This window comes from Nicotiana tabacum, chromosome 9, assembly GCF_000715075.1.
Source record: "Nicotiana tabacum cultivar K326 chromosome 9, ASM71507v2, whole genome shotgun sequence".
Lineage (NCBI taxonomy): Eukaryota > Viridiplantae > Streptophyta > Magnoliopsida > Solanales > Solanaceae > Nicotiana > Nicotiana tabacum.
In genome coordinates this window covers 94,518,362-94,590,450 of record NC_134088.1, presented here as the reverse complement: position 1 = coordinate 94,590,450, position 72,089 = coordinate 94,518,362, and the positions used below count along the sequence as shown (strand labels likewise).

Below are 72,089 nucleotides of genomic sequence, written 5' to 3'. Positions count from 1 at the left end.
ATCCATTTTAAAATATAAATAAAATGGTTCTTTCTAAATTCTAATATTTTACATGACTTTTTAAGGTACAAAATTTATTTTCTTAAACTTTATACCTAATTAAACTAAAACACTTAAATTAATGAGAGCAAATTCCCTCCCTCTTGATTGAATCGTAGAGATTCAAACAAAGTAAAGAATCTAAATATAAATATTGGGAATAGCATTGTCTGATTCAAGGGGAGATGTCATAGTGTATGTTATTTGATGATGATATAGTACTGATTGATGAGACGTGAGACGATGTTAACAAAAAATTGGAGGTTTGGAGAGAGATCCTAAAGTCTAAAGGTTTCAGGTTGAGCATGACTAAGACAGAATACTTAAAGTGCAAGTTCAGCGACGCAACAAGGGGAGCGGACGTAGACGTGAAGCTTGACTCACAAGTCATCCTAAGAGAGTAAGTTTCAAGTATCTTAGGTCAGTTATCCAAGGGAATGGGGAGATTGACGAGGATGCCACTCACCGTATGGGGCGATGTAACGACTCGGCCGATCGTTTTGAGTAATTACAATCTCGTTCCCCCATTTACTGCTCTATTTATACTTTACAGTTGTTATGTGACTCGTCGCGGTGATTGATTCGGGTCCGATGAAATTTTGGAATAAATTAGAACCCTTAGTTCCAAAGTTTAAAGTTTATGTTGAAATAGTGACTCAGTGTCTACTTATGTGTAAACGACACCGCAATAAAGTTTTGATGATTCTAATAGCTCTGTGTGGTGATTTTGAACTTAGGAGCGTGTCCGAAAAATTATTTGGAGGTCCGTAGTGGAATTGGGCTTGAAATGGTAAAAGTTAAATTTTTGGGAAGTTTAACTGGGGGTTAACTTTTTGATATCGGGGTCGGAATCCGATTCTGGAAATTTGAATAGGTTCATTATATCATTAATGACTTGTGTGCAAAATTTGAGGTCAATCAGACGTGATTTAATAGGTTCCGGCATCATCTGTTGAAATTTGAAATTTCAAAATTCATTAGGCTTGAATTTGGGTATGATTCGTGGTTTTAGTATTGTTTGACGTGATTTGAAGGCTCGACTAAGTTTGTATGATGGTTAACGGATCAAATTCGGACTTAGAAGAAAATCTGAAAGATTGTGCAATCGCACCTACGGAAAAATTGGCTCGCAGGTGCGAGCTCCCAGAAGCGAGCATGGCAAGCGCAGAAGCGGACAAGGGGCTGGTGAGGCAGTGGTCGCAGGTGCAGATGGGTGGTCCGCAGAAGCGGCGTCGCACCTGCGAAGGTTCGATTGCAGAAGCGGAATGAGGGGGGCCAGGCAGCTTCGGAGAAGCGAGTATGCAGAAGCGGACTTCTTGTCCGCAGAAGCGATGAAGCCGCAGAAACGAAGGAATTCTCGCATCTGCGAGACTGCAGATGCGGCTAAAAATCTCGCAGAAGCGGAAACCCCTGGACAGTACAAAAACAGAGGGTTTCCAAGCTTTTGCCATTTTTGGGCATTTCAAGCTCGGGCTGGGCAATTTTGAGCTAGGTTTTTACGGGAAATCTTGATCAAGAGGTTGTGAGTTCGAGTCACCTCAAGAGCAAGGTGGGGAGTTCTTGGAGGGAGGGAGTAGGGGGTCTATCGGAAACAGCCTCTCTACCCCGGGGTAGGGGTAAGGTGTGCATACACACTACCCTCCCCAGACCCCACTAGTGGGATTATACTGGGTTGTTGTTATAATATTGAATTATCATCGAATAATCCGACTAGATTATATGTTTTTGAGGTGTAAATCGGGGATTTGGACCTAGGGATTTTAAAATGAGAATTTGAGATTTGGATGCCGAGTTGAGGTCCGATTTTGGTAAAATTGGTATGGTTAGACTCGTGGTTGAATGAGCTTTTGAATTTTGTAACTTTTGTCGGGTTCCGAGACGTGAGCCCCACGGGCGATTTTGAGCTAAATTCCGAATTTTGTTGGAAAACTTTGTATTTTCATATGGAATTTATTCCTATAATTTGTATTGACTGAATCGAATTAATTATGACTAGATTTGAGCCGATCGGAGTCGAAAAATCGAGAAAAAGGCATTCTACTTGACTGATTGAGCGTGATTCGAGGTAAGTGGCTTGTCTAACCCTGTGGGGGGGAAATCCCCTTAGGATTTGATACCGTTGTAACATTTTGTGATATGTGAGTGCCGTGTATGCGAGGTGACGAGTGCGTACACAGCTAAATTTGGAAATGTCGGTTATCGCTGAGTAGTCTTCAATTAAATTCTTTAATTGAGTTGCTTTAGTATATGTAGTGATCATGTTTAGCCTAGTATCACATGTCTATGTGCCTTAACTCTTACTTGCAATATGTGCAACATGCTTAGCTGAATTACCTGCTTCTTTGATTTGATTTAAATCTTTAACTATAAGATTTTTGATGAAACAATTGTTGTTCCTCCGACTACCTGCTGCATATTTACTTTGGGACTATGAGGTGGTTCCTCGGGAGATCTCCCTGTACTACATATTTACTTTGGGACTACGAGGTGGTTCTTTGGGAGATCCTCTGTGCTGCATATTTACTTTGGGACTACGAGGCGGTTCCTTGGGAGATCCCCCTGTACTGCATATTTACTTTGGGACTACGAGGCGGTTCCTCGGGAGATCCCCCTGTACTGCATATTTACTTTTGGTACTATGAGGCGGTACCTCAAGAGATCCCCTTGCATATTTACTTTTGGGACTACGAGACTGTATCTCGGTAGATCCCCTATTGAGCATTTACTTTTGGGACATGAGACAATATCTCGGGAGCGCCCCTGTTGTTTACCTCTTTTTGTTGTGTTATTCTCTCTTCAGTCATTTCATTATACTATTATATCCTCTGTCATATTTTTTCCATTATTTCTAGTGGGGCTTGACCTGACCTCGTCACTACTCTACCGAGGTTAGGCTTGGCACTTACTGGGTACCGCTATGGTGTACTCATGCTACTCTTCTACACATCTTTTTGTGCAGAACCAGGTACTGCTTACCAACCCAGATATCAGTGAGCTACTTGTATACGGAGACTTCAAGGTACATCTGCCAGCATCAGACCTCGGAGTCCCCCTCTATTCTTATCATGTTGTTTCTTGTTTTAGTAGACTCTGATGTATAGAGAGACATTTAGTATTTCTCTTAGAAGCTTGTGACTTGTTTCTACCGGGTTTTGGGAGATTGTAGTTCTTTGACTTGCAGTTTTCGTCTATTATAACTATTGAGGTTTGAGTTTTAGACTTTTATTATGTTATTCCGCAGTTTGTTAGGCTTACCTAGTCTTAGAGATTATGTGCCATCACGACATCCTACAGAGGGTAAATTGGGGTTGTGACAAGTTGGTATCATAGCACTAGGTTCATAGGTGTATGAGTCACAAACAGGTTTAGTAGAGTCTTACGGATCGATGCGGAGACGTCTGTACTTATCTTCGGGAGGCTATGGAACTGTTAGGAAAATGTTCACTTCTTTGATTCCTTATCGTACATATTTGTTGATTACGAAGTTCTAAACTCGTGTCTTTCTATATTCTCACATATGGTAAGGACACGCACAACTGGATCCGATGATCAGACACCCACGCCCCTTGTTAGAGCCGTAAGAGGCCGGGGCAGAGGCCAAGGAAGACCACGTGGTGCAGCCAGAGCACCTGCACAAGATGCAGCAACAGAGCCACCAGTAGCTCCAGTTGGAGGGCAGGCACCTGAGACGCCTGTTACTACCCCTGCACTTCAGGAGACTCTTGCCCAGTTTATGAGCATGTTTGGCACTCTAGCTCAGGCAGGGTTAATTCTACTTGCTCCTGCCACATCTTACGCCGGGGGAGGAGCACAGACTCCCGCCGCCCGTACCCCAGAACCACGAGCCCAGGTTGACCATGCCCCAGAGGTTATACCAGTGTAGCCAGTTGTCCCGGTTCGGCCCGAGGTTAGGGCAGTAGTTTCATAGGGAGAGCAGCTCAGGCTCGAGAGGTACAAGAAGTACCACCATCCCACTTTTAGCGGTTTAGCTTCAGAGGATGCTCAGGGTTTTCTTGAGGAATGTCACTGTATCCTCCATACTATAGGTATTGTGAATTCCAATGGGGTTTCTTTTACGGCATTCTAGCTTAGAGGAGCGGCCTACCAGTGGTGGCGGACATACGAGTTGGATAGTCCGGCTAAGGCAGTTTCACTTACTTGGACTCAATTTTCAGATATGTTCTTGAGGGAGTACGTTCCTCAGAGTCTTAGAGATGCATGGCGCGCAGAGTTTGAGCAGATGCGCCAGGGTTCTATGACCATGTCAGAGTATGCGGTCCGATTCAGTGATTTGGCTAGGCATGCACCAGCCTTGGTTGCTACTGTTCGAGAGAGGGTTCGCCGATTTATTGAGGGGCTTCCACCCTAGTATCAGATTCAGTATGGCCCGAGAGTTGGAGATGGACATCGCATACCAGCAGGTAGTGTCTATTGCTAGGAGATTGGAGGGTATGCAGATCCAGGAGAGAGAAGAGAGGGAAGCTAAGAAACTCCAAGATTCTAGCACGTATAACAGTTCTCGTGCCCCATCTACAGCTCGTCAGGGTAGGGGTTATGGGAGTCATCCTGTTCATTCAACACTTCCAGCCGTCAACGGTACTCCAGCCATTCCTAGGCCCCAGGATCTCTATTATGCACTGCTAGTGTCTAGTGTACCTCCTGTATGGAGTGCTTCCAGCGGTCAGTCCAGTTGATCAGGCCCGAGCCAGTCACAGCAGTCACGTCCTCCGAGAGCTTGTTTTGAGTGTGATGACACTCGTCATATGGTTAGGGATTGCCCAGGAGGGTTGCACCTCCACAGATTTCGTAGGCCCCACCTATTCCATAGGCCCCTCAGGCTTCTCAGGCCATGATCACTACACCAGTTGCTACTCCACCTGCACAGCCAGCTAGAGGTGGAGGTCGGACAGGTAGAGATCGCCCTAGAGGGGGAGGCTAGGCTAGATATTATGCCCTTCCTGCTAGGACGGAGGCAGTTGCATCTGATTATGTTATCACAGGTATTGTTCCTTTCTGTCATAGAGATGCATCAGTCTTATTTGACCCAGGCTCCACTTATTCTTATGTGTCATCTTATTTTGCCCCGTATTTGGGCATATCACGTGATTCCTTGAGTTCTTCTATTTATGTATCTACACCCGTAGGTGAATTTATTATTGTGGACCGGTCGTGTTTGATTGTTATCAGTGGTTTTAAGACCGGAGCTGATTTATTATTACTCAGTATGGTGGATTTTGATATTATTTTGGGCGTGGACTGGTTGCCGCCCTATCACGTTATCCTTGATTGTTACGCCAAGACGGTGATATTGGCTATGCCAGGTCTATCACTGCTAGAGTGTAGAGGTACCTTGGATCATGTTCCTAGCAGGGTTGTTTCATTTCTTAAGGCTCAACGAATGGTTGAGAAGGGGTGTGATGCATATCTGGCCTATGTGAGAGATGTTAGTGTTGATAATCCTACAGTGGAGTCAGTTCTCGTAGTAAGAGATTTTTCCGATATATTTCCAACGGATCTTCCGGGTATGCCACCCTATAGGGATATTGACTTTGGCATTGATTTGTTACCGAGCACTCAGCCCATTTCTGTTCCACCATATCGTATGGCACTAGAAGAGTTGAAAGAATTAAAAGAGCAGTTACAGGAATTGCTTGATAAGGGCTTCATTCGACCCAGTGTATCGCCTTGGGGTGCTCCTGTCTTATTAGTGAAGAAGAAGGATGGTTCAATGCGGATGTGTATTGATTACCTCCAGTTGAACAAGGTTACAGTGAAGAACATGTATTCATTGCCACGTATTAATGACCTATTTGATTAGCTTTAGGGTGTCAGAGTGTTCTCTAAGATCGACTTACGTTCATGCTATCATCAGTTGAAGATTTAGGAGCCAGATATCCTGAGACTGCTTTCAGGACTCGGTATGGTTATTACGAGTTCCTTGTGATGTCTTTTGGGCTGACCAACGCCCCGACATCATTTATGCACTTAATGAATAGTGTATTTCAGCCCTATCTTGATTCTTTCGTCATTGTGTTTATTGACGACATTCTGGTGTATTCCCGGAGCCGGAAAGATCATGAGCAGCACCTGAGGACTGTTCTTCAGACTTTGAGAGAAAAGAAGTTATATGCAAAATTTTCTAAGTATGAATTCTGGCTTGATTCAATGGGAATTTTGGGTTATATAGTTTCGTGCAAAGGGATCAAGGTAGATCCGAAGAAAATTAACGCAGTGCAGAGTTGGCCCAGACCGTCATCAACTACTGAGATCCGGAGTTTCCTTGGTTTGGCAGGGTATTATCGCCTATTTATAGAGGGTTTTTCTTCTATTTCTGCACCTATGACTAAATTGACCCAGAAGGGTGCTCCATTCAGATGGACCAAGGAATGTGAGGAGAGCTTTCAAAATCTCAAGACAGCCTTGATACAACTCTAGTATTGGTGTTGCCTGCAGGTTTAGGGTCTTATACTATGTATTATGATGCATCACGTATTGGTTTCGGCGCAGTGTTGATGCAAGACGGTAGGGTGATTGCCTATGCGTCCATACATTTAAAGGTACATGAGAAGAATTATCCGGTCCACAATCTTGAATAAGCAGCTATTGTTCATGCCTTAAAGATTTGGCGGCATTAGTTGTACGGTGTCTATTATGAGGTTTATACTGATCACCGGAGTCTACAACATCTATTTAAACAGAAGGATCTTAATTTGCGGCAGCAGAGGTGGTTGGAGTTGCTTAAGGATTATGATATCACCATTCTCTATCATTCTGGGAAGGCCAATGTGGTGGCTGATGCCTTGAGTCGTAAGGCGGAGAGTTTGGGCAGCTTAGCATACTTACCGGTAACAGAAAGGCCTCTAGCCTTGGATGTTTAGGCCTTGGCCAACCAGTTTGTTAGATTGGATATTTTCGAGCCGAGTCGAGTTTTGGCTTGTGTGGTTTCTCAGTCTTCTCTTTATGATCGTATCAAGGAGCTTCAGTATGATGATCCCCATCTGCTTGTCCTTAAGGACACAGTTTAGCACGTTGACACCAAGGAAGTCACTATTGGAGATGACGGTGTATTATGGATGCAGGACAGGCTATGTGTGCCTAATGTAGATGGTTTGCGTGAATTGATTCTCCAGGAAGCTCACAGTTCACAATACTCCATTCATCCAAGTGCTGCAAAGATGTATCAGGACTTGAGACAACATTATTGGTGGAGGCGGATGAAGAAAGACATAGTGGAATATTTAGCTCGGTGCTTAAATTATCAGCAGGTAAAGTATGAGCATCAGTGACCGGGTGGATTGCTTCAGAAGTTAGAGATTCCAGAATGGAAATGGGAGTGGATCACTATGAATTTTGTTGTTGGGCTCCCACGGTCTCAGTGGTAGTTTGATGCAGTTTGGGTGATTGTGGATAGATTGACCAAGTCAGCTCATTTCATTCCTGTGGTTACTACTTACTCTTCGGAGCAGCTGGCTCAGATTTACATTTGCGAGATTGTTTGGCTTCATGGCGTACTGGTATCTATCATCTCTGACCGGGGTACGCAGTTTACATCACGGTTCTGGAGAGTCGTACAACGAGAGTTGGGTAGTCGGGTAGAGTTGAGTACAATATTTTACCCTCAGACGAACGAGCAGTCCGAGCGCACTATTCAGATATTGGAGGATATGCTTCGCACGTGTGTGATAGATTTTGGGGGTGCTTGGGATCAGTTCTTGCCACTTGTGGAGTTTGCTTACAACAATAGTTATCAGTCGAGCATTCAGATGGCGCCATATGAGGCCTTATATGGTAGGCGGTGCCGGTCTCCAGTGGGTTGGTTCGAGCCAGGTGAAGCTAGGCTATTAGGTACGGACTTGGTTCAAGATGCTTTGGAAAAGGTTAAATTGATTCAGGATCGACTTCTACAGCCCAATCTAGACAAAAGAGTTATGCGGACTGGAAGGTTCGTGATGTTGCATTCATGGTTGGTGAGCGGGTCTTACTTCGGGTTTCGCACATAAAGGGTGTTATGAGATTTGGGAAGAATGGCAAGTTGGGCCCTAGGTATATCGGACCTTTTGAGATCCTTGAGAGAGTTGGGAGGTGGCTTACAGACTTGCATTGCCACCTAATCTCACTGCAGTTCATCCAGTGTTCTATGTTTCTATGCTACGAAAGTATCACGGCGATCCATCTCATGTGTTAAACTTCAGCTCAGTCCAGTTGGACAAGGATCTATTTTATGTTGAGGAACTAGTGGCTATTTTGGACAGACAGGTTAGAAAGATGAGATCTAAGAGCATTGCTTCAGTAAAAGTACAGTGGAGGGGTCATCCGGTCGAGGAGGCGACTTGGGAGACCGAGTATGATATGCACATCCATTATCCTCATCTTTTCATCACTCCAGGTATAATTCTAAACCCGTTTGAGAATGAACGTTTGTTTAAGAGGGGGAGAATGTAACGACCCGACTGATCATTTTGAGTATTACAACCCCGTTCCCCCATTTACTACTCTATTTATGATTTACAGTTGTTATGTGACTCGTCGGGGTGATTGGTTCAGGTCCGGTAAGATTTTGGAATAAATTCGAACACTTAGTTCCAAGGTCTAAAGTTTAAGTTGAAATAGTGATCGGATGTCGACTTATGTGTAAACGACCCCGGAATAAAGTTTTGATGATTCCAATAGCTCCATATGGTGATTTTGGTCTTAGTAGCGTGTCCGAAAAATTATTTGGAGGTCCGTAGTGGAATTAGGCTTGAAATGGCGAAATGAAAAGTTTGACCGTGGGTTGACTTTTTGATATCGGGGTTGGAATCCGATTCTATAAATTTGAATATGTCCGTTATATCATTTATGACTCGTGTGCAAAATTTGAGGTCAATCAGATGTGATTTGATAGGTTCCGACGTCGTTTGTAGAAATTTAAAATTTCAAAGTTCATTAGGCTTGAATTGGAGTATAATTCGTGGTTTTAGCGTTGTTTGATGTGATTTGAAGGCTCGACTAAGTTTGTATGATGTTTTAGGACTTGATGGTGTATTTGGTTGAGGTTCCGGGGGCCTCAGGTGAGTTTCAGATGGTTAACGGATCAAATTCGGACTTAGAAGAAAATTTGAAAGTTTCTGCCATCTGATGCAATCGCACCTGCGAAAATTGGCTTGCAGATGCGAGCTCGCAGAAGCGAGCATGGCAGGAACAGAAGAGGACGAAGGGCTGGTGAGGCAGTGTTCGCAGGTACGGACGGGTGATCCGCATAAGCGGCATTGCACCTGCGAAGGTTCGATCGCAGAAGCGAAAATGAGGGGGGCCAGCGGCTTCGCAGAAGCTAGTCCGCAGAAGTGGACTTCTTGTCCGCAAAAGCGATGAAGCCACAGAAGCGAAAGAATTCTAGCATCTGTGAGACAATAGATGCGGCTAAAAATCTCGCAGAAGCGGAAACCCCTGGACAGTACAAAACAGAGGGGGTTCCGAGCTTTTGCCATTTTTGGGCATTTCAAGCTCGGGCTGGGCGATTTTGAGCGAGGTTTTCACAGGAAATCTTGAGGTAAGTCACTTATGATAATTTCTACTCCATAATATTGAATTATCATCGAATAATCCGACTAGATTACATGTTTTTGAGGTGTAAATCGGGGATTTGAACCCAGGGATTTCAAAATGAGAATTTGAGATTTGGAGGCCGAGTTGAGGTCCGATTTTGGTAAAATTGGTATTGATAGACTCGTGGTTGAATGAGCTTTCGGATTTTGTAACTTTTGTTGTGTTCTGAGATGTGGGCCCCACTGGCGATTTTTGAGCTAAATTTAGGATTTTGTTGGAAAAATTTGTATTTTCATATGAAATTTATTCCTATAATTTGTATTGAGTGAATCAAATTAACTATGACTAGATTCGAGCCGATCAGAGTTGAAAAATCAAGAGAAAGGCATTCTACCTGACTAATTGAGCATGATTCGAGGTAAGTGGCTTGTCTAACCCTGTGTGGGGGAAATCTCCTTAGGATTTGATATTGTTGTAACATTTTGTGATATGTGAACGCCGTGTACGCGAGATGATAAGTGCGTACATGGGCTAAATTTGGAAATATCGGTTATTGCTGAGTAGTCTTCTTTTAAATTCTTTAATTGAGTTGCTTTAGTATATGTAGTGATCACGTTTAGCCTAGTATCACATGTCTACGTGCCTTAACTCTTACTTGCAATGTGTGCAACATGCTTAGCCAAATTACCTGCTTCTTTGATTTGATTTAAATCTTTAACTGTAAGATTTTTGATGAAATATTTGTTGTTCCTCCGACTACCTGCTGCATATTTACTTTGGGACTACGAGGCGGTTCCTATGGAAATCCCCCTATACTGCATATTTACTTTAGGACTATGAGGCGGTTCCTCGGGAGATCCCCATGTACTGCATATTTACTTTGGGACTAAGAGGCGGTTCCTCAGGTGATCTCCCTGTACTGCATATTTACTTTGGGACTACGAGGCGGTTCCTCGGGAGATCCCCCTGTACTGCATATTTACTTTTGGGACTACGAGGCGGTACCTCGGGGAGATCCCCTTGCTTATTTACTTTTGGGACTACGAGACGGTATCTCAGGAGATCCCCTGTTGAGCATTTACTTTGGGGACTACGAGACGGTATCTTGGAAGTGCCCCTGTTGTTTACCTCTTTTTGCTGTGTTGTTCTCTCTTCAGGCATTTCATTATACTATTATATCCTCTGTCATATTTGTTTTATATTATTTCCAGTAGTGCATGACCTGACCTTGTCACTACTCTACTGAGGTTAGGCTTGGCACTTACTGGGTACCGTTGTGGTGTACACATGCTACTCTTCTGCACATCTTTTTGTGCAGATTCAGGTACCGCTTACCAGCCCAGATATCAGTGAGCTACCTGTATACAAAGATTTCAAGGTACATCTGTTAGCGTCCGCAGACCTCGAAGTCCCCCTCTATCCTTATCATGTTGTTTTCTTATTTTAGTAGACTCTGATGTATAGAGACATTTAATATTTCTCTTAGAAGCTTGTGACTTGTTTCTACCAGGTTTTGAGAGATTGTAGTTCTTTGACTTGCAGTTTTCATCTATTACAACTATTTAGGTTTGAGTTTCAGACTCTTATTATGTTATTCCACAATTTGTTAGGCTTACCTAGTTTTAGAGACTAGGTGCTATCACGACATCCTACAGAGTGTGAATTGGGGTCGTGACAGGCGGGGTAGATGAAATATAGGTTAGCATCCAGCGTCTTGTGTGACAAGAATATGCCACCAAAACTAAAAGGAAAGTTCTACAAAGCGGTGGTTAGACCGACTATATTGTATGGGGCTGAGTGCTGGCCATTCAAGAACTCTCATGTCCAGAAGATGAATGTAGCTGAAATGAAGATGTTGAGATGGATGTTGATGACGTCTACAACACACCTCAATAAGAGATATGATACGGTCGTATGCAATAATAATTACCCAACTATGAGCCAGAGTCGAATCCACTGGAGTTTTAAGGGGTGTCTGGAGTATATATTTGAAGCAAGTGAATGGACTACCTAAATTGCGCTTCCACAGCAGAGTTTTGATTTCTACTTCTACTATAACTCTAATGATTGTAAGCTAAGGTAAATAACTAGATATGAATGTTTTTGATGTTTTTTCAAATAGTTTAAAGTCTAGGGTTGTGAGCATAACCTAGGTGTTTGCCTAATTGAATAAAGATGTTAACACTTGTTTTGTTGATTGGGGTGTATTATAGCTCTCAACTCTACGTTACCCACTCACTACCTCTCAGTTAGAGAGTGATTTTGCCCAATTTGGCTTTCTCAAGCCCAATTCCTTGTTAGCAAAGTTATCCTAGACTAGGTCTCTCTTTCTCAAGTAGAGACTAAGTTTAATAGGCATGAATCAATGTTTGAGACCATTAGTTCTAAAATTGAAGCACGAACTAAGCTAAATAATCAATACCCAATCATAAACAAGAGTTAAATTAATGACCCATACACACTAGGGTTGGGTCACAACTCTAGTGAAAACTAGCTACTCATAATGGGTATTGAAGAGAATAAAGAAAAAAAGCTAATTAAACCCATATTGAAAGATTAAAATGATGAAATATAATGTTAATTCACCAAAATAATGTAAAACTTCCTAAAGTAGTAAAAAGAAATGGCTACAAATTTTTAATGTTCAAACTTCACCTAATTTTGTGAAACTCGTTTATTTATACAGGGCCAAAAATCACGGACAAAAATGCCTATCGGGAGGTTCGGCAGCCGCACAATTCCATGTGCGGTTCGCAGATTTCTACAACTGGCAGGAAGGTGAGTTATGCGGCTGTATTTTTGAACTGCGGCCGCGAGGCAACTTCTGCGGCCGCACAATTCTTGTGCAGCCCGCACTTCACAAAGGCTCCAGGACTTGTTCTTCTTGCATATTCTCTGAACTTTGCATCTTTGTCGATAAAAGCCCAGTTCTGCGGCCGCATAATTCATGTGCGGTTCGCACATTCCTGAAAGTCCTGTTGGGTTTTTCATCTTGGTTTGCGGCCGCAGATGGAATTCTGCGGTCTGCAATTTCTTCTGCGGACCGTACATTTGTGCTTATGCGCCCTTTATTGCCTTGTGCTTCAGAACACTCCTTTTTTAATCAGAATTCATCTCGAGAGACCAAACTTCCAGCATTCCTGCAATTTGCACAATTTCATTAGTTTCGAGAACACAATTCAGTACTTTCGAAACAAAACAAAAGCTAAAAGGCGCTAATAAGCAGTCAAAATCTCCACTTATCAACTCCCCCAAACTTAAGTCTTTGCTTGTTCTCAAGCAAATAAATTAGTTCCCACCTCCAAAAGTTAAGAGTCATTTCAGCGAGTCAAAGGTGAGCCATCCACACATCAGTTGGGACCAACAATTATACACACTACTCATGCATTATCAACAAGGTGACAATTTAAACATTCATGCACATATAGTTCTAATGTGACAATTGAGCTTCAAGAATTGACTTTACTCATCAAGGACCTTTGCTCAGTCATGTAGGCCATGGTGAACTCCAAACTCTTTCTCATATACTTTCCATTTGCCAAGCTCACTAAAGAAATTTAGCATTCAATCCAAAGATTTATGAAAGGTTCACTCATCTCTCTCAAGAGAATGTCATAAGTATGGCTTCAAGTACCATAGGCTTGCTCCTCATGTAGATCGCCACTAATGTAAGTTCACTCGATTTGAAATAAAGTAGGACTTCTTTCGGGATGTAATGAAGGCTTTTGGGTTAGGGTAGGATAACGTATGGGTAAAAGGTTACACCTTTTCTTAAACACTCTATCTTTCATTTCTCGACTCATACTTTGCCAATTCTTAGAGGCACTTTCTTTTCATTAAGGACTAGAGAGACTTAGCATCACTATTTCTTGATCATTTCATTCTTTTTCTCCCTTTTTTTTTGATTTCTCCATGTTTGGGATGATTACCTCTTTTTGAATCCATTCAACTCATTCACTTATTCACTTTTTGCATTTTGCTTTTTGTACTTTTCTTTTCTTGCCTTCTCTTCTTATAGAGATCATTTCTTTTCTCTTTTTGTGCCTTGATACCTTTTTCAAGTTCCTCATCTATCCCCTAAATTTACGTTTTAATCCATTTATTTCACAAGAGTGTTAAGGAAAGCCCGGGTGCCAAGAGAGGGTCACGATAAAGCGGGTAAAGGCTTGTACATGGTTATCAAATGAGAAAGGCTAGAGGCTCAAAGGGGTTGACTAGGGATAATGACATTGGTCAGCAATAGAAAACTCAAAAGGGCCAAGGAGAGCCTACAATCACTTCTCAAATCAAGCAAAACTTAGGATTTCGCCTTGAAACACATTCGGGGCAAGTTCTTTACCTTTCGCACGGATACTTGGACTAGCAACAATTTATCTCAACCCTCACGCAACCGGATTGTAAAAGAAGACAGAGTCGAGGGCCCAAAATGACCACATTCAAGTTTAAAGATCACTATGATCCAATTAAACCACTCCGATGATTGCCAAAGTCAACATAAGAGTCACAAAGTCACTAACTAGAGCTATTTATTTCAAAAACCTTATTTCTAATCATAAGCACGTAGTTTAAGTGTGTTGGCGCCAATTTAAGCATGGTTGACTCTTCGAGCATGACTTAGTTAGGTCTTTTTATTGATTACTACTATTATTGTTAACTAAACATAAAAAAATCTAACTCATTCCCTTAAGAAAGTTATCACGCCATCCATCGTTGGGACGAGTCACCCAGTTCACACTAAAACTACCTTTGGAAAGAACCGTAGCATTAAGAAAACCAATGGCTTATTATCTACTAAAACATAAAAAGAAGCTACTAAGCGAAACAAAAGCTAATACACTACTAAAATATAAAAAGAAGTTAATAAGCAAAAACAAAGATAAAGAAGCTAATGAACAAAACTACTAAGGATAAAATGAATCTACATAGTAAGAGAGAGAAGATATATGCATAAAAATAAGAAAAGAGAAAATATCATCAAATTATTACAGGCCAAATGTATCAAAGTACCAAATGTATCAAATAAATTCCATCCTCCCCCGAATAAAAGTAAGTATTGTCCCCAATGTATAGCAAAATAAGAGTAGAAGAGGGAAGAATGAAGAAAATTCCCTATGGCTCCTTGGACATTTCTGTGTCCCCAATAATGTCATCGCCCTCAGGATCAGCCAATTGAATCTCATCATCCTCAAATCTAGGTGTGGCTGGGTTGCCAAATATCTGGCGCACTGCCTCATTAGTGTCAGCAGCAAGGTCTTGCTCTTCAGACTGGCCAGCTGGTTCCATCAGTCACTACAAGAAAAGGGTTTTTAGTGGCAGGTATCAGTGGCGACTCTACTAATCGCCATAAAAGTTAGGAATTTAGTGGCGACTCTAGCGAATCGCAATAGAAAGGTAAAGTTATTGGTGGCGACTATAAAAGGTCGCCACGGAAAAGACACTATAGTGGTAAATTTACCTAGTCGCAACAAATATTTAAACTACATGACAAATTTCACTTTCCCGCTAAAGGAGAAAATTTGGCTCCAAAAGATAGCTCGTTTACTTTTGTGGCAAATTGGTCCCACTATTTGTTTTTATTTTAAAGTTTTAAGGATAAATTAAAATACTAACACTTCACAAATATATAAAGTTATTTATTCTACCTTTTAAAGTTAAAAGAATCTGCTCTCAATTCTCAAAAATCTCTCAAGCTCAAAAGGGGAATTGAACTCAAAAGTAGCCCTAACTCAAAAGGGCATATATCGTATCTCAAAACCCAAATGGAACTTCTATCTTCAAAATAGCCCTAAGCCAGAACACAAAGTCGACAAATCCAAGTGACGATTCTCACCCAAATGGTAACTTTTACCCTGCTGCTCTGAAGAACCCAACGAAGGTGTATTGTTTCTTTGATTTCCTGAGGTTTTACCATAGAACATCAGTAAGCTATTTCTACTCAATCAGTTTAGGAATTATTTGTTGCTTGAGTTCAACTTTATTGTTGAAGAAAAGATACTCATATATATCAGCCAACCTCTGTTTTTCTCTGAATTTGTCCGGTATACTATCTGTAATATCATATATTTTCTCCTTATTTTTTATTAAATTTTGTTGGGATTATTTTGTGTGTAGTCTTTCTAACATAAGAATATTTTTGGGATACAAAAAAGTGAGATTTGTGGGTGATTGATGACTCTATATGGGTTTCTCGCTTGAAGGTATTGTAGGATTTCATTCCTCTGATTTTATAATATATATTTCTGAATATTATTAGAAGAGAAACGTTTTAATAAACAAGAAAAAACCATTAACTAAACTATTAGTTTCATTCCCTACATTTTATAACATATGTTCTTTCTCAGTATGAGTGTTTGTCTCCATTGAAATTCCATTAACTAATCTATTTTAGTTTTACCGATAAAAGAAAATGATTACATGTGTTAATTTAAAGGATTCTGTATTAAATCGTCTTCTAAACTATGAGTCTTAATGAGAGGCCATTCATGACATTTAAAGTTAAACAAGAGGTTATTCACTTTTTGAGATGGGGAAAATAAACTTAGTCTAACCTTATATGACAATTGAATTGATTTTTTGGGGGACTTGTCTTCTATAAGACCATTTTATGGTATTTAATTATTTTTTAGCATATCCAATGTATTTTCATTATTATAAAAAATAATTGATATCCTATATCCTTGTGTGTGTACGTGTGTAGAATCATTCAGTTCAAACCGTATTTATATAGCCTGTGTTTCCATTATTGATTTCTACTTCTGTAGAATGATTGGGTTCAACACTTGCTTATAATTGATTTGCTTTGATTATTGATTCTCTTTAGTTGATTAATTGATTGCATTTCTTTTTGTAGAAAAGATATGGATAAAAGTTGGTTGAATATTAGGGATAGATGTAACCGAAGGTATATTAAAGGAATAGATGACTTTCTTGGTTGGGCATACAGTCAACCAAAAGTGAGCTCTGTAATTCGGTGTCCTTGTAAAAGGTGTAGAAATACTGCGTTTAAGACAAGAGTCCAAGTAAGAATAAACTTGGTGGGAAAAGGTTTTTGGGACAATTATAAAGTGTGGGACTTGCATGGAGAAGTATTAGTAAGAGTTGAAAATTCTAATGATGTATGCAATGTCGAAGTAGATGATGATACTGTTGAAACAGATGATATTCCATAAATGATTCATGATGCTTGTGGAGTTACAAATATGGAGAATATGAATAATTATCAAGAGGAAAGTGAAGAGCCAAATGTACATGCGAAAAAGTTCTACAAATTATTGGAAGATTCTGAGAAAGAACTTTATCTTGGCTGTAAAAAAGTGTCAAAGTTATCTTTTGTAGTTAGACTACTTCATTCGAAGAGCCTTAATTATTGGAGCAATAAATCTATGGATGCATCGTTGAGATTCTTTAAAGAAGTTCTTCCAGAGGGGTCATTTGTACCAAATTCTTTTTATGAAGCGAAGAAGGTACTTCAAGACTTAGGCTTGAGTTATACCAAAATAGATGCATGTAAGAATAATTGTATCTTAATAGGGAAAAACAGATAACTAATCACTCTTGTGGGTCAAAATCATTTGCCGAAGTGGAGGAATCGACGGTAAATGCATTTACCACAATCACTATAAAATTATTCGTCATTAATTTATAACATATTATGTGCTTATAAATATTTTTCTCTACTGAAATATATTATAGAGAGATTTTGTTAGTAGAAACAAAGCAGCACCAGATCGAGTTTGGGAGCTCCAACATACTCGTAAGAATGACAAAGGAGAAATTGTGTGGTCGGATCCATAGTTGCAACAAATTCATGTAATTTCTTAGCATCATTACTTTGTTATTTTATTATCTATTTCCTATTTTATACTATAAATTCATTCATAATTGTTGGATCAAGTCAAGAAAATTGTAACTCAACAACAATTTGAAGAAAATGAGCAGCCAATGAGTGCAGATGAGATTTTAGCCACTGTACTTGGCGAACTAACTGGCTATGTTCGTGAAAAAGGGTATGGAAAGAAGCCTACAAAAAAGAGCAGTTTGCAGTAGGTAGACTTATAGGCGAGTATATCTTCTCAAATGAAAAGAATGCGTCAAGAGATGCAAGAGGAAATGGATAAAAAATTACAAGAAGAGTGTGAGCAAATGGTTGCCGAGTTGAAAAGCAAGCTAGAAGAAGAAATGGTTGTTGAGTTGCAAAGTAAGCTAGAAGAACAAATGGTTACTGAGCGTGCGCGGACGAATTTACAAGTTGACAAAAAGATCGAAGAAAAGATGGATGCATGGCTAATCAGAATGCAACAAGTAGGGATTTCTCTTGAAATCAGTTTAGTGTATATTCATAAATCATGAGCTTATATAGGGATTTCTCTTGAAATTAGTTTTACTTTATATTTATTAAAACTGAAGGAGTTGTCCTTGAAAACATAAGCATATATAAGAATTTCTACTGAGTCCATTCCACAAGTAGCTTTTCTTATTAAATTTTAAATATCAAGAGTTAGTAAGAACCAGTTGACTACTCCAGTTAAAAGCACTAGTTAGAATGTTTAGACTCTCCTCTTTTAGATTTGGGAGTATATGACATGGTTCTCCTTTTCTATTAATTTAACTTGATCATTTCTCAATTTCCAATGTTCAACTAAACTTAGCACAATATCGAAATTCAAAAGCAAATACTTGGGGACTCCACTGTCCCCACCCTCTCCTTTCACATTCAAGAAAATAATCCCCCCTGCTTTGCTGAGTGTTAAGTCTGTTGACAAAACCAGTCTAGATACTATGGGGACCAGCTAATTACTAAGAAATTCTCAAATTTATATCTGGTCATTTTGGTCCATGGTCCATGTCCCTCTCTCCTTAATGCAGAAGTAGTTTTTTGGTGAATGAATAAATTATTGTTAGGTGGTTGACTGCATAGAGTTCAATTATGTTATTTTATTAACTGGTGATTAATTGTGCATTATAGATGGTTTCAGTAGGTTCCTAGTCAAACATTACGTTGTCGTGTTGTAATTTGGACATAGATTATGTAATACGACTTTGTGTATTCAATTCAATTCGTGCACTATATTCAGATTTATAATTATTTCTTTTGGTTTTGATAACTGAATTTCATAAAGTATCAGTTGCATCTCACACTAATTGACAAGTTTTCTCTCTCTCTCTCTCTCTCTCTCTCTCTCTCTCTCTCTCTCTCTCTCTCTCTCTCTCTCTCTCTATATATATATATATATATATATATATATATATATATATATATATATATATATATATATAGATAAAAGTTTCCATGCATTATAAAGTTATTGCTTGTGAAATTTTAAAAGGTTATTGCTTGTGGGGTTTTAATAGCTTTTCACAAATACCTTTCTTTGCTTTACTTCTTCTCATTTTTCTCGGCTAATTTTCTCTTCAAACTTACTATATTTTTTGTACAAATGCATATATTAATGATGTTCATCTTTATTTTTTAATAGCAAGGATAAGATACTTCAAGAACGAGGAAGTGAAGTTGCTCAAAGAGTAGTTTGAAGATATTTTTATGGTCTTTTTGTTTATCGTAGAAGACATTGGAGTATGTCTTGAAGGCTATTCGTGAAATGACAATGTATAAACATTGACTACTTTTGATTGTGTAGACTTTTTAATATTAAAAAGACTACAATTCAATTTTGAGAATTGTTTTAGGGTTGTACAAATATTTGTAGTTTTATATAATTTTCTAAAACAAAAAATCCTTTTATGGAAAATTTGTGTTGTGACAAAAAATAAGAGCTTATGTGATTATAACCTACTGCCACTAAAAGAAAATATAATTAGTAGCGACATTTTGATGCCACAAAAAATAGAGATTTGGTGGTAATACCAAGTTGTCACTAAAATATAATTTTTAGCAGCGACAAAAGTAGCCACCAAAGTTAGGCTTTTGTTGCACCCATAGTCGCCACCAATGATCTGTGGTGATATGAGTCACCACCAAAGGCTAGCGATTAGTGACGTCAGATTCTCTAGAGTGAATTCTAGTGGCAATCCAAAATAAATTTTGTGACGACAAATGTTGCCACAAAAGGTGGATCTTTTATGGCGACCATTATAAGTCACAACCAATAAGTATCTGCCACTTAGTATAGTCAATGACCACTTGCTCGCCACGTCGTCGCCACGAAAGCTATTCTGTGGTGACAATTAAAATTTCTGTGGCAAATTTTGTCGATACTAAAAGCCTTTTTTCTTGTAGTGAATACAGATGGTGCTGAAGGATCTGGGGCAGAATGGTGTGGGTCAAGCAGCATATCAAATGGGAGATCTCCGGCTGTAGCAACCCTGGTCACCACTTTCCGGAGCTTGTCCACTGACTTTTTGCTGGCCTGGGACTTCCTCATCTTCTTTACTTCCTTTCCTAGCTCTTCAATCACTGATCCATGTTGTACCAAGGTATCTGTGATAGTCTTCTGATTTTCCAAAATTTTCTTCAATGTCTCCTCAATGTCAGAGGGAACATGTGATGCATGTGAGGTGGATTGCGATGCAACAGTACTGGACAAGTCAGACAGCTTTACAGTGGCTATCTGCATCCAATTGTTGAGACTCACCAATGTCTGGGAGACTCGCAATGCAGATAGTAGATGAGGAGGCACGGGCACTAGCTTCAAAGCCGAGGTGGGAGCTGTGGTAGGAGCTGCAGTAGGGGTTATGGAGGAAGGCAAAGGTATAGTTGCGGCACTGGAGGAAGGCTCGGCTGAAGTGGATAGAACATCAACTACCTCAGCAGCTACCATAGCTGGCTCATCAGACTGGCCTGCGGTGGTAGGAGGTTGAACTTTCTTCTTCGGATTGTTCGCATCCATCAGTGAGTACCAAGTAAAAGGCTTCTTCGGCTTCACCTTTGTGTCATAATCTCTCGGCTCTACCCTTGCATCCGTGAGATATTTTGTAATAGTGTTGGGATATGGGTAGGACGAGTCATCTTGTCGAGAAATCACTGAGATGTTGGCCGACATCACGGCGCCCACATTGATAGGCTACTCGGCCATAATAGAAGCAACCAAAACTGCCCGAGGAATCGAAAGGTGAGTCTCATTTTGGCTCGGGTCCAGTCTGCTGCAGACAAAGGTTTGCCACCCCTTCGCCTTGAAACTCAGAGTGTTTCAGTGGATAGGAACCCCAACGGCAATCCATGGTAGTGGTGGTGGCCCTGGTGTTGCTAGAATCTCCGCTAACCAAGGTCGGACTGCGTCTCCCAGTGCAAACTTCTCCAAATACTCCTTCGGCTCAACATCTTCAAAGCCCAAGTACGTGTTAAGTGTGTGTTCATCAAACCTCACTTTGAGGTTATGCACTTTGGTCACCTTTGTCCCCTTTTTGATATGCGCCACATTGGCATAGAATTCCCGGACAAGGTACTCTTTGACATCTACTACACTCTGAGTGAACCACATCCACTATTTGCATTCCCTGAACTGCCTCAAAATGGATGGATTGTATCTCTCTAAATCTTTCAACAGAAACTGTCGCTCAAAGGTTAGCGACTTCGCTGGCCACCATGTACGAAAGCTGGTGAAGGCATCCAAGCTAACAAAGCAGTCCTCCCTAACCTCTTTCTTCTTCGATCTTTCAAGACCGGAAGTTGTGGCATCTCCCCCTCTTCCGTCATTGGGGATATCCTGAACTGGTGCATCCCATGCCTCAAATAGTGGTGTAGTCGATGGCTCTAAAGCCTGACTAGCACTTTCCGATTCCTCGGATGTGCTATGAGATAAGGACGACTCGTCCCTGAGTTGGTATCTCCCAGCCTTGACTGTATGGCCAGCTGCTCCTAAACAGAGGGTGAGTTTCCATCTGATGCTTCCCTAGACGGGACATATGAGCTCGTCTCGGAGAGATCTGCACCTCTCTATCTGTCGGCTGCACCTTTCTTTGTAATTGTCTTTTGTTGGCCAAGGGGTAAGACACTCTTGCGTCGACCCCGAGAAGGTTCATCTCTTCCTTTAGATGTGTCACCGCATCTTCTAGATCGAACCATTGTCTGTATCAAGCAAAGGTGATTGTTAGTTGCTATTCAATATTAAAACATACACAAGATATATGCAAGTAAGCTATAAACCAGAGGACACAATGAGGGTACACTGTTGGAACATGCTTGTAGGGAAATGATGTGCGGTTCGCATAATTTTTCTTACGGCCGCATATGAGGACTTGCGGATCGCACAATTTTGTTGTGCGGCCGCAAAAATGAAGTGCGGTCTACATAATTTCACTTGCGACCGCACCTTTGAAACCCAGAAGATTCCAACTCTCTAATGACAGAGAATTGGTTGATGTGCGGTCACAACATGATTTTTGTGGTCCGCACAATTAGACATGCGGCCGCACATTGGAGTCAAAAAGTATAGACTCTCTAATGATAATAAAAATGCTATTCTGCAGCTGCGATGGAAATATTGCAATCCGCATATTTTATCTTGCGGCCGCAAATCTCTTCTTCACTAATGCTTCCCTAAAATCAATCTCTGCAGACCGCATGAATAGTTCAATTTTTTTCTATCTAGGTTTTTCAATTTCGTGCACAATTTGAGATGGCAAATGATAGAGGCATGAAAATATGTTGACCCATTCCCCATAGAGCATGTATTAGTTAACCCATTACAGATTTACCCATACATGGATCCACAATTGAATTCTAATGACAAATAGCCTAAAAATAACTAAAAATCTACAAATGAAAAGAAAAAAATTACCAAGAAATTAAAGCATATCAGATGAATGAGTGTAATGAGTGGCTGATCAAAGATGTTGTGTGTGTTGACAAATGAAATCACCAAGAAATTGCAAAAAGGCATTATTTTTTTGTTCAGAGAGTGAAAATAAAAACGTAATTGTGGCCATAATACTCTATTTATATAACTTGGTTTGCTAAGGGAAAGAAGGGCGAGTGCGGTCCCACATTTTCATGTGTGGTCCGCACTCTGTTACCTGAAGATATCCTCTCAACATTTCATCTGCGATCCGCACAATTTTGTGTGCGGCCGCAGATTTCAAGTGTGGTCGCACATCGACCTTTTCTCTGACAAACTAAACTTCAGAGAGTTGACATTTTCAACCTCTCATTTGTGTGGTCCGCAAGCTAATTGTGCGGCTGCAATGTTCTTTTGCTACAACACCCAAAAATGTGTGGTCCGTACAAATCAACTACTCCGAAATTCTTGCAACACTTACCTAGATTTCTCTCCATAATTCCTGCAAGTCACACCCAGCCCTGTATCACACTTCAAATCAAGTTAGAACAAAAATAACACCTAATTACAAAAGAAAAAAAGGAAAAAAAAACATGGGGTGCCTCCCAAGAAGCGCCTGATTTAACGTCGCGACACGATACAGAATACCATCAATTGAAATAAATGACCGCCACAATGTGGCTATCTCCAACCTTCCCCAAATAGTGCTTCACCTGGTTACCATTGACTCAGAATACTTCAATATTTTTGTTCTTCAAGTCTAATGCACCAAAAGGTGTCACATCCACAATTTTAAAAGGACCACTCCATTTAGACTTTAGCTTCCCGGAAAACATCCTCCACCTTGAGTTAAACAACAATACAAGATCGCCCCCCTTGAACTCTTTGTTCCAAATGTATTTGTCATGAAGATATTTCATCTTTTCTTTGTACAAGGACGAACTTGCATAAGCATGGTACTGGAACTCATCCAATTTATTTAAATGTGCAACCCTCAAGTTAGCGACTACATCCCAATAAAGATTCAACTTCTTTAGAGCCCACATGGCCTTGTGCTCTAGTTCTACTGGAAGATGATAAGCTTTTCCGAACACCAACCGGTATGGAGACATTCCGATAGGTGTTTTGTAAGCCATCCGATAAGCCCATAATGCATCATCAAGTTTCTTGGACCAATCCGTCCGATTAGCATTCACTGTTTTGGACAATATACTCTTTATCTCCCGATTGGAGACTTCCATTTGCCCACTAGCTTGTGGGTGATAAGGAGTCGTGACTTTGTGAGTAACACCATACTTGTTAAGCAAAGTGTCGAAAGCCTTGTTGCAAAAATATGACCCCACGTCGCTTATAATAATACGTGGAGTACCAAAACCTTGTGAAAATATTCTTCTTCAAGAAAGCCACCACACTTCTCGCCTCATTATTGGGTAAAGCAACAGCTTCAACTCATTTGGACACATAATCAAATGCGACCAAGATGTAGGTGTTTCCACATGAACTCACAAAAGGGCCCATGAAGTCAATACCCTACACATCGAAAATATCAATCTCCAAAATGGCTGTGAGAGACATTTCATTCTTCTTTGAGATTCCACCAGCCCGTTGACATTCATTACATCTTTTCACTAGCTCATATGCATCCTTGTAAAGAATGGGACAATAGAAGCCGCAACTAAGCACTTTGGCTGCCGTTCTTGCTCCACCATGATGACCACCATATGGCGAAGAATAACAAGCCACAAGAATTTCACCTTGCTCTTCTTCCGGTACACATCTTCTAATCACCCCATCCGTACAAATCCTGAAAAGGTATGGTTCATCCCAATAATAATCTTGACAATCCCGTTTGAGCTTCTTCATTTGGTTTGAAGATAACTCATCCAGAATGATTCCACACACAAGAAAATTTGCTAGATTAGTGAATCATGGAAACTTTTTCATCGAAATAGCCAAGAGTTGCTCATCGGGGAAGGAGTCATTGATTTCAAGTCCATCATGCGGCCTCCCCTCATCCTCCAAATAAGACAAGTGGTCTGTCACTTGGTTTTTACTCCCTTTTCTATCTTGGATGTCAATATCAAACTCTTACAACAAAAGAACCCATCTCATCAACCGAGCTTTAGAGTTCTTCTTGCTCATAAGATATTGAAGTGCCGCATGATCCGTGTGGACAATGAATTTTGCACCCACCAAATACGGGCGAAATTCTCAATTGCAAACATAATGACAAGGAGCTCTTTCTCTGTAACGATATAGTTGACTTAGGCACTATTCATGGTCTTACTAGCATAGTAGATTGGATGAAATTTTTTGTTGATATGTTGCCCAAAAATAGCCCCAACCGCTACGTCACTTGCATCACACATGAGTTCAAAAGGGACACTCCAATTTGGAGCGGTAGTGATGGGAGTAGTTGTCAACTTGAACTTCAACAATTCAAAAGCCCTCATGTAATCATCATTGAAGTTGAACTTAACATCCTTCTAAAGAAGCTTGCACAACGGTTTCACCACCTTAGAGAAATCTTTGATAAAACGCCGGTAAAACCCCCGCGTGGTCCGCACACCCTTCACCGAAGTTGGAGGTGGAAGTTTAGAAATTACCTCAATATTTGCCTTATCAACATCAATTCCATTCTTTGAGATTTTGTGGCCAAGGACAATGCCTTCCTCGACCATAAAATGACATTTCTCCCAATTAAGCACCAAATTATTTTCTTCACATCTAGCCAATACTTTACCCAAATTTGCAAGACAATCATCAAAAGAATCCCCAAAAACCGAGAAGTCATCCATGAAAACTTCAAGGTAGTCATCCACCATGTCCGTGAATATAGCCATCATACACCTTTGAAAAGTCGATGGTGCATTGCACAAACCAAATGGCATCCACTTGAAGGCGAAAGTACCATAGGGAGATGTAAAGGTTATTTTCTCTTGATCTTCCGGAGCAATAAGAATTTGGTTGTAGCCTGAATACCCATCAAGAAAGTAATAGAAATCACGACCAGCTAATCTATCGAGCATTTGATCTAAGAAAGGAAGTGGAAAGTGATTCTTCCTTGTGACTTTGTTGAGCTTGTGATAGTCCATACACATCATCCGTCCGGTCACCGTTATTGTAGGAATCAACTCATTCTTGTCATTGGTGACCACTTACATGCCCCCTTTCTTTGGGACACGTTGAATTGGAGAAGTCCACGAACTATCGGAGATGGGGTAGACCACCCCGGCATCCAACCACTTGATAATCTCCTTCTTGACAACTTCTTGCATAGCCTTATTGAGTCTCTTTTGATGTTCAATTGATGGTTTGGCGCCATCCTCCAACTTGATCTTATGCATGCAAAAGGCATGGATTATCCCTCGAATATCCGCCAATGTCCACCCAATAGCCTTCTTCCTCTTTTGCAGCACCTCCAATGTGGAATCTACCTGCATGTTAGTCAAACAAGAGGAAAGAATAACCGGTAAAGTAGAACAAAGGCCAAGAAATTCATACCGAAGATGTGGAGGCAATGGCTTCAACTCCAAGGTGGGAGGCTCTTCAATAGAAGGCTTTGTAGGAGGAGTTGTCCAATTTTCAAGATCCAAAGATAATTTTCGGGGTGCATAGTTGTACGACCCCATTCCTTGCAAAAAGTTCACACATTCCATGAAGCCATCCATCTCGTCATCATCAAAGTTGAGAAAGAAGTACTCCAACATATCACCAACATTGATTGTAGCACTTGTATCATCAATAATAACATCGATCACCAAGTCCACAAACGAACACATCTCATTGCTATTTGGTTGCCGTATGGACTTGCACACATGGGATATCACTTTTTCATCACCAACCCTAAATGTAAACTCTTCGGCTTCAACATCACAACGAGCCCTCCCCGTAGCAAGGAAAGGTCTCCCAAGAATAATCGGCACTTCATAATCAACCTCACAATCTAGGATGACAAAATCCGCCGGAAGAATGAATTTATCAACACGAACCAAGACATCTTCAATCATTCCCAAAGGCATTTTCATAGTACGACTGTCCATTTGTAATCTCATAGAGGTGGGTCTTCGTTGCCCAATCCCAAAGTTTTAAAAACCGAATAGGGCATCAAATTGATACTTGCCCCAAGATCACAAAGAGCTTTAGAAAATTCAGCACTTCCAATTGTACAAGGAATCGTGAAAGCACCGGGATCCTCCAACTTAGGAGCCATTGAATGCACAATTGCACTCACTTGATGAGTGACTTTGATAGTTTCAAAATTCATTGACCGCTTCTTTGTCACGAGATCTTTCATAAACTTGGCATAACCGGGCATTTGTTCCAAAGCTTCAACTAATGGCACATTGATTGAGAAACTCTTCATCATTTGAATGAACTTCTTGAATTGATTCTCACAATTTTGCTTGGCAAGTCTTTGAGGGTATGGAGGTGGAGGCTTAGGCAATGGTGCCTTAGCCTTTTGCACTATCGGCTCCGATATGTCAACAATGTGATCCCTAGACGGTTTCACCTCCTCTTGAGTCTCTTCCACACTATTATCAATATCAATCCGAACTTCATCATTAGGTTGCACAACATTGTTTGGGAGCTCTTCTTTTTGTACCACTTGCTCATCATCCACAAGTTTCCTTTGACTTGAGGTCGGTGCATTCCCACCTCTTCCACTTCTTATAGTAACGGCCATGGCATGCCCCGTGTTGTTCCCACCCTTTGGGTTTACTATCATGTCACTTGGTAATGCCCCCTTAGGACGAGAATTACTTTCTTCCTGCACATAATTGTCCGCTCGATTTTGCATTTGTGGACCCTTGGTCCTCCTCTGGTTCACCATCATATTCACTCCCTCAATGGCATTGACTTGCTTGGAAATTTGCACTTGATTTAGTTGGGCCTTTGCTAGTTGCGTCATGGTGGTTGTCAACTCAGTAATAGCTTTTCCATGGTCTTGCAACTCTTTGTGAAGGTGGATCATGTTTGGGTCACCTTGTGGAACATTGGCCCGGGATTGCCAAGCCGATGACGTTTCCGCCATCTCATCCAAAATCTCACACACCTCCGCATAAGGCATAGTCATGAAGTTTCCACCGGCAAGTTGATTCACTACACATTGGTTGGTTGTGTTAATCCCACGGAATCATGTTCTCCGTCATATCGTTGTTCGGACATTCCTTAACCATTGTTCTATAACGTTCCCATATCTCGTGTAGTGGTTCATTTGGCTCTTGCTTGAATTCCAAAATCTCATCTCGAAGTGTAGCCATATGCCCCGGAGAGAAGAAACTTAGAAATAAACTTTTCCGCCAACTCATCCCAAGTGTGAATGGAATGGTTCGCCAAATGTTCTAACCAATCTAAATCTTTCCCCCGCAGAGAGAAGGGAAAAAAGCCTTAGCCTCAATGTATCCTTGGAAATATTTGTTTATTTGCTCCCCCAACAAGTATCCACAAACCCCTTCAAATGTTTGCATGCATTTTGAATTGGAGCGCCGGTGAAGAAACCCCATTGCTCAAGCAAAGTGAGCATCACATTTGTGATTTAAAAGTTGCCCGCCCTAATACGGGGAGGGACTATTGCACTTGCATATATTTCATTGGGTAATATCTGGTATGGAGCCGCTTATGGTGGAGGTGGTGGTGGAGTGGGGACATTGCCATGAGGCACTCGGCCTCTTCTATTGACTTGAGGTTCGAGAAGAACCTCATCAAGTTGCTCATTCTCGACATCCATATCCCCCAAAGGAAATTTTTTGAGCTCATTGTTCGCCATGGTTGTACCTACGATTTCTCACACAAGTTAGTAACACGGAAGGAAAAGAAGATATTCCAAAAAATACACCCAAATATATAGCTAACACTGTTTTAACTCCCCGACAACGGCGCCAAAAATTGATGACGTCCACAACACACCTCACTAAGAGATAAGATACGGTCGTATGCAATAATAATTACCCAACTATGAGTTGGGGTCGAATCCACTGGGAGTTATAAATGGTGTCAGGAGTATATATTTGAAGCAAGTGAATGGACTACCTAAACTGCGCTTCCATAATAGAGTTTTGATTTCTACTTCTACTATAACTCTAATGATTGTAAGTTAAGGTAAAAACCTAGAGATGAATGTTTTTGATATTTTTCCAAATAACCTAGGTGCTTGCCTAATGGTATAAAGACGTTAACACTTATTTTGTTGATTGTGGTATATTATAGCTCTCAACTCTACGTTACCCACTAAATACCTCTCGGTCAGAGAGTGATTTTGCTCAATTTAGATTTCTCAAGTCCAAATGTGTATCAAACAAAATAGTTGATATGAGCTCAAGTCGGGTTCTTACTATCTCTAATTTAAACCCTTTAATTAGCCTAATCAATCTCTCAATTAACCCAATTCCTTGTTAGTCAAGTTATCCTAGACTAGGTCTCTCTTTCTCAAGTAGAGACTAAATCTAATAGGCATGAATCACTATTTGCAACCATTAATTCTAAAATTGAAGCATGCACTAAGCTAAATAATCAATACTCAATCATAAATAAGCATTAAATTAATCACCCATAAGGTTTACACACTAGAGTTGGGTCACAACCCTAGTGAAAATATAGTTACTCATAATGGGTATTGAAGAGAATAAAGAAGAAAAGCTAATTAAACCCATATTGAAAGATTAAAATGATGAAATCTAATGTTAATACACTAAAATAATGTAAAACTTCCTAAAGTAGTAAAAAGAAACGGCTACAACAACTTTTAAATGTTCAAACTTCACCTAATTTTTTGAAAATCGTATATTTATACAGGGCCAACAATCGCAGACAAAAATACCCCTCGGGAGGTTCTGCGGACGCACAATTTCATGTGCGGTCTGCAGATTTCTTCAGCTGGCAGAAAGGTGAGTTATGCGGCCGCATTTTGACCTGCATCCGCACAATTCTTGTGTGGTCCGCACTTCACAAAGGCTCCAAGACTTGTTCTTCTTGCATATTCTTTGAACTTTGCATCTTTGTCAGTAAAAACCCAGTTCTGTGGCTGCACAATTCATGTGTGGCCGCACATTGCTGAAAGTCCTGTTGGGTTTTTCTTCTAGGTTTGCGGCCGCAGATGGAATTCTGCGGTTCGCAATTTCTTCTATGTCCGCAGAATTCCTTCTGCGGACCGCACATTTGTGCTTTTATGCCTTTTATTGCCTTGTTCTTCGGAACACTCCTTTTTGAGTCAGATTTCATCTCGGAAGACCAAACTTCCAGCATTCCTGCAATTTGCATAATTTTATTAGTTTCGGGAATACAATTCAATACTTTCGAAATAAAACAAAAGCTAAAAGGTACTAATAAGCAGTCAAAATCCCCACTTATCAGATGTGCGGGCACACTAGGTTGGACAAGATTAGAAATGAAGATATTCGGGCGAAGGAGTGTGTGGCCTCCATAGAGGACAAGATGTGAGAAGCGAGTCTTAGATGGTTTGTCCATGTGAAAAGGAGAAGCCACGCTCCAGTTAACAGGTATTAACGGTTGGCTTTGGCGGGTACGAGAAGAGGTAGAGGGCGGCCTAAAAATTATTGGGGAGAGGTGATTAGGTAGGACATGGCGCGACTTCAGATCACTGAGGACATGACCCTTGATAGCAGGTAGGAGGGTGTGGAGGTCGAGGATTAGGGTGGAAGGATAGCGGGTAGCCGGGCATTTTTCTGATCCTTACCGGGTAGTTTAGGGCTAGTATGGTACTATCTTGTCGTTGTTCCTAGATTGCTAGTATTACGTCTATTTCTTACTATCTTCCGATTCGATTTTCTAGTATCTTGTCGTGGTTACTGCTTGTTGATATTGCTAGTGCTATTGCTTTCTTCCATTTTTTTTTTAGTTCTTATATTGTTGTTATCATTTTCTGGCTATTGTTGTTGATATTTCATTGTTTTCTACTCATCTTCTCGAGCCAATGGTCTTTCGAAAACAATCTCTCTAACTCCCCAAGATAGGGATAAGGTCTGCGTACACGCTATCCTCCCCAGTTCCCACTGCTGAAATTTTACTAGGTTTTTTGTTGTTGTTATTGTTGTTGTTGTTGTTGTTGTTGTTATTGTTATATAGTATTATCCGATTCATAAGGATAGAAATAAACCGCTTTATGCTAAAAATGAAAATGAGCAATAGTCATAAAATATTGTGTCATCTTTCTTCCATTTTTATTAGTTTGATATTGAATTTTTGAAAAGAAAAAAAGTACTTTCATTATGATTCATTATTAATACACAAGAGTTTTTCTTAACTCCATTTTTATGCCACAGAGATACTGAATAGAAGGGTTTTTTTTTTAAAATTTTCCACCATAATTTTGAAAACGAACGTTTAAATGCCCTTCAAAAGTAAATAAATAGATCTGAAACATATAAAATGCGATTAATCCCTCCGCGGTCCAAGTTATTATTGCGTATATTGGCAAAAATACTGAAGTACAACCTTAGAATGTTCGTTTGTTCAACAAGTGATACTTAAAAAGTTTTCTAATTTTATGTTGTACTTGTGGGTATAGTTTAGATATAACTTTGACTAAAAGCTCCAAAAAATGTAAAAGATATAGTATTTTAACCAAAAGTATCATTTTGATACACGACCGAAATAATCTAACCTATCAATTTTAATTGAAATACACAAGAAATTCTTCCATTGTACTTTGCAATAGAATTCTTTAGACGTAGGAAGAAGCGCTTTCAATTAGATATTTTTTCTTTCCAATATATTGAATGAATAGATTCCATTGCAATTTTGAATGTGGAATAAATAGGTAGAAGCAATAAAGATTTTTTTGAGTTCATCCCTAGCTTCATTTCAGAATAAAACATTGTAATAACTTGAGTCAACTTTAAATAACATTTCTAACACCTAAAAGTTGGGTCTTTAAATGGGTAAATTAGTAAAAATTTACCGCAATTGGTTTTAACACAGTGCGCGGGTAAAAGTTACCCTTATGAATGTTTTTACTTTATTGGAATTCAAATAAAAACTTTAAATAGTAACAAAAAAATATCTCATCTTATCTTCTCTCCACACAAAAAGAAAAAGAATGTGTAACTCTAGTTTTGTCTATGCCCTCTTCTAACGGCTCTTCCTCAACCATTCTATATCTAATCATCCGATACATTTTTACTGCCGAATAATCTATCTATATCTATACTATATTAAAAGTACGAAAGCCCTTAGCGAAATGTTATTTGCCTTTTTTACCTTTTAAAAATAGATTTCGCATATGAAAAAATTATAATTTAAGTTATATTCCTAAAATTTAGGACTTTAAAATCAACTAAAATTTTGGTTATCAAATCTTTCTTTGTTTGAAATATTTATGGAGCCTTAATATTTAGGACCTTAAAATCGATTAAAATTTACCTTACATAAATTCTTTTCTAATTGAAATATGTAACATAAGTAGAATTAGTAGTACTAAAAGTTGGGAAAAAATTAAGGCTAAACGTTGGTTGCCACTACTTGTCAAGAAGACGGGTAAAAAGTAGTCTTGGGACATAAAATTTTCATCGCAAACTAAGTATAATTCTTTAATGTTGTTTTTTCTAATATGGTATTTTGAGATCAACTAAATTTATTTTAAATTAAATTCTCCTTATTTGATCTAAGTTCTTACGTTTTAAAATTTTGAAATTAATTAAATTTAACCAAAATTAACTAAAATTTAACCTTATATAAATTATGTTCTTATATGAATAATGTATAATAACAATATAAATTCCTTCCATGCTACTTTTGTATTGTATATATGCACTATAATATATTTTCATATTAAACTTGAACTCCTTTCCTTCACTAGCTTGTTTAAATATCCTTTTTGAATGTATTTTTCTAATTTTTGTTGCACTTTGGTTTTGTGTTCTTCGTATTTTAAGGATTACGTATTTTTGCTGAAACTGAAAAAGAAGTATGATAACTTACGAAATTGAAGTTATGATACTATAGATTTGAAACAAATTTTAAGTTAAATTATCGACTAATGATTGAGTACTTTTATGATACAATTTCTTACCAATATTCATGATCATCTTCAAGAACTTACACTTTTATTTTATAACTCAAGCATAATTTTTAAAATAAATTTATACTTATCGAGACAAGATACCACACCGATTAATAGGCGCATCGCGCGTACCTGGAGACTAGTTTAATAAATTATAGCATATCATGTACATTAAGTTTAACTTTTAAGTTTCTCAACTCTAAAGACAATTACATACTGTTAGGCTGTTAGCTTTTAAACAGATAGTAAAGTAAATGATGTGTATAATGTCATTCTAAACAGCTAGAGTCTTTAATGGATTTAATATAATTGCGCATTGCAAATTAATGATGAAGTTAATGATTTTGCGCTGAATACATTGTGGAAAGGAATAAGAATAAATAAATTATGAATTCTATACGGCAAAATCCATATAATTAAAGTTAATCCAGACATGAACATAGTATTTTACTGCTTTTACTTTCATTTCATTTTCAAAAATAAATATTTGAGGAAATGGTTATCTTTGCAAACTTTCCCACATAACTTCGAGTGAGCTAAGTGCATTTTTTCCATCTTCAAGCGCAATGCAAACTGGGGTTTGATTAATTTATAACATAATAATTAGACATAATTACCATTCTTCAGCTCTTCTGAGAGTAGTTCAACTTGGTGAGTGTTCACTGCAAGATTAGGAGTTCCACATTCCAAAAACTAATACAGAACTAAAGTGTAATCAATGGCACAACAAATCATTGTCCATAAAGTAGATTCACTAAACAGAAAATTGGTGTCGTGAAGATTCCAATATCATCAAAATTATCTTGCAAATCACCAGAATAAAAGTAAAATTTTCATCTACATTAAGCTATTCTTCATAAGAAACAATGGGATATTTTCCCAAATTCAGAATGGCATCCTCACTTGTCATCGGGCATGCTCTTAATGATGTCAGAATCACCTGAGTTTTTGGAGAAAATTAAGAATACTATGATCAGAAAAAACTTTTTTAAAGTATATTCAAAACCACTAAAGAGTCGAGCCAGAATCTCACCTGGGTCAATGATGCTCAGACAACAGACCCTGAAATATTTACCACAAGCCGTTCCCAAATCTACATTGTCTGAAACAGGAAAGAGTAAAGAGATATCAGCATATAATTACAGAAGACTGGTATGATACTACCGATCCAAAGATCACAACCATGAGTGATGAACAAAAGAGAATGAACTGCGAATTAACTGCAAGTAATTCATCAACTTAAATTCTTAAAATGGACAATGTGACAAAATGTAATGTTCTATTCAGCTTGATGTTAATCCTTCACAAAATGCAGAAACAAACTAGCTTTTGACCTTGAATAAGAGGAATAAAGATGGCTCAGGAATTAAACGAATGCATCAGCAACCACCAACGGGAGTAGATTTAATATGGTAAATGTCAATAAGGCTGTGGTCCACAACCAAAAGTTAGTAGTCAACCTCCTTTTCGTTTTTCTTTGGAATTATAGCAAGACTACAACTCCAGCAGAGTACAGGCCCGACATTCTTCTTTGCCACACCAGGCTTTGTGTGTGGCAGAAAGGTTCGAACCCATGATATGGGAGTAACTCACACATAAACTGACCTGTCGCAGTTATCATATTAATCTTCACACAAAATAGAAACTACATACTTATTTTCTGGACTAAGGGTACATGGACAAGAGCTCACAGAAGAATGCATGAGCCACCACAAAGAAAACAAGCAGATAATTCTTATGCCAATAAACTGTAATGAAGATCTCCACTGACCAAGCCGTATATTTTTAGGAACTTTTTTTAAAGGTTTTCATGGTTAATAGTTTATTCTCACCATACATGTCAAGTACCTTTTTTTGAAGACATGTCAAATACCTCTCCAGTTGATATACATATTTTGTTGCTTTGTACACCCTTAATTTCATGCTTAGTTATATCATAAAATCAATCCAGCAATCATTAAAGCTTAAGATCTATGCTTTCTGAATCCCATAGAATCATGACTTATGAGGCATCTGTCTTTTACCAAGCAGTAATCACATAGAACTTTAATAGACCATTCTCAACATTTTGGAAAAACAAAAGGTACTAAAAACCAAAGTTACATAATTCTGACTCTGGCAAGACGAAGGTAACCTATTAATTAACACCCACACAGTCAACCTCTCTACTCCTTGGGAGTAGAGGTAAGGTCTGCGTACACATTACCCTCCCCAGACCCCACTAGTGGGATTTTACTTAGTATTAATTTAACACCCATACAGTAAAAACAGCAAACTACAATTAAAAACATTTCAACAGCACCAAAAGAAGGTTCAGATATCTAAAACCATACAAACAAAGAGATGTACTTACTTCCATTGTAGTGGTGGACTCCAACTTTAGCCAACATAGCATAGTACTCTATCTCAGACTTCCTGAGTGGAGGGCAGTTGTTGGCAATGATGATAAGTTTTCCTGTAATTTATCAAAGCAAAATTTAGAAATCCATGTTACATAACAGTCTAGACATTTCCTTCATAACAGCAGAAACCCATAATCTCTATGATTCCGGAAAACAAAAGTCTTTTACATATATATAACCAGCACCATAACTCTCATTATTCAATCAACATACCGTGCCCACAAATAGTTAAATCACTCATTGAACATTTTCTGATAATTTCTTAACCTAAGCAAGTTTTTAGTACAAATTTGGACCATTTCTCGATCTGTGCAACACATCCTTGGGCACAGACCATGCTAATCTACTCAGTGTCGTTGCAATTCTAACCTAAGCAAGCTTTGAACTACCACAAGCAAGAAATTGAAATATATGGGATCTAACCCTAGACCACATTTCTTGTCAAATAAAACCCATGTTTGACAATCTACATTTTTGCATAATAATCTGCTAAAAGAACAACTTTTTACACTGCTTTAATCAAATATTAGCATATATTTACAGCTGCAAAGCTCGACATACAACTAAAATGCAACAAAAACAGCCAAAATAACAGTACACGAATCAAAAGAAGGTCAAAAAAGGCTATAGGAGCTAAGCTAAAAACTAACCTTTGGAGTTCCGAAGGGTCTTGAGAACAGTCTTATAACCCAAGGTGTATTTGCCGCTCTTCATAACAAGAGCCAGCCTATTGTTAATGCTTTCATGAGTCTTTTTCTGTATTCACAAAAAAAGATGTCTTCAGACCAATCAACAACCCCAAAAAAAAAAAAAAGAGGCTGCATTTTCTTGATTTCATTATTAACCAGAAATAAAAAGAGAGAGAATCTTACGGTTTTCTTGGCGGCAACCATTTTGGCTCTCTGCTAGGAAGAAGCAAAATCCGTCGACGGTGCGGCGAGATAACACCCTACTGATGGTAGAGGGAGTGTTCTTTTTCCTAATATAACCACGGGACACTCCTCGAGTTTGAAGAATAAGGCTAGGGTTTTGCAAGACCAACAGATTATGGGCCTATTGTATTGAAAGTCTTGGGAGAAATTCAAACAATAGCCAAATTTATAAGTGATAATTGAAAAATAGCCACAGTTTTAAAAGCAATCGAAATTTAGTCATTTTTCATATAAAGTTAAATCTTAACGAAAATACTATTCAAAATCCAAAAAATATTCCAGCATAATATACTGGAGTTTCAGTATAATATACTGGACTTCCAGCATAATATATTGGGGTTCCAGTATAATATACTGGACTTCCGACATAATATGCTGGAATTCATACACAGATGCTCCAATCTCCAGTATATTATGCTAAAACTTTTCGTGTGTTGGAGTTTCAGCATAATATGCTGGAAGTTCACAGGTGCACCAATCTCCAGTATATTATGTTGGAACTTTCGCTGTTACAGCAAAATAGTAATTATTTTTCAATGACTTTGCAACTGCTAGCTAATTTTTAATTACCAGTCCAAAAATTGGCTAGCCCGACTTTGGTAAACCATTTGTTTGGAGTTTGGGGTTTAAGACTAGGCCCAGTTACTCTTGTGAAGTCCAATCAATCTAATGTCAAGGGTTTGAATTTGAATGTTTGGAATGATAACTTCTTGATTGTGATGAGCAAAACAAGAGAAAATAAAGATTCCGGAGCGGATTAGCTCCAGTATAAATTTGTCCAGTAATGTCCAATGGTACATTTGATTCATGCCACCTATTCAAGTAATATTTAATGGCTGGGATCATTCTATTATTTATGGCTACTAAAAAAAATTAGAAAAGCTAAAATAAAATAAGAAAAAAAGTAAACTAACAAACTTACGATCAAATTTTCTAATTGTTTTAGTAGCCATAAATAATAGAATGATCCCAGCCATTAAATATTACTTGAATAGGTGGCATGAATCAAATGTACCATTGGACATTACTGGACAAATTTATACTGGAGCTAATCCGCTCCGGAATCTTTATTTTCTCTTGTTTTGCTCATCACAATCAAGAAGTTATCATTCCAAACATTCAAATTCAAGAACTTCCCTTGAAGATGAAGAACCAGTATAAAAATGTGAAGAGCAATAATGAACAAAATTATAAAACAAACATTCATTTGCAAATCAAAATCATGTCCTGACGCCAACTAGTGGCCATGTTTGCCAATTCTTTATCCTGATAGTGCATACTGCATGGGCTTCATAGTAGGTGCAAGCGAGAGACGAAATTCATTAAGTGCGAATTTTTTTTTTCTCGTTTTATCTTGGTTTCAAATAAAGTTCTATAACGATGTAATTCTTTGGGCTGTTCGGGGTGTCTCCTTGTGGCAGAGGCCTACAGCCGGCGTATGTAAAGCGAGCCGTGACAACAACCTCTTGTAGAAATGCAGGGAATGATTACGTACTATTGTTTACCCAAAAAACGAATAGAGTTGAATTTGTACGCAGCTCTAAGGATGTGCAGCTTAATACAAATCGCAAGGATAAATAGAAATATCAAGTATGGATTGCGAAATATGCAAAAATAGATAAGGTTGTAAAGAAGATGAATTTTAGGACTAAACAAGTGGAATCAAATTAAGAAGCTTGAAAGAACAACTCTTCACTATAGGGGAATATGATGCTTGAATTACAATATTAGCAAAAACTTGCCTCTACAGAAATGATAACCATCCCTTTTATAGTAGAATGATCTTACTTTAGATATATTAAAAAAAATACGTAGTGGGAGACCTATGATAAATCAATTTTCCCACAATTCCTGACAAGATTCTCTCATCTAGTGGGATTGCAACGGCTCTTGTCTATGAGCTCGATATTGAGTCGAGCTTTTCGGTCTTGACTCGAGCTCTCGATCATGGCTTGAGCTTGATTCTGACTCGGACCCTTGAATTGATTCGGGGTCAATGTTGGTCGGTCACTGGATCATAAGCTCGACAACTTTACTTTGCATCATAGTTCGATTTGGATTCGAGCTTGATAATAATATCGAGCTCGACATTGATCGGCCCCGCGGACTCGAAGCTTGTTTGTACCATCTTCGGAACCCATCTCAAAGTCTTACTTCGATCAATTATGTTTCGAACTTGATCAATCATACGAAGGTCGAAATCTATTTCGACCGTAGGCTTAATAGTCGAGTGAGTGATTTCGAACTTGAAGTAATATAGCCCGTAGGCTAAATGGTAGAGTAGGTGATTTCTCGAACTCAAGATAAGAGTAGCCCGTAGGCTTAGTAGTCGAGTGAGTGCTTGCTCGAACTCGAGTCGGTGTAGCCCTTGGGCTTCGTTGATTTTCAGTTGGCAGTCCCCGATTTAAGGGGTAGTGGTCGTCCCTTAAGCCTGTTTGCATAATAAATCTCGAAATAGAGGAAATATTTCTTGGATATAAGATGTGGGTAAAGAAAGTTTTCTTTGTAAGTCATTATACATGTGTTCATGTTTTGTGTCAGGGCTCGGGCCAACTACATGAGCATGGTTCGTTTTGACCATTTGGCTCTTACAATTTTTCCTATCGGAACCCTGTTGTTATGAAGTAACTTTCTTGCATCGAGCTTGATATGTTTGAGGGGTAATCCTATCAGAAATACCCCCTAGTATTCGAGGTCGATTGTAAAGAGGCCTCAGATACTGTTGAATTGTTCTAAGTTAGCACGATCAATGGTTGCCTCATTAAAAACCTTGCCGAAAAACCCATTTGGGATAAAATCGGTCTAAGGGAAAAAGAGTGCAACGCGTGCTTTCAGACCTAAGGCTTCGTATTGAAGGATCCATCTTAGCTCCTGATCGAACTTCTGTAGGGGTTAGTTTTGAAATGTAAACGAATATGGGAGGGTCGTACCTTAGCAGTATTATCGTTTTAGATACGACACATTCCAATTGCTTGATAGTTGTTTGCCGTTTATAATGCCGAGCTTGTATGATCCCTTTCCGACATTTTCGAGAACCTGATATGGTCTTTCCCAGTTTGGTCCTAGTTTTACTTCGTTTGGATTTCGGGTATTGAGGGTGACTTTCCTTAGCACTAAATCCCCGGGTATAAAATGACGAAGCTTGGTTCTTCGATTATAGTATCTTTCAATTCGTTACTTTTGGGCGGCCAATTGGACGAGAGCAGCTTTTCATTTTTCGTCCGATAATTCGAGGCTAGTGTTCATAGCCTCGTTATTTGATTCTTCTATTGCATATCGAAATCTGGCACTGGGTTCGCCGACTTCGACTGGTATCAAGGCTTCAGATCCATATATTAAGGAGAACGGGGTTGCCCCCATACTAGATTTTGATGTTGTTCGATATGCCCAAAGGACTTCGGGTAGGATTTCTCTCCATTTTCCTTTAGCGTCGTTCAACCTCTTCTTTAGGTTTTGAATGATAGTTTTATTTGTTGATTCAGCCTGTCCGTTCCCACTGGGGGTGATACGGCGTTGATAATATCCTTCTTATTTTGTGGTCTTCGAAGAATTTTATCACTTTGCTGCCGACAAATTATTTTCCATTGTCACACACTATTTCGGCGGGTATCCCGAATCGACATATGATATAATCCCAGATAAGTCTATAACCTCTTTGTCTCTTACTTTCTCTAACGCATGTGCTTCAACCCATTTAGAGAAATAGTCAGTCATAAATAAAATGAATTTAGCTTTACCTGGGGTCGATGGCAGAGGGCTGATGATATCCATTCCCCATTTTTCATGAATGGCCATGGGGATAGGACTGAGTGAAGTTGATCTCCGGGTCGATGGATCATTGGTGCAAACCTTTAACATTTGTCACATTTTTGAACAAACTCCTTTGCATCTTTGCCCATATCGATCCAATAATACCCTACCCTGATTATTTTTCGGACTAATGAATCAGCACCGGAGTGATTCCCACAAGTGCCCTCGTGCACCTCACGTAGGATGTAATCGGTATCTCCTGGACCTAAGCATACTATCAATGGTCCATCGAATGTCCTTCAGGGTATAGCGTTCCATCCGAAGCTAACGTGAATCGAGCAACTTTGGTTCGTAGGGCCCTTGAATCTTTAGGGTCCGATGGGAGCTTTCCGTTCTTTAAGTATTCAATATACTTATTCCTCCAATCCCAGGTTAAGCTTGTAGAATTTATCTCGGCATGACCTTCTTCGATCACGGATCTCGAGAGTTGAACGACAGTCCCCGAGCTTATCTCGCCTTCCTCGACCGATGACCCCAAATTTTCTAGTGCATCGGCCTCATTGTTTTGCTCTCGTGGAATATGCTGTAAAGTCCATTCTTTGAAATGGTGCAAAGTGACCTGCAGTTTGTCCAAATACCTTTGTATTCTATCTTCTCAAACTTCGAAGGTTTTATTTACTTGATTCACCACCAGCAAAGAGTCACACTTGGCTTCAATCACTTCTGCCCCCAAGATTTTAGCTAGCTCGAGACCTGCAATCATGGCCTCATACTCGGCCTCGTTGTTAGTCAACCTGGTAGTTTAGATAGATTGCCTAATAGTGTTACCCATGGGTGGCTTTAAAACTATGCCTAGCCCGGACCCCTTCACGTTCGAAGCATCGTCCGTAAAAAGGGTCCATACCCCCGATGACGTACCCGATTTCAACAAGAGTTCTTTTTCGACTTCGGGTACGAGGGTTGGCGTGAAATCGGCCATGAAGTCTGCTAAAATTTGAGACTTGATGGCCGAAGGGGGTTGATATTCGATATCGTACCCACTGAGTTCGACGACCCATTTGGCCAATCGGCCTGATAGTTCGGGCTTGTGCAAAATATTATGGAGCGGGTAAGTGGTTAATACGCATATGGGGTGACATTTAAAGTACAGTCTTAACTTTCTAGAGGCGCTTATCAGTACAAGTGCCAATTTTTCTAGCTGCGGATATCTAGTTTCTACTTCTCGTAAGGTCCGACTTATATAATAAACGGGATATTGCATACGTTGATCTTCACGAACTAGGACACCGCTTACTGTGATTTCTGATACTGCCAAGTACAAGCAGAGTTTTTCTTCTGTTTTTGGAATATGAAGTAGTGGTGGGCTCGATAGATATCGTTTTAGTTCCTCTAGTGCCTGTTGGCATTCTGGGGTCCAAGCGAAATCGTTCTTTTTTTTAGTAGAGAGAAAAAATTGTGATTTCGATCTGATGATCTCGAAATGAATCGGCCTAAGGCTACAATTCGTCCTGTTAGCCTCTGTACAGCCTTCACGCTGTCCACGATGGTGATGTCTTCGATGGCCTTGACTTTATCGGGGTTAACCTCGATTCCCCAATTTGACACCATGAAGCCGAGGAACTTGCCTGAACCGACCCCGAAAGCATATTTCTCGAGGTTAAGCTTCATGTTGTATTTCCTCAAAATCTCGAACGTTTCCTGTAAATAGGTCAAATGGTCCTCTGCGTGCAGGGACTTAACTAGCATGCCATCAATATAAACTTCCATTGATTTATCTATTTGTTCTTCGAACATTTTATTTAATAGGCGTTGGTAGGTAGCTCCTGCATTTTTTAGCCCGAAGGGCATCACATTATAACAATATGTTCCATATTTGGTGACAAGTGAAGTCTTTTCCTGGTCTTCCTGGTTCATCTGGATTTAATTATACCCAGAATAGGCATTGAGAAAAGTGAGTATCTCGTGGTCGGTCGTGGCATCGATCATGCGATCGATGTTCGGCAGCGGAAAGGAATCTTTGGGGCATGCTTTATTCAAATCTTTATAATCTACACACATTCTAAGTTTGTTTTCTTTCTTAGGCACTACAACTACATTGGCTAACCATTAAGGATATTTTACCTCCCGAATGGAACCTATCTTGAGAAGTTTGGTTACCTCGTCCTTTATGAATGCGTGCTTTACCTCAAACTAGGGTCTTCTCTTTTGCTTCACCGGTCTGACCCTAGGGTCCAAGCTTAGCCGATGCGTCGTTATGTCCGGTGGGATCCCTGTTATATCTAAATGGGACCATGCAAAGCAATAAATGTTATCGATAAGAAATTTAACAAGTATCTTCCTAAGTTCGGGGCTCAACCCCGTTCCCAGGTATACCTTCCGTTCGGGCCAATGCTCGATTAGTGTGACTTTCTCCAATTCCTCAATCGTTGATTTGGTAGCGTCGGAATCATCGGGAATCGCGAAGGATCGAGGGATCCTCTGATCATCATCTTCTTTGATCTTCTGGTTATCTGGTGGGGTCAAAGCCGATGTATGTGATTGCTATTTGGTATCTCGTTCCTCTTCTGAGCCCGATCCCTTTACTGGCGAAGGCGAGGATATTGGTTTTTCTTTCTCGATGACAAACATTTCTCTTGCGGCTGGTTGTTCTCCGTACACTATTTTGACTCCTCCCGATGTTGGGAATTTAAGGACTTGGTGTAGGGTCGAAGGTACAACTCTCATGTTGTGGATCCATGGCCTTCCGAAAAAGGTGTTGTATCTCATGTCGCCTTCGATCACATGGAACTTCATTTCCAGGATGGTTCCAGCCACGTTTATCGGTGGAACTATGTCGCCTTTAGTGGTTTCACATGCTATATTGAATCCGTTTAGAACCAGGGTTGCGGGTAAGATCCGGTCCTACAGGCCGAGCTGTTCTACGACCTTCAATCTGATGATGTTGGCCGAGCTACCTGGATCAATCAACACACGCTTAACTTTAGTTTTATTCATGAGTACGGATATTACCAGTGCATCGTTATACGTTTGTATGACTCCTTCTGCATCTTCATCATCGAAGGACAAAGTTCCTATGGGTGTGTAATCTTGAGTTCGAGATCGTTTTTCCTTTACAATCAATGTCTTAGTGCATTTAAGCACCTGTCCTTGAGGGGTATCAGCACCGCTGATGATCATGTGAATGACGTGTTGTGGTCCTTCTTATTCGTTTTGCTTGCCAAAATCCCTGTTTTTAAAATGGTTCTTCGCCCTATCGCTTAAAAATTCTCGAAGGTGCCCTTTGTTGAATAACCGGGCTACTTCCTCTCTTAGTTTCCTGCAATCTTCCGTTCTGTGGCCATGGGTGCCATGATATTCGCACATTTGATTGGGATTCCTCTGGGCAGGATCAGCATGCATGGGTCGAGGCCATTTAGTGTCTTTGATGCGTTCAATAGCAGACACGATGGCGGAAGCATCAATGATGAAGTTATATTCCGATAACTGAGGCACTTCCTTAGATCCGGCAGGCCTATCGAACCTACTTCTGTTTATCAGCCCCCGGGACCCTTGACCTCGATCACTTCTTTTGTTATTTTGCCCGGGGTTATGTCTCGATTCACTGACTCTGCGATTTCCATTGTACGGTCGGTATCGATCCCCGATCAGACCTTGTTCTCGATTAATATCCCTTCTAACAGCGGGTTCAGACCCCAATTGATCATCTTCGACCCTAATTTTTGATTGGTACCGATTGTGCACGTCGGCCCACGTGATGGTTAGGTATTCGATCAGGTTATGCTTTAACAGCCGTAAAGTTGTCGAACTTCGTTCGTTCAAACCTTGAGTGAAAGCCTGAACAACCCAATCATCTGTGACTGGTGGTAGATCCATTCGTTCCATTTGAAAACGAGATACGAACTCCCTCAGCATTTCGTTATCCTTTTGTCTTACCTTGAAGAGGTCTGATTTCCTTGTTGCGACTTTTTTGGCACCGACATGTGCTTTCACAAAAGAATCTTCTAACATGGCGAACGAGTCGATGAAATTTGGTGGTAGGTTGTGATACCAAATCATTGCTCCCTTCGAGAGGGTCTCTCCGAATTTTTTTTAATAACACAGATTCGATTTCATCGTCTTCTAAATCATTGCCCTTGATGGCACATGTGTAAGAAGTGACGTGCTCGTTGGGATCGATCGTTCTGTTATATTTGGGAATTTCGGGTATACAGAATTATTTAGGATTGGTTTTGGGGCTACGCTCGAGGGAAAAGGTTTTTGCACGAATATTTTTGAATCCAACCCTTTTATCATTGGTGGAGCTCCCAGGATCTGATCGACCCTGGAGTTATATGTTTCTACTTTTTTATCGTTGGCTTCGACTCGCTTTGTGAGTTCCTTGAGCAATTTAGCAATTTCGGGAGTAGTCCCCAATTCTTGCTCATTTGACTTAACTATGGCTGGCTTCGTTCTGTGGGTGATTTCTCGAGGTGGATTGGGATCCGGCCTGCTTTGTAGCTGGGTTTGGCTCTGCAACTGAGCTATTGCTGCCTGTTGAGCTTGTAACATTTCGAAAATTATACGCAAGCTAATGTCGTTTTCCTCGACATTGTGGGTATCTCGAGCTGCAGATCGAGTGCCACCATGAATGCTATTTTCGAGTTCCGAATGTAGATTCCCCTTAATAGCCACATGCGAATTGATATCTATCGGTGTTCCGATTCGGGCTCCAACGGCGTTGACAAGCGATCTTTCGGTACTGGGTGTCAAGTTATTGTTCTCATATTGAAGACCGACTTCGTTGTCAATCGATGTGGCCATTTGACTTGTAGTTAGTCGTTGCTAATCCGAAATTCCAGATATTTTTGGAAATAAGTGCAAAACACAACAATGTATTTTTGCAGATTCGTATCAAATAACCACTGTTATCCTTAGCCCCACGGTGGGTGCCGAACTATTTATCCAAAAAACGGATAGAGTTGAATTTGTACGCAGTTCTAAGGATACATGGTACAGCTTAATACAAATCGCAAGGATAAATAGAAATATCAAGTATGGATTGCGAAAAATGCAAAAATAGATAAGGTTGTAAAGAAGATGAATTTTAGGACTAAACAAGTGGAATCAAATTAAGAAGCTTGAAAGAACAACTCTTCACTATAGGGGAATATGATGCTTGAATTACAATGTTAGCAAAAACTTGCCTCTATAGAAATGATAACACTCCCTTTTATAGTAGAAGGATCTTACTTTAGATATATTTTAAAAAAATACGTAGTGGGAGACCCATGATAAATTAATTTTCCCACAATTCCTGACAAGATTCTCTCCTCTAGTGGGATTGCAACGACTCTTGTCTATGAGCTCGATATTGACTCGAGTTTTTCGGTCTTGACTCGAGCTCTCGATCATGGCTTGAGCTTGATTCTAACTCGGACCCTTGAATTGATTCGGGGTCAATGTTGGTCGGTCTCTGGATCATAAGCTCGACAACTTTACTTTGCATCATAGTTCGATTTGGATTCGAGCTTGATAATAATATCGAGCTCGACATTGATCGGCCCCGCAGACTCGAAGCTTGTTTGTACCATCTTCGGAACCCATCTCGAAGTCTTACTTCGATCGATTATGTTTCGAACTCGATCAATCATTCGAAGGCCGAAATCTATTTTGACCGTATACAACTATAGACCCTTGTGATCCGACCGTTCCCCAGACCCCGCATAAAGCGAGAGCTTAATTGGGTTGTCCTCAAATCTTCCTCTTTAGAAATCATTTGGACCTACACGATCACGTAGGTTTCCTCATCAAACATGTTTACAGTTGTAGTATTTTCTATACATGCTATTCTGTTTACTGCAAAAGACACATTCCAAATTCATTTCCAGTTGTAGCATTTGCTGGAAAAGGAATTTAAATCCCTAAATAAGAATGCATTTTGAAAGGAATACATTTTAACATATTTCCAGAAGCCAAAAGGTTTTGCTCCTTACGTTTGTTTTTTTTGTGTTACTTGTTGCACTTGCTATGTTTTTATTCTGTTATGTGTTTACTCTATTTTTAACTTTTGTTAATTTTTTCTAAGATCTTTTTATTTTTAGTTGTGAAAATGACACAACCCACACTGTCACGATCCCAATTTTCCTCCGTAGGATGTCGTGATGGAATCTAGTCTTAGGGACTAGGTAAGCCTAATACTTACTGAATTAGTGGTAAACTCAACCAACAACTAATAAATATGAAACAAAATATTTCTATACAAAGCCAACAAACCCCAAAACCGGTAGTACAAGTTATAAGCTCTACTGAGTTTGCTAGAAAAATTCCTAAATAAAACTGTTTCGAAATACAAATAAACAGTACGGGTACAATACCTGAAGGTGACTCCGAGACCTACGAACTCGACGACATGTTTACCTTAAGTCTCCACAGCAAAACCCGAACAACTAGCTATTGACCAACAAACTTCGAGAATATGGATCTGCACAAAAATATACAAAAAGCGTAGCATGAGTACATCATGTCGGTACCCAGTAAGTATCAAGACCAACCTCGGTAAAGTAGTGACGAGGGACAATCAAGACACCTACTGGACTTAATAACCGGTACAAGTATGAATGTAAAACTAACATAGAGCAATATCATTATAAAGCTAAGCATGGTAGAGATAACAAAACAATACTCAAAATAGGAATCTAGAGACAACAATTAGCAACATGGAACAAACAGGTAATACATCGTAGAGTAAATTGAATACAGTTTAAGTCTGGTAAAACCAATTAAAGGAAAGCAAGTAATAACTCAATAAGAACAACCGCTTTCACACAAGATTTATGCAAGAATTTCCCCGAGGTTCCAAACCTCAAAATCATAAATCACGGGTCCCACATCACAAACCCAAATCACTTGGCATCTTATGCCAACATAACAAATTTTAACCGCACGGATAACTCACGTGCCAATACCATTAATACCTCATATCCGTACGGACAATTCACGTGCCAATAGTACAACTCTCACACAGAAGGCAAGCATACGAGAATATATGTAAATGATCAATAAATATCAGTGTTCATCTTCTCAAACCGATATGGGTGATTAATTACGTGTATACTTGTGCAAATGTTCTATCACAACTCGAGTCAACACATAAGAGTAGAGATAATGAATGGCACATACGAAGCAACACAACAAAACGTAAAATGCATAACTCACACAAGGTAGGCACACCATTACACAAATATTATCAATAACAATGCCCCCATGCCATCACAAGTCATCACAAATCATCCCCGACATAGCCCACCTTGTCTTTCCACGTGCGCAACAATAAAGTAAATGCCCTCCTTGTCTCGCCACATGCGCATAATAATATTCCCACATTGTATTGTCACATGCGCAAACCCACATATATAGCCCGCCTTATCACGTCGCATGTGCAAATATCAATAGTAATAACAACACGGACAACTCACGTGTAAACATCCAGACAATCCTCTCAACAACACCACGTGTACCAAAATATAACAACACAATAAAATGACTTTTACAACATGTACCCATATGCCACAACATTTCCTCAAAACAGTTTCAATACCACAACCACGCATAGCCCTCGGCCCAACAACACTGAGTACAACATCAACAACAATAATAACATGAGAATACGATAAGTAAATCAACTCAGGAACTTCGGAACACAAAGAAATGGAGGCACGAGCTCACAAAAAAAGACACAACAAAGAATAATGGTCTCAACAAGAATAGCTCAACAAGGGAGAGATAATGTGTAACAACGATTCCACAAAAGCACAATTCGACGATAAGAGAGAGAGAGAGAGAGAGAGAGAGAGAGAGAGAGAGAGAGAGAGAGAGAGAGAGAGAGAGAGAGAGAGAGAGAGAGAGAGAGAGAGAGAGAGAGAGGACTCCAATTAAGAATACTTCAACAATGAAAAGGGATAAGAAAACTTCAATTAAGGCTAAGCAATTACGGAAAAGATAATAATAACTTTAATTAAGGTTAAGCAATTACAAAAGATATAATAATAATTTCAATTAAGGTTCAACAATTACGAAAGAGATAATAATAACTTCAATTAAGGTTAAGCAATTACAGAAGAGATAATAATAACTTCAATTAAGGTTAAGCAATTACAGAAGAGATAACATGTCAATAAAAGAGGTAACAACTTTAGTTAAGGCACATAATAGTTTAATTGGCAATAAAGGTAGAACATGAATCAATTAATTCCAATTAATACACGTAAGAGTGAATTTAGTAAATGGAGGATTTAATATGACAAAACAACTTCATATCTAATGAATATAAGAACCTAAGAGCCCTAAACGGTCAAATTTCCATAATTAAGCCTGAGTACGTACTCGTCACCATGCGTACACGACCTTCACATGACACAATTAACACAAATGACTCAAATCCTAAGGGGTAGTTCCCTCACACCAAATTAGGCAAGACACTTACCTTAAAGAAACTAGACCGATATTCTAAAATGACCTCCTTGTGTGAAACAACCTCCTGAAGACTCAAATCTAGTCAAAATAACTTCATCTCATGAATAAAAACCATAAGAAATAAATTCAGATAATAAAGTTTCAATCTTTAATAAAACTAAAAAGTCAACCCCCAGGCTCGCACCTCGGAACCCGACCAAACTTCATAAAATCCGAACACCCATTCAATTACGAGTCCAACCACATAAATTTTATCCAATTCTGACTTCGAATCGATGTTCAAAACCCAATTATTCTCTTTAGAAACGTTTTTTGATTAAAAAAACCTCTAATTCTCCAATCAAAACATGGATTAATTCAAAAATGAACTTCTGTAACCATATTAAAATACAAAAAATATAGTTAGATACCGACCCCCCATGAAAAGACGAGAAGACTCCGTGAAAATCACCTCAATCAGAGCTTTAGAACTCAAGATATGCTCAAAATACTAAATAAACGCAATCTGATTTTTTAAATACATAGGGAATTTCGCTTCTGCACCCAAAACTCCGCACCTGCGGTCTGCCAGCTGTAATTTCCGTATTTGCGAACCATTTTTCGTACTTGTGGGGTTGCAGATGCGGATTTCGAAGCACCAACAACAACTCTCTTCCCCGAAACTAAAATGAGCATAACTTCCTCATACGTTGTCCAAATTTGACGATTCTTTTTGCTATGGCTCCGTAATTATAATACAGATCTAATGCTTCAATCAAAACAGAAATTAGAACTCAATTTCTTAATATGATACCATTTATGATTGAAGATACGACGTCGAAACATAAAAACCGAGTGCAACACAACCCAAACCTATCGAAAACTCACCTGAGCCCCTCGGGACCCCATCCGAATATACCAATAAGTCCCAAAATATAATGCGGACCTGATCGAGGCCTCAAATCACATCAAACAATATCAAAACTACGAATCACACCTCAAATCGAACTTAATGAACTTATGAACTTTCAACTTCTATAACTCGCGCCGAATCGTATCAAATCAACTGGAATGACGTCAAATTTTGCATGCAAGGCCCAAATGATACAACAGAGCTATACCAACTCCCGAAATCAAAATTCGAACCCGATATCAACAAAGTTAACCCCCGATCAAATCTCTCAATCTTCTAAACCTTCAACTTTTCAACTTTCTCCAAAATGCATCAAATCAACCTACGAACCTCCAAATCTAAATCCGGACATACGCCTAAGTCCAAAATACCATATGAATCTATTAGAGTCATCAAAACACCATTCCAGATTCGTCTACATAAAAGTCAAACTCCGGTCAACTCTTGTCACTTAAGATTCTAAAACAAGAATCATTCATCCAAATCAATCCCGAATCATCCGAAAACCGAACCCGACAATACACACAAGTGATGATCCACAATACAAAACTGCTTGAGACCTTAAGCCACATAACGGAACGCTAATTATCAAAACGACCGATCAGGTCGTTACACAGACCGCAATGTGCACTGAACTAAGACCTCTAAAAGAGTCCTCTAATTCTGTTGTCCTCCTTTGTGCTGCTTTAGTTGTACTAAGTTTCGGATCACAGCCAAGACTATATCTTGATAAGAGGCGGAGCCAGGATTTTAATTTTATGTGTCATAAATTTTAGAATGACGATTTTTAATAATTGACTTCCAAATTTTTATATTTGTACATATTTAATGAATTTATTAACATAATACACTATTTGAGCAAAAGTTATTCGGTTCGATCGAATCTATAACCGAGCTTCTAGCTCCGCACCAACCCCAATCGTGGTAGCAAATGAACAATCTTAGATACAAGCAATTTTACAAGGGGTATATTAAACGCCTTGGCTATGGTCCAAAACTTAGTATGCTAGAATAACACAAGAACGGACAACAAAATTAATAGGACTATCTAAGAAAAGCAAAAGAGGATGTTCCTATTGCTCAACGTGATTTATAAGAACATTTTAATGGATCTGAAGTCGTGATAGCAAATCAACAGTCTCAGGTACAAACACTAAATTCGCAGTTGAACAGTCTTAGTAATTTATTATTGAGACACTCAACTTCAATAATAATTCTAGGGATTGTATTTATTACATGTTTGGTTATCAATATTAATTAATGGTGAAATAAATTTTATACCAAAATGGAAGATTAGTTATTCCACATAAAATTATTATACAATTATCATACAATTCTTGCAACTTCTTCTTCTTCGAGTTTCAATCTGAATTTCACCTAAAACTAACTCTATACTTAACCAATCTCCCTCAAAATTAAGATATAAACTCCAAAGGATATTCTCAATCACTTGCAAGAAAATCCAATCCAAATAAATCACAAAATCTTAAAAATCCAAAATTATGTACTACTTTGATCCAACAACTTGTTAGGAGTAGGTTTTGGCTTGAAAAAAACCCGTGGATGAGCGAGAAGTATGTATGCTCGAGAATCATATGTATTTTTGATCCTCGAATGGACCAATTTGTGGATGAGTGTATTAGACAAACAAATTGAAGAAATTAGTGAAAGGAAAGCAAAAAGGAGAGAGGATGAGAGGAGAGGAAAAAAAGAGGAAAGGATTTAATTGAATCCCTTAATTGAAGGAACTAATAATGGGGTGAGAGTTTTTTTAGAGTCACTACTAAAAATCAACTTAAAACCGTCAAAACAACCGACCAATTTCGGTCAGTACTGGCCAATAACCGTCCAAAATACGACCAATTACGTGTGGTCAGTAGAGCATACCGACCAAAGTCGGTCAAAAATTACTGACCAACATCGGTCGGTCACTATAAACGGCCATCTGACAATTTAAGTGACCTACCGACCACTATCGGTGAGAATATTATTTTAATAATTTAATATTACCGATCAATGTTGGTCGGTCTGCTAAATTTAATAATTATCATTACCGACTAACTATGATCGGTAAATAAAAATAAATTAATCAAATAATATTTTAATTACCGACCAATGTTAGTCGATATTAGAATTATCCTTTTTTAAAAAAATAATTAAAATTTAAGATTACCGACAAACGTTGGTCTGTAATTTTGATTTTCTGGACATTGGCAACCAACTTACCGACCAAAGTTAGTCGGTAATGTTCAATTTCTGAGAATTTATATGCATTAACCGACCAACATTGGTCGGTATTTTCCAATTTAATTATTTCTTCATTACCGACCGAAGCCGGTCAGTTTTTTGGGAATAAGTTTGGCAGAAAATGCATGTTTTGGTAGCTACACCACCTGCCAAATAAAAACATATATTTTCAGCATACCAAATAACCCCCAATTCACATCAAACAACCCCCCAATTCACTACAAACAACCCCCGATTCACTACAAACAACCCCCAACTCACCACAAATCTAGTCACACCCATATCCAACCAAACATCTAATCAATACTTTAAAACAAACAAGTTCAATTAAACATCACAATTCAAAACCAATCAAAAACTAAGTAATTACAAAATGTTCTTTCGAATTCAAAACAAGTTCTAATAGTCTAGTTCAAAGTATATCAAAGTGTTGTTCAATGGGTATTTTCGCATCACCACTATCTGATGAACTTTCATCTAGAAGACGGTAAGAACGGTTTTGTGAAGGACGAGAAGAATGATCACGTGGAGGACAGGCAAAATGATCACGTGGAGGTAGAGCCTCTAGCGATGACTCACGAGACCGGGGCAACGGAAAAGCTCCAGTAGAAAGGAAAGTTCTGATCTGAGCTTGCATACCAAGGAATTGTGCATCTCTAAGCCTTTCGCTTTCCTTGACTGCTTCTAGCTTGGATGTAAGCCTTGTCACTATCTCCTGCATAGCCAAAAGGCTCTCCCTATTAAGTGCCTCGCCCTATGAGGAAGTCCCTATTCCTTGCATTCCACACCTGTAGCAATGAAATGTTTTCTCAAGAAGCCCGTATACCTTCCCCTTTCTTAGACCGCCAACAACCTCCAACCATATTCTTTCACCATCCTCGCCCGAAGGTTGGGTTGGCTCACTCGATTCACTAGCTGGCTGACTACGAATGAAGTTCTCAACGGTACTTTGGTAGCGACCCTACGTTATTTTAAATTAATAGTATATAAAAAATCTTATAAAAGTAAATTATAACTCTTAAGGAAATTTGAAAGCTTACATATGTAGTGTCTACCCGGTCCTCGACCCACCTATCTGCATCCGCCTCTTTCTTCCTTTTTAAAATATGAATCTCCCTGAATAGCTCATCTTGCTGTAGTGGACGCCCATACTTTATTTCCTGAAAACAATTTAATTTGGTTAATAAATAGAATTGATATACTTAAAAAAGTAAAGACGTAATAATTTAATGAATTACCAATCTTTTTCTTATTATCCCGATGCTGATAGCACCCCAGTGTGCAAGGAGCCTCCCTTCTCAGATGAGCGAACTTTATATATATATATATATATATATATATATATATATATATATATATATATATATATATATATATATATATATTCTTTCCTTGTTCACTCCTCTTTAAGAAATCCTCGGTCTGCCATTGCCTTAACAAATCATCCCATAAATACTGTAGACACCAGTCATGCCTCTTATTCCTCTTTCTACCATCCGAGAAATTATCCGCCTATCTCTTGCGGGCTTTATAATAAAAATTTGCAGCCACTACGTCGCTATAGCGATCTTCCTATACACACTTACGCTGCATATCAAAAGTTAAATATTAGATGGAAACATCATAAATATAAATTATTAAACTGCTTGAAAAAATATTTATAGCTTAAACTGATTGAAAATTTGCTCCTTCGGCGAGTATGGAAAATCACTCCAAGTCGCATAGGGGCTACCATAAAGCGTTTTGATGGCATTAGTGATTATCTTAGTAGTCTTCTTCCTTAGTTTGAACCTTCAATGTAACAATAAAAATATATAAAAATATTTGTTAAAATATTATAAAACAATAAACGCAAAAATAACAAAAAACTCTTGCCCCTTCCCCTCAAGGACTATGATGATCCTGCCATAACGATCATAATGCACTACCTATGGAACATCATCCTCAGCATGTGTATCAGAGGCATGCATAGACGGTGTAGATGGGGGATCAGAGCTACGGTCTCGCAGGCGAAGTCCTGAAATGGATGGAGTAGATGATGAAGATAGATGCGATCCCTGTGACTGCAATATGGATGTGGTTGTGATATGGATGTTTGCGATCCATGTGGATGTGATGCAGATGTGTGCGATCCAAGTGGATGTGAGGCAGCTGGACTGTATGACAGACGTATAGTCCTATGATCCTGTGCTGGAAGATCCGGTGTCTGAATGAAAGTATAAGCCTGGTGATATTGTGGTAGCTCAGTATAGCCGTGTGGCGGAGGATAAGACATAGGCATCTGTAAAGAGACTGGAAATGAGGGAGCAGTATTATCCTCAGTAACTCCAAGTACGATGTTCCATCTATACAAAGAAAAATAATAAATTGAGATACTTCCATAAGTATTAGAACTACTTAATTTATTCTATAATTATAAATCAGTTTTAGTTAATTAAGATAATTAATTTTTACTAATTACACTAAAATTAAATTATAGTAAATATAATTAATTATGATTAATTCAATTTAAACATAAACTATAAGTTCAATTCATATCCAAAGAGTTTTAACATTTACCCCTAAAAGTTCAATTCATATCCAAAAAGTTCAACAATTACCCCTAAAAGTTTAATTCATATCCTAAAGGTTCAACCCATACCCTAAACAATTCAATTAACCTCACACAACATAAGCTCTATCTAAAAAGTTCAACACTTACCCCTAAAAGTTCAATTCATATCCTAAAAGTTCAACCCATATCCTAAACTGTCATGATCCAATTTCTCCTACAGGTCATGATGGCTCCCAACGTCGCCGCTAGGCAAGCCAAAGGTGAACTAGCCATGTATTTATTCTTTTTAACAATTTTAAAATAAATTATTTTTATTTATTAAATAAGTAAGAGGGGAAATATTGAATAAAATAAAGCATAAACAAATATAAGAACAAGTGTGATGAAATAAATACTCAAAAAGCATCAAATGTCCACTGCCATTTTTTTCAAGACCTGGTGTCACAAGTGTGTGAGCTACTAGTATGATATACAAAACTCTACACTATTGTCTGAAATAGAGTAGACATAAAGCAAATGCAAAACAGATACTCTGGGTGCTGCAGGTCGGATTCAGAAAGCAGCTCACCACTAAGTCTTAAAGTATCAGGGGTGAGCGCCTGGATGACTGCCAGATGCTCCTGCTTCAGATCCTGCACGATTAGTGCATAAGTGTAGCGTGAGTACATAAACAACATGTACCCAGTAAATATCCAGTCTAACCTCAAAGAAGTAGTGACGAGGGGTCGACATCGACATTTACTATGGGCCAACAATAAAATACAGAAATTCTAAACATGTATGAGACATGGAAATAATAATAATAACACAACGTCAACCAGTGAATAAATAACTCATTAACTGATAATAAATTCCAAAATCTCTAGCCAACATCTACTAACCCTAAATCAATTTCTGTCATTAAATAAATTATAACCTCTCGAGCCATAAAGTAATATCAAGTGTAATCAGGCTTCGAGTATTATCACGCACGATTTATGCAGAGGTCGTACGACCCAATCTAAAAATATATTATGTGCACTGCTGAGGGTCGAACAACATGAACCATAGATGCATCTATTATACTACCGAGGCGAACAGACCGCTTCCATGAGAATAGAGAAGTTTACCTCGCTCGCGAAAGTACTTGCGACGCGAGAGGACATGAATTTCTCAGAGATATTAAATATTCATCAATTCTTCCCCAAAATAAGAATTTTAAATTGGAAGTTTTCAACTCTAAAATCTCTAGTCTCTGCTCTATTCAAGATAATTAATATGCATAACAAATATGACAGTACAATTAAAGCATGATGTAAATCTAAGACTACCCAGACATCTCATGAAATATAGCTACGCAAGGACTCTCGTTATCTAGTGCGTACGTAGCTCCTCACACAAATAACACACAACAAGATACACCTAAGAGGATGAGTTCCCTCTTACAAGGTTAGGCAAGAGACTTACCTCGTTCTCAAGCTCACTTCCGGTCCACCAATACGCTCTAAGTCCTCAACTTGGTCCCAAACAACCCGAAACTAGCCAAATATTATATAAATAAATCAATATATACTCAAAAGTTCATAATTTAACTATTGGAGTAATTACCCAACCCAATTTGGAAGATTCTTAAAATTTACCCCCGGGCCCACGTGCCCAAATTCCGGAAATTTTCGAAGATAATTGTTACCCATAACCTCACGAACTCAAATATATAATTTTCACCCAATTCCATAACCATTTTCTTGGTTAAATCCCATTTTTTAAAATCAAAACCTAGGTTTTTCAACTAAACCCATAATTTCCACTATTTTACATATTAAAATCAACCCATAATATATGTATTTAATTTACATTGGGTAGAAATTGCTTACCTTCAATAGTTAGGTGGAAATCCCTCTTTAAGAAGCTCCAAAAATCGCCCAAGAAGTGAAATAAATGAACCAAAATGGCCTAGGTCCTGTATTAAATGGACCTCACTGCCTCCCAGTGATTTCCGCTTATGTGGAACTTGGGTCGCACCTGCGAAAAATCCATCGCAAGTGCGGTTCTCACAAATTCTGGCCAAGTTTGCTTCTGCGGATAAGCATGCACACCTGCGCATCCGCTTCTGCGGAAATGGTCCGCATCTGCGCACTCGTGCATGCGGAGAAACTCCCGCTCCTACGACCCCAAGCCTTCATGGCTTAGCCCTCACCTGCAAAAGCTTTCCTCGCACCCGCGAGCTCACAGGTGCGGTAAATACTCTGCTTCTATGACCACTGGCTAGCCTACTCCAAGCCTCTTCTGCGATCATTTGCCCGCTTTTGTGGGCTTACACCTGCAGCTAGTTCCACGCAGGTACGAACGCACCAGACCTGAAGCCACCAACAGTCCTCCATGTCCAAATTCGAGTCCGATTCCAATCCGTTTTGCATCCGGGCCCCCCGAACCCCATCCAATTACACTCACACATCCAACAACATAATACGGACCTGCTCGATCAAAACACCAAAATAACTTCTAGAATTACGAATCGGATGCCAAAACATATGAATTTGACATGAAACTCAAAACTTCTAAAAACACTTCCACGCGTTCGATTCCTATCAAATCAACTCAGAATGACGCCAAATTTTGCGTGTGAGTCATAAATCACCATATAGAGCTATTCCCATACTCAGAATCCCAAACGGACCTCGATAACACCAAAACCTACTTCAACCCAAATTTAAAGCACTTTAAAACCTTCAATGCACCAACTTTCAACTTTAGGCGCCGGAACGCTCCCGGGTCATCCAAAATCCTATACGAAGATACGCCCAAGTCCAAAATCATCATATGAACCTAGTGGGACAGTCAAATCCCGGTTCCGAGGTCATTTACTACAAATATTGACCCAAGTGAAACTTATCCCTTTTAAGCAAATAATAAGAAACTAAGTGTTCCGATTTCAACCTGAACCCTTCCAAACCCGAACTAACACTCCGCGCAAGTCATGAAATAGTAAAAGCACATACAGGGGGGGGGGGGGAGAGTCTCTTATTTAGGGGAATGGGGATCTAGAAAGTAAAATGACCGGTCGAGTCGTTACATAAACCAATTCAATTCATACCCAAAACATTTAATTCATACCCTAAAAGTTCAATTCATATCCTAAAAGTTCAACCCATGCCCTAAACAATTCAATTAATACCCTAAATAAATCAAATAACCTCACAAAACATAATCTTTAACCAATAAGTTCAACACTTACCCCTAAAAGATCAATTCATATCTTAAAAGTTCAACACATACCCTAAACCAATTCAATTCATATCCTAAAAGTTCGATTCACAAGAACTAAACCCTAAAAACTCAATTCAATTCAAAGTTAAACATTTAATTTACATCCTAGGTAATCAATTCAATTCAAAGTTAACAAGACCTAAATCCTAAATTTTCAATAAAATTCAAAGTTAAACAATTAATTTAAACTAAACTTGTTAAACAGGACGGGCCAGCCCACTGACAACCCGGTTCGACCCAGTTCAGCCCGGTTCGCTAAGGGGTAGGGACGAGTTGGTTAGGGTTAGGGGTTTAGCTGGACGGGGGCGGGCCATTTTTGCTAACCGGTGCCCTGGAACCCGGTAACCCACTAACAGGTTTTTACCGGGTTACAGCCCGGTCCAGCCTGGTTACCATTATTTTAATATTTTTACCGTTGCCAACGGTCAAATTCAAACATGACCGTTGCCAACGGTCTAATTCAAAAAATGGCTGTTGGGCAACGACCATATTTTGCATTTTTGGCTATTTCGGCCTACCCCTAATAATTGATAAATTAAATTTTTAACTTTTTAATCTATAAATACCCCCATATCTTCTTCATTTTTTCTCACAATTTCCTCTCTCACTACTCTAATTCTCTCTTGATTATTGAATTGCTTATTGCTCTCAAGTTCTCAATTACTTATTATTTTAAGTTTTATCAAATATTTACGGTAGCCACTACAAAATTATAATTATCAAGTGAAGTGTGGTATCAATATCATCAAATATCAATTGAAGTGTGATATCAAATTTTGTGTGGCATCCGAACTCCCGGTGCACTCGTTCCATCTCTTTCTCTTCTTTGGTGTTTATTTTTATTTTATTATTTAGAATTATTAATTTAGTTTTTTAATTTAATTTATATAATGGATATATTTAGAGCAACCAAAAAAATGTGTACTAGTAGGGGTGGTAGTAGTAAGAGTAAAAATCCTAAAAGATCAAGAGGTGGTACTGGTTCTTCTAGTAGCTTTACACATATTTATGAAAGTTCACCTGAAAATTTAAATGTAGATTATGAACAACTTCAAGAAGGTTATGGTATAGATGATAATTTGGATGATATTCAATCACATGATAATCTTGAAACACCACCATCTACAATTGGTACTGCTAGTCAAAATACTAGGGGTGGCGGTCGTCGTAATATATGTAGGCCTCCCCTCCCTATTAAGAAGAATCAAAGATTAAGAAGTAGGTGTTGGTAATTTTATGAAAGACTAGAAGAAGATATATGTAACGACCCGACCATTTGTTTTGAGTATTTATGCTCCTTTAAACTATTTGAATTCTTGAATAGTTTCATATGATGTATTATGACATGTGTGAATCGTTGGTTTTGGTTTTCAGGTGTTTCGGAATTAGTTCGGAAGAATGAATTTCTTGTTTGAAGCTTTAAGTTGGAAGAATTGACCAAGTTTGACATTTTAGTATTCGACCTCGGACCAAAGTTTTGATGATTCCGTTAGGTCCGGATGGTGATTTTGGACTTGCGCGTATACTCAAAATTTTATTTGGATATTTCTAGAAGGTTTCGACACCAATTGGCGAAAGTTGGAAATTAAAGATTTGGAATGTTCATAAGTTTGATCGGGAGTTGACTTTGATGATATCAGGTTCGGATCATGGTTCCAAAAATTTCAGTAGCTTCGTTATGTCATTTATGACTTTTGTGAAAATTTGAAGTCATTCCCGATTGATTTGATACGTTTCAGCACGAGTTTTGGTAGTTGGAAGATTCAAAGTTCATTAAGTTCGATTTGAGGTGCGATTCATGATTTTGATGTTGTTAGGTGTGATTTTAGGCCTCGAGTAGGTCTGTGTTATGTTACTGGACTTGTTGGTTTATTCGAACGGGGTCCCGAGTGGCTCAGGTGTGATTCGGGGTGAGTTTTGAAGAAGTTTGGGCATTTTGGCACTTTGATGATGTCGTGGAGCAGTTGAAGTGCGGAGAGCACATTTTTGGAGTGCGGATGTGCGACCGCAAACCCCCAAAGTGCAAAGGCAGTGGAAAATGTGCATTGTGCAGACCGCAGTTGAAAATGTGCGGACCGCAGTTGGAAATGTGCGGACCACAAAAATCCTCCTGCGGCCGCAGAAAGGGGAATCTGCAGGTTTGATGGTTTGAATTCACAAGCTTATATATTTTAATCTATAAGAAATTTGGAAATGATCCAAAAATAAAAGTTGTAGCCGTTTGAATCTAATTTCTAAAAAGTTAAACTATTTATAATTTGGACATCTGTACCGAAAGTTATAGTCAATTTACTGAAGCTTGGTAGTGCAATGATTGGGAAATTTCGAGAAAATTGTGGAAATTTCATAAAATGATTTTTTGGGATTTGAATGTCGATTTAGAGTCGGATTTAAGTAAAACTAGTATGGTTGTACTCGTAATTAAATGAGTTGTCGAATTTTGTGAGTTTCGTCGGATTTCGAGACGTGGGCCCTACTACTGACTTTTCGAGCAGAATTGGGAATTTTTATAAATTGTTAAATTGTAAGCATTGGAGTTTGTTTTGATAAATTTTCACTTTGTTGGACTAGTTTCAAATCGTTTGGCTTAGAATTGAGGAGATAGGAAGGCGTTCGAAGGTTGATACGTGCGTAATGGAATTTCTGGAGTATTGTTCAGCTTGCTCGACATTGGATTCGGCTTGTTCGAGGTAAGTAACATTTTTAAACTTGGTTCTGAGGGTATGAATCACTGAATTTTGTGTTCTATCAATTGTTAGAGGTGACACACATGCTAGGTGAAGAGCGTGTGGGCGTGCACCATAGAAATAATGACTTAAATAAATTCTGTGGAGTTGTAAAATTAAAGAATCATGTCATTATTCGCATATCCTCCACGTGCTAGAGAAATTGAGCTGAGACTCGTATTAAATATAATGTTTAGGCTACATGCCGATACGTTGGGACCCATAAGATCGTGTTGCTGTTGAATTTAATTATTTTAGAATATACATTTCATACTCAGTCATGTTCATCCACCGTTAGGATATTTATGGGATCGGGGCTGCCCGCTTGTAGTAGGCCATATCGGCTTTATATATTTTATTATTATATGAATCGGGGCTATCCTCCTGCAGTAAGCCATCCCGGCTTTATCATTATATGGATTGGGACTGCCCGCCTGCAGCAAGCCATATCATCTTTATATCTCGCTTGGGCTGAAGGAGCCCCTCCGGAGTCTGCACCCCCCACAGTGAGCGTAGATGATTTATATGTTCGGTATGGACTTCCCAGGGCATGGACTTGCCTTATTAATATATGTTCAGGATGGACTTCCCAGGTCATGGACTCGCCTTAATTATTTATAAATGTGATGAATTTTCCCTGGACATGGAACTTGTCCGATTCATTTATATTTGGGGATAAATTTACCTCTGGGCTGGATTGGCCTTATACGGTACTGAGTCTCTGATTGGAAGTTGATGTATATATATATGGGACGGATCTTTCCATGGGATGGATTGGCTATATACAATACTGAGTTTAACTGTAGAACTTGAAAGCATGCCTACATTTGTGTACTGTTATTTCTATACTGAATTGTACCTGCTGAGCTCGTCACTACTTTCAGCCCAATAGCTAGTCTTGTTACTTATTGAGTTGGTTGTACTCATACTACAGTCTACACCTCGTGTGCAGATCCAGGTGCATCCGGGAGTACTATCAGTTGGAGACTATCAAGGTAGCTGCCTGGCGTCCGCTGACCTTGACTCTCTTTCTTTCAGTTATTGTATTGTTCTATATTTTTAGACAATGATTTAATCAGTCAGACTTTGTTATCATTTAGATGGCCATGTACTCAGTGACATCGGGTTTTGGGAGTGTTTTGTATCTGAAATTATGAGGTTTTCTATTGAATTCAAATATCATGTTTTCAAACTTATGAGATAATGTGGTTTATTGAGGTTGTCGGCTTGTCTAGCATTGGGATAGGCGCCATCACGACAGGTTAGGATTTTGAGTTGTGACAAGTTGGTATCAGAGCCTAAGTTACATAGGTCTCACGAATCATGAGCAAGTGTCTAGTAAAGTCTTGTGGATCAATATGATGACGTCCATACTTATCTTCGAGAGGCTACAGGACATTTTAGGATAAACTTCCCTTCTTTCTCTCCTTATCGTGCAGAATTGATTCAGCTTGAAATATAACTCTTTGAATTCCTTCCACGCATTCGTGTGTGCATGTGAGAGCTCGGTATCAACTGTGCATCACCAATTTATGATTCCATGAACGAGGTTCGAGATGAGTATTTTATGTTTTGGTGATGGGCCAGTCCGGAGGACTTGAGGCCAGGGTTAGACCGCAACTTAAGCTCGGTAGCTTCAGTTGTAACTTATACATTTGGATTCATATGTCTGGTAATGCTCCTACGAGTGGAATTTGTGGCTCGATGAGCGGTGGAATGGCTTTGTGATGAGCATGATGTGACTGCGGGATGTGTTAAGATGATTTGAATGTGACCAGAAGTGTTTCCTTAAAATGTAAAAAGGGCCATTGGGTGCTTGATTTTCATTTTGATTTGACGTACAATCTCGAGTATAAATGTTTTGAAGGATATTTTACGTTGTTAAATTTTGGGCCAAATTAAATTCTCATGTCTTGGTAATGAGTTTGGACTCAGAAAGATTAAGTGATTTGCATAGTAATTGTGACTCCGAAAGGGTATAACAAGATGCCAATTTGAGGCTAAGCAGGTGGATTATCCCCTACAGAGTAATCTACGTAGGTGTGTTCCTTATAATGTTGAGTGGAGGGTTTCTTTTCTACCAGTGGGGCGTATGTGTTGAGATTTGAATTTGAATCTGGTTGAGAAAGTTGACTTGAGTGTCAAGAGAATGAATACGAGCTTAGCGGATGATTGAGGTATTTTTATGGTTGGCGTTGCATGAGCTTAAGAAGAATTTTTGTTGAAATGACTACGATATTATGACAGTAATAGAGTATGGGTATTGTGAGTTATCGAGTGTTTTAATCTATGGCTTTGAGCCAAGTGGGGGAGCCTGCTATTGGCAATTTAATTTCATGGTTATATGTTAAATTTTAGTTTTGGTCTGAGGCATACTTATGGATTAGTTATGACTTGTAGAGGTTGAGATCGAGGATGACTCGAGTAGTGAAATTCCTAAATACAGGTTATATTGCGCTTTATGAGTATATGAAAATCATGAGATGAGCGAGTTGTTATTTGTGAAGTATGTAGTGCGCACGGAGTATGAATTTGATTGGTGGTGTTAATGCATGGTTACTTCTTGAGTGTTGTTGTGCTAATGGGGCACGTGTCTTTCAGCACGTTTAGGAGGTGCAATTTAGATTTGAGCAAAGTGGGTGACTCCCGAGAAGGTTCTAATGGGTTCGAGATTTATATATAGCAATCGATAATTTTTTCGGATTTTTGTATGAATAGAATCTGAGATTTACATTTAATGGTGCCGGGACTTGCGACAATTCTATATGACTATGGATTCTACATTTTAGTATAAGAAAGGTAAGAAGAATAATTTTAAATTCACATAAGGTATTTTCAGAGTGAGTGTTACGGTTGTGGTATTTAAGGAGGTGCTTAAGAAGAATACAATGGCTTATGGGCCTTAGGGCGGTGTGGTTTTATGTTGGGATGTCTTATATGAGCTTTAGGTAAGGATCGTGGAGTTATGACAGGGAGAAGTGTCAACTTGAGGGTAATTCAGAAGAAACTCGGAGAAACTAGGACGACTGGGTAGTAGGCTAGACCAGTATGGCATGATCGGTTCTTTGGGTACCTGTGAAGTGGTGAGGCTCTACGAGCGTTTTAGTGGAAATATTCTTGGGTTGGTGACCTGCATGGTTTGGTCGAGTTAGAGGAATTCAGTTCTGATAGCTTGGTTATGTGCAAATGGATTTCAAAGTGTTCTTGATGGTTTCTACCATCGTTCGAAGCAGATATTTTCTACCGGTGTGGGAAACATGTTGTGTATTGTGATTTCCTCCTGGATGAGAGCAAATGAAAGGTTTCTAACTAACCGGGTATGTAATTTGCTGGTGACTCAGAGTGTTAATGAGGTTCTCCTATTTTCATAGGATGGCCTAATAGAGGTTGTGCATGGAGTGAGATTAGGATTTGCATGTGCAAGTATACGATTTAGTTTCAAAAGGAAGGTCATGAGTTTATGGAGCACTGTCGATTTCAGATATTGGCACTAGTGGTATTACCCGAGAAGAGTGTACATTCAGAAGGGCACATTGTGTTTTGACTTACGGATGTTTCGTTGGTATTGCGATATTCGCCTAGTTGATAGACTGTTGATATTCAAATTATTGCTATGTGGCACGGAAGAATTATGGAAGTATTCCTAGTGGGTTGATCGTGCATGAAGGATGTGATAATCATTCGAGTGCTGGAGTTGTGATCAGTTATGGTGGTTCATGTGTTCTATGAATTTGGGAGACTGGGAGTTCTCAGAAGCAAATTGTTTTGGGGTTGCGGCCTGTTTGAGGTGAGTATTTTATTTAAACTCAGTGGAAGTACTAATTGCGTTAATTATTTATAATATTTGTGCTCCGCGAGTGCGTACATATGTGAGGTTTGAGCCATGTACGGGCATCGGGGCAAGTATTCATACTCGGAAGAATGCTTAGGCAAAGATATGCCTAGAGTTGACTGTTAAGCATAAAGTTATAACGTTTCTCGTAATCATACCTATGTCGAGAACTATCTGGATACACTTGAGGTTACAAAGGGGATAATTCCCTGAATAAATTAAGTTGGCCTAGAAAGTGATTATGGTTCTGGTTGGAGCGAGAGAGCTCCATGACTAGTTGATCTGATAAGTGGTTATGTGATTCCGTGTGTTTCTTTCATTATTGGTGTAACACCTCAGAAAATTTCGAAGTACTTAAGTGTAAAGCCCGGTAAAATTTGCAAAGAAAATAATGTTTCATGGTGCCGGACTAGGCTTACGTGTTGAGGATTATAGCTCAGACTTTTTGGCTTGAACAATATACCGGAAAGTAAAGGAAAATTTTTGGTGGAAAATCGCGTTTATGCGGTCCATTATGCAACCGCATAATCACTCTGCGGGCCGCATAATTGCCGTAGAAGTGATCAGGAGAGGGCCAAATATGGCAGCAGCTATGCGGTCGACTATGCGACCACATAACTGTTATGCGGTGCATTATGCGACCGCATAGTGACCGCATACACAGACAAATTTTTGATCATTTTGTCAACAATTATGCGACCGATATGTGGTCCGCATATCCACTATACGGTCGCATATGCAACCGCAGAACCGTTCCGGAGCTCCATTTTTGGATTTTTAAAACCCGACCCTACTTCGTTAAAAACACTCTTTGGGTAATTTTTGAACTATAATCTGACATTTTAGAGTGAGAGAGAGTGCCCTAGAGTGAGAAGGTGTTCTTCAATTCTTGCTCAAGTCATCCTAATCATTCGCCTAGTCTTTGATGGGTGCACAATCATCTGGACCCAGTCAGGGCAACATGGGAACCCACCAGCAGGGTCGGCTCGACAGAAGGTTTCAGCAGTGGAGGCTTCCATGCCCTAAGTGTGGGAGGATGCACTTTGGGTCCTATTTCATGGACCTACCAGTATGCTATAGGTGTGGTTTGAGGGGTCACATTCAGAGAGATTGCCGCTCGTCCCGCCGAAATATGGGTAGAGGTGCGGCATATCCCGTTAATTCTGCAGCTATTACATCCACAGCACCTCCAGCTCAAGGCACCCTAGCACCCGCAGGGCGTGGTGCAGCTAGGGGTGGTGCACAGAATTCAGGAGGACCTAGCAGATTTTATGCTATGCGGAGACGTCGGGAATCAGAGGCTTCTCCAAATGTTGTCATAGGTATATTGACTGTCCAATCTCATGATGTATATGCTCTTATTGATCCCGGTTCCACTTTGTCATATGTCACTCCTTATGTTGCTATGGAATTTGGGATAGAACCAGAACAACTTCATAAGCTGTTAACTGTATCTACTCCGGTTGGTGAGTCTATTTTGGCCGCGCGGGTTTATAGGGATTGTGTTGTCATGTTGCGTGGTCGGGGCACCGTGGTCGATCTTATTGAATTGAGAATGGTCTATTCTGATGTGATAATGGGGATGGATTGGCTTTATCCTTGTTTTGCCAAGCTTGATTGCCGAACCAGAACTGTTAGGTTCGAATTTCCAAATAAGCCAGTTATTGAGTGGAAGGGTGATGATGTAGTGCCGAAGGGTAGGTTTATTTCTTACCTTAAGTCCACAAAAATGATCAACAAGGGATGTATTTACCATTTGGTCCAGGTTACAGACACCGATGTGAGGCACCTACACTTGACTCCATGCATGTTGTGAATGAATTTCTGGGAGTCTTTCCGGATGAACTCCCTAGGATCCCACCAGACAGGGAGATTGATTTTGGGATTGATGTGATGCCAGGCACGCATCCTATATCTATTCCACCCTACAGATTGGAATCGACATAATTGAAGGAGCTAAAGGAACAATTGAGAGATTTGTTAGAAAAGGATTTTATCTGGCCAAGTCTGTCGCCTTGGGGCGCACCGGTCCTTTTTGTAAGAAAGAAAGAAGGGTCATTGAGAATGTGTATTGACTATTGGCAACTTAATGAGGTCACAATCAAGAATAAGTACCCACTGCCAAGGATAGATGATTTGTTTGATCAATTGCAAGGTGCCAGGTACTTCTCTAAGATTGATTTAAGATCCGGTTATCACCAATTGAATATCAGGGAGCGGGATATTCCGAAAATAGCTTTTAGAACCCGGTATGGGTATTTTGAATTTCTGGTGATGTCTTTTGGGCTAACAAATGCCCCAACAACCTTCATGGATCTTATGAATCACGTTTTCAAGCCATTCCTCGATTCTTTTGTGATAGTGTTTATTGACGATATTCTTGTATATTCACGCAATCGAGAGGACCATGCCGGTCACCTCAGGGCAGTGTTGCAGACTTTGTATCAACACCAATTGTATGCGAAATTTTCAAAATGCGAATTTTGGCTCGAGTCTATCACATTCTTGGGTCATGTTGTCTCTAGTGAGGGGATTAAGGTTGATCCTCAGAAAATTGCGGCTGTGAAGAATTGGCCGAGGCCTACAACTCCAACAGAGATTCACAGTTTCTTAGGCTTAGCTGGATATTACAGAAAGTTTTTTGAGGGGTTTTCTACTCTTTTCTATCCATTGACTAAATTAATGCAGAAGGCAATTAAGTTCCAATGGTTAGATGCTTGTGAAAAGAGTTTCCAGGAATTAAAAGCAAGATTGACTACGACGCCGGTGTTGACTCTACTAGAGGGTATAGATGGATTTGTGGTATATTGTGATGCTTCAAGAATCGGGCTTGGGTGTGTATTAATGTAACATGGGAAGGTAATATCTTATGCTTCTAGGCAACTAAAGAATCATGAAAAGAACTATCCAACACATGATTTAGAACTTGCGGCAGTGGTGTTTGCATTGAAAATTTGGCGTCATTATTTATATGGGTCTATGTTGATATATTCACGGACCATAAGATCCTTCAATATATTTTCAAGCAAAAGGAATTGAACCTGAGGCAGAGAAGATGGCTTGAGTTACTCAAAGACTTCGACATTGATATTCTATATCATCCGGGAAAGGCCAATGTTGTGGCTGATGCTCTTAGCCGGAAATTGATAGGTAGTTTGGCTCACTTAGAGGCATATCAGAGGCCATTAGCCAAGGAAGTTCACCGATTGGCTAGTTTGGGAGTTCGTCTTGCCGACTCTAGTGAATGAGGGGTAATTGTGAAAAATAGGGCTGAATCATCGCTTGTTGTGCAAGTCAAAGAGAAGCAATACAATGATCCATTGTTAGTGCAGTTGAAAGAGGGGATTCATAATCATTAGACCGTGGCCTTTTCTCTTGGCATGGATGATGGTACACTAAGGTACCAAGGGCGACTCTGTGTTCCAAATGTGGATGGTCTCCGGGAAAAAATTATGACTGAAGCTCACACTTCTAGGTATTCCGTGCACCCAGGTTCTACGAAAATGTATCATGATCTTAAGGAAGTCTATTGGTGGAATGATATGAAGAGGAATGTGGCAGATTTTGTGGCAAGATGTCCAAATTGTCAGCAAGTGAAGGCCGAACACCAAAGGCCCAGTGTGTTGGCATAGAACATAGAAATTCTAATGTGGAAGTGGGAAATGATTAATATGGACTTTGTGGTAGGATTACCACGCACTCCACACAAGTGTGACTCAATTTGGGTGATTGTGGATCGACTCACAAAATTAGCACACTTTTTGCCGGTTAAGTCTATTGACACAGTGGAGCAGTATGCTCAATTGTATATCAAAGAAATAGTCAGGTTGCATGGCACCCCAGTTTCCATCAGTTTTGATCGGGGGGCACAATTCACTGCTAATATTTGGAAGAAATTTCAGCTAGGTTTGGGTACTCAGGTGAATCTTAGTACAACCTTTCACCTGCAGACTGACGGGCAGGCAGAGCGGACTATTCAGACACTTGAGGATATGTTGCGCGCTTGTGTTATAGACTTCAAAGGTAGCTGGGATGATCATTTACCACTCATAGAATTTGCATATACCAATAGCTATCATGCTAGCATTCAAATGGCACCATTCGAGGCTTTATATGGTATGAGATGTAGATCTCCCATTGGGTGGTTTGAAATTGGGGAAGCAGAGTTGATAGGGCCAGACCTTGTGCATCAGGCTATGGAAAAAGTTAAAATCATTAAGGAGCGCTTAAATATTGCTCAGAGTCGTCAGAAATCCTATTCGGATGTTCGTCATAGAGATTTGGAGTTCCAAGAAGATGATTGGGTATTCTTGAAAGTTTCCCCCATGAAGGGTGTAATGCGATTTGGTAAGAAAGGGAAATTGAGTCCGAGGTATGTCAGACAATACAAAATCATTCAAAGGATCGGTGAGGTAGCATACAAGCTTAAATTACCACCTGAGATGTCATTAGTACACCCGATATTTCACGTGTCTATGTTGAAGAAAGTAGTTGGAGATCCGACACTCATTGTTCCGGTTGAGACTATTGAGGTAAATGAGAAATTGACTTATGAGGAAATTCCAATTGCCACTTGATAGGCAAGTCCGAAAGTTGAGAAATAAAGAAATTACATCCGTAAAAGTGCTATGGCGAAACCAACATGTTAAAGAGGCTACTTGGGAGGCCGAGGAAGAAATGAAGAAAAAGTATCTTTATTTGTTTTAATGACCATGTATTTATAAAGTTGTGATCTATGAAAAATTCTAAGAGTTGCTTTCTATGAATTATGTATGATTTGTACATTTGATGTTAAGGGTGTTCCGTTATGGTAATATAATTGCTTGTGAGGCTACAGTTGGTGTTGTTTTGTATAATATTACATCGTTGGATTGTGTATGTGCTGTTAGGATGTGTTTCTGGGGCTCTCTGACAGGTGGGTAGGCCTAGTTACAAGGGAAACTCTAGCGAATATTTTGGAAATTTAGGGAGTTAGTCAAATTTGGGGCTGCTGGTGTGTGGTATGAAAACTGAGTTGCATAAGATGCTAATAACATATTTTTACCCTCATTCAAGGGAGAATGATCCTAAGCGGGGGAGAATGTAACACCTCGGAAAATTTCGAAGTACTTAAGTGTAAAGCCCGGTAAAAATTGCAAAGAAAATAATGTTTCATGGTGCTGGACTAGGCTTACGTGTTCTCGCCGCGGCTTGGACTTTTTGGGTTGAACAATGTATCAGAAAATAAAGAAAATTTTTTGGCGAAAAAGCGCGTTTATGCGGTCCATTATGCGACCGCATAATCACTCTGCGGGCCGCATAATGGCCGCAGAAGTGAGCAGGAGAGGGCCAAATCTGGCAGCAGCTATGCGGTCGACTATGCGACCGCATAGTGACCGCATACACAGATAGATTTTTGATCATTTTGTCAGCAATTATGCGACCGATATGCGGTCCGCATATTCACTATGCGGTCGCATATGCGACCGCATAACCGTTCCGGAGCTCCATTTTTGGGTTTTTAAAACCTGACCCTACTTCGTTAAAAACACTCTTTGGGTCATTTTTGAACTATAATCTGACATTTTAGAGTGAGAGAGAGTGCCCTAGAGTGATAAGGCGTTCTTCAGTAATTGTTCTTCAATTCTTGATCAAGTTTTGGAAGATTAAGAAGGGAAGCTCACTAGGTCTTCATCCTAGAGGTAAGATTCTACACCCTAAACCCTAATTTCAAAATTTTCTGAAAATGGGTAATTAGAAAGATAATTTTTGGGCATGAGAGTTGTTTATCTTACATGCATGTGTTATCAAAGGGTGTAGGAAGATTGTTGAGATAAGAATGGTAAAGATTGGGTTGTGGGATGCTGGAATCCTCCATAAAAGGGCCTTGAAACCTTAATGCACACCTAGTGTTTGATAAAATGCTCAAACGAGATAGAACCATAATCATCTTCCTAATTTTGGTTCAATTTGTTATATTTCTAAAATAGATTGAAGTTGCTAAGAATTCCGGAACGTTTTAGAGTTTAAGGAAGCTCAATTGAGGTATGTTGGCTAAACTCTTCTTTAAGAATTGGAATTCCCATTATCCTTGTAAGTTCCAAGATGTTGATTACAAACCGAGTATTCCGATAAGTTTTGTGATAAAGATATATGTTCAATTTGTGTTTCAAATGCTCTTATCATATTGCATTATAAATTGAGGATGTATTTCAAACTATGGATTGTGTATCCACCAGTTATAATTTCAAGTCGTGATTTATGTGAAAGTTATTATGCCAAGTTGTGTAGAGATTGGGATTTTGATACACCTCCACACTAATATATAGGGGTGAGGCGGCATGACCGCTTTGTGTAGAGATTATGGTATTGTGGGACTGCACCTCCTCCCGTATACATTAGGGGTGAGGCGGTACGACCTCTTTGTTTATAGTTTGGTATTGTTGTGGCACCACCATCACACACACACACACACACACACACACACACATATATATATATATATATATATATATATATATATATATATATATATATATATATATATATATATATGCCGCTTTGTGCTGGTATTGGTATCGTTAATGCATTTTCACCCGCATACATTGGGGTGAGACGGCATAGCCGCTTTGTGTTGGTATTGGTATCGTTAATGCATTTCCATCCGCATACATTGGGGTGAGGCGGCATAGCCGCTTTGTGTTGGTATTGGTATCGTTGATGTATTTCCACCTGCAAACATTGGGGTGAGGTGACATAGCCGCTTGTGTAGGTTCTTGGTACTGTGGTTATACATCCACCGGCACACATTGGGGTAAGGCGGCATGGACTCTTGAGTATAGTTGTGGTATTGTACATATACCTCCACCTGCATACATCGGGTGAGGCGGTGGGGCCGCTTTGTGTGAAGATGGTTTCAGAGGATCTCATCTTCAATCCTATAAATGTTATTGATAGATCTTAATAAGCTTGCTCTAGTTTAAACGGGTATCTATATTATACTATTGTCGCACTGGTTCATCATATTCATCTTGTATTTCTGAATTCTTAAATTGGTGTTTAGTTTTCATACTAGTATTATTCGACGGTAGTAACGTCCCTTTTGCCGGGGGCGCTGCATCTTTAGATGGATGAAGGTGGTTCCACAACAAGAGATATTGATCAGTGATAGCAGTACACCTTCTTCCCAGCTGACTTAGTGAGCCCCACTTCATCCCGGGGTCATGTATCTTTTGTTCTTTGTGTATTCTGTTTGAGGTATAGCCGGGGCCTTGTTGCCAGCATTATCATTGTACTCATCTTTATCTATAGAGGCTCCGTAGACATAGTGTGGGTTGTATAATGGTACTGGGGAAGTCAAACTCGTGTGTTGTGCTTGAATTACTATTTCCACTTCAGATTATGAAAAATGTGTTTGGAATTAAGACTTTAAAATAAAGTAACTGATGGTAAGAAATTGGTATTGCAGACATGATCACTTTATTTGTTGATTAACGAAAACATATATATTCTCACTATTCATGAATGAGTTTGGGTAGAAGGAAATCTAATAGGCTTGCTCGGCCGGGTTCACATGGTTGAGCGCCGATTGCGCTCTTCGATTTTGGGGCGTGACAATTGGGGTTTAGTTTTGAAACAAGGTTTAGTTTGATATGGGGTTTAATAATAGTACCGGGTTGGTTGAGTAGTGATATTCGGCCAAAAATGCATATATTTACCCATTGTTGCCTCATATTCTAATACTTTTAATCATATTTTGAGTATTAATTATATTACTTTGTGCTTAATACTATATTTTAACTATGTAGGAATAAAGCGGTGTAAAGATAAAGAGATCTGGAACAAAATTAAATAAAACGCGGAAGAAAAAGAAAGAAAATTAAAAGAATAAAAAAGGGGGGGGACACCATTTGGGTTTTGTCCCCCCATGTGGAAGATAAGAAAAAAGATATATAATTCAACTGCATTTAGAATGCAATTTGATGAAAGTAACGCAGAAAATGAATTGAACATGAAAACGTACTGGATTTGGCGCTAAAGCCAGCGCCTTGCGCTGGTCTGGACGCTGCGTGTGCGAGTTTTCCTATTTCGTCCGGAACAATGTTATTTCAGTCCTAGTCAGCCGCAACTCATATAAAAGGGGTTCTAAACCTAATTTGGAGGAGATCTAACTTACTTTGAAGGAGAATTCACATGGAGGAACACACACCACGCTTGGAGGAGGCTTCGAACTAGTTTTTCTTCTCTTCTCTTCATTTAATCTCATAGTTTATTAGTTCCAGAGTTTTGTGGTGCTACATGATTGTTGTAGTTTGAAGCTTGAATTGTTCTTATTATTTTATCATATTGGTTTATTTATTCAATCTTGCGCTTAATTATTTGATTGCTTGATCGCCAATTGAATACTATTTACGAATCTAGGATTGAACTCGGGAGGGGAAATTTAGATTGCAAATAAGATTGAATAGAGCAAGATCCTGAACTCGAGCATCGGGAACGGATTTGCAGTTAGGATAGGAATATACCTAATCGCCTTGCTTGGTTACTATACATGAATTATTAATCCTAATTCCATAGGAATATAGGCGTTAGGTTAGCTTGAGTAGGCGAGTAGTACTCCGGGAGAAGGCTACGAGCAATATTAACCCTATCAATCAATAAATCAGATAAATTAATTAGATAATTTAAGTGAAAACTCAACGGGATTGTTAGCTAACCAATAGCTCTGGAATATTTTCTCCCATTGAATTCATCTCTAA

The 72,089-nt window shown here is 39.2% G+C and overlaps 1 protein-coding gene and 1 non-coding gene across 2 annotated transcripts; both read right to left on the bottom strand.

The window, feature by feature from the left end:
* Positions 1–33,038: 33,038 nt before the first annotated feature.
* Positions 33,039–35,747, bottom strand: LOC107790379 (large ribosomal subunit protein eL30). The gene is made up of 5 exons (XM_016612334.2): positions 35,594–35,747; positions 35,372–35,477; positions 34,673–34,774; positions 33,353–33,421; positions 33,039–33,259 (listed from the first exon to the last, which is right to left on the bottom strand). Exons 1-5 carry the CDS (start codon positions 35,612–35,614, stop codon positions 33,219–33,221), a joined length of 339 nt encoding a protein of 112 aa, XP_016467820.1. The 5' UTR covers positions 35,615–35,747; the 3' UTR covers positions 33,039–33,218.
* On the bottom strand, positions 35,006–35,110 carry LOC142164550 (U6 spliceosomal RNA). The gene has a single exon (XR_012695307.1). It is a non-coding gene; the product is annotated as a U6 spliceosomal RNA (small nuclear RNA).
* Positions 35,748–72,089: the final 36,342 nt, after the last annotated feature.

Excerpts from the sequence above, each read along its gene's own strand:
- LOC107790379 (XM_016612334.2), bottom strand. The coding sequence starts at position 35,614 with ATGGTTGCCGCCAAGAAAACC. Across the intron at positions 35,478-35,593 it reads TGGTTGCCGCCAAGAAAACC|AAAAAGACTCATGAAAGCAT; the intron begins GTAAGATTCTCT and ends TTGTGAATACAG. Across the intron at positions 33,260-33,352 it reads TCTGAGCATCATTGACCCAG|GTGATTCTGACATCATTAAG; the intron begins GTGAGATTCTGG and ends CCAAAAACTCAG.